At 35.9% G+C, this 72,089-nt stretch overlaps 1 protein-coding gene and 1 long non-coding RNA gene across 2 annotated transcripts; one reads left to right on the top strand and one right to left on the bottom strand.

Annotated features, from left to right (window-relative positions):
- The first annotated feature begins 21,917 nt into the window (after positions 1-21,917).
- Positions 21,918-37,335, top strand: LOC150035470 (uncharacterized). Its single transcript, XM_090314321.1, has 2 exons — positions 21,918-22,204; positions 37,197-37,335. The coding sequence occupies exons 1-2, from the start codon at positions 21,918-21,920 to the stop codon at positions 37,333-37,335; spliced, it is 426 nt and encodes a 141-aa protein (XP_090170447.1).
- A 25,470-nt stretch (positions 37,336-62,805) lies between these two features.
- On the bottom strand, positions 62,806-65,616 carry LOC150035469 (uncharacterized). Its single transcript, XR_016530271.1, has 2 exons — positions 65,230-65,616; positions 62,806-63,674 (listed from the first exon to the last, which is right to left on the bottom strand). It is a non-coding gene; the product is annotated as an uncharacterized LOC150035469 (long non-coding RNA).
- Between the last annotated feature and the right edge of the window lie 6,473 nt (positions 65,617-72,089).

Genomic DNA, 72,089 nt, shown 5'->3' with positions numbered 1-72,089 from the left:
GTTGAAGAGTGCAGTAGAGGCTTGGAAGTTGTTGGTAAGCGGTGAGTATCAATGCAAGGATTTAAGCCGTGAGGGCAGGAGCAAGGGCTAGAGACGCGTTGACTGAGAGAGGGGTCTATGCGTTGCAAACTAGCTTATATGATGGTATTGCAACCTATGTGTTGGTGGGAGATGGAAGAATTTAGCTTAATTATTGATCTTAGGGGGCCAAGTGTCGTGTTTAGATGCCTTAAGTATGTTTAATGGGCCAGTTGTCACCTTATGCAACTAGCTAGACATGCATTCACAAGTATATAAGGAAAGTTAGAAGAGAAGATCGGTTTGGCAATTGCACTTGTGCTAAGGAAGAAAGATTGCTGTTGAATGGAGGTTTGACCGATGCTGAAGATGAATTGGGGCTACCAAGAGGAATTTTCCATGAATTAGAGTTGAAGCTTAAAGAATTTCCCAAGTGTTTCAAGCTTCCGGATGTGCTCAAGTAGGGTAAGAAGATTGGTGAATTTTGAGTTTTATAAGAGGAATATGAGGATCAAACTTTAAGGTAGGGAAGTTAAGATGTTTATGATCAAGTTTGTAGAAGGAAAATTTTCAAAATAATGCCTAGAATTGAAGCTATTTATACTAGAAGTTGAATCTAGCAATTTGGTGGTTGAATAAGCAGGCAGCTACTTCCGAGGAACAAACAAGTAGCTTGCAGTCCAAGCTAGGTGTTGGTGAGTATGCCTGAGTATGCTGAGCACAAGGCACTGACTATGGTGTGTGCATGAAGTGAGCACACAACCGCGAGGGAAGAAGCCATTGACTGAAAATGTTGACGGAAGTGTAGGCGAGCACAAAATGCATTGGCACGATGAACGTGTCCTGGTGCATAAGCAAGCGTTGTGATCGCATTGCCACCCACTAGCTGATCCCAAGGTAATTTTGGCTAATTGTGGGATACGTTAGGCTATATGATGCGATGATGAGAATGGAAGATGTCTCATGTTTGATGTTAAGCATTATTGTTTAAGTTAAGATCAAAAGGGAGCTAGTGACATTAACCAAAAGTATTCCTTAATGTCACAGGGAAAACGCCAATAGGAGAAGCCTATCATCCACGAGGAAGAAGCCCAAGACAGTGAGTGACAAAGTTTATAAATGTTCTCTCTTATGAGTTTCCAACTCATGTTTTACTATTCAACTAGTTTTCCAAGACGTTTTCCTAACAATGTACCACACATGAGCTTTTAGCTTTATGATGGTTTTTCTAAGTAAAAAATGACTTCTTAAAGCACTACCTTGACGCATGCCCTAATATTAGAATGGATGTATGGACGCATAGTCCAATTTTTCCTAACACTGAGTTTATGAAGCATGCATTAACCAGCATTCCTTTACTTATGCCAGTCTTTTATTATGTGTTAAAGATTTGTTTTAGGGGAATGCTTAATGTTTCAAAGTTGAGTTTTATTTTCCAAAGAAAGATTTATAATGACATAATAAGATAACTCGATACTGAAGGACTAGAGAAGGTATCTAGGCCCCCTGGTACCTAAGGTATGATGGTGTTCAGGGCATTACCACGTGCACATAGGTATCATACTATCAATGTTGATTGTATCGAAGTTTCTCTATATCAACTAAGGATTGACGTTGGGAGTTCGAACAAAAGGGCTCTCTCTCAACTAAGATTGAATAATAATGATTTCCAAGGAAAATATTGATGTTTGAGTTTTCAGGGTTACATGTTCCATGTTTTAATAAATTATAAACCATGAACCTTTCAAAGAAGTTGATGTTTATTTGATGCTCAATAAATATATTTTTAGATAGTCACTCACTGGGCTAGTAGCTTACTCTTTTTAATGTTTTCCTTTTTCCCAGGTAGCGGTCAACTCCCCAGAGGATAGCTATTCTGCTAGTCTACCACTTGAGGTGCAAGTTTTGAAGTTAAAGGAAGAAGGAAGAGAAACTTAGGTGGTTAACTAGTCTTGTCTTTATTTTGGTCATCATGTACATACTAGGGACTAAAGAGAGTATTATCGGGACCTACTGTTCTGTGTATATGTAGATAAATTGCTATAAATGTATAAACCTATGTACCTGTTTAAATTTCTGTAGTTGTGTGATGTCTGTGGAAAAGAATATATGTTATTTTTATCAGGTGTTTAAGACAATTCAAATAAGTGATGGAAATGAAGATAGGAAGTGGTTGCCATGAGAGGGTTTGTAACTACTGTCTTCATATCTCTCCCTAGGATTGAAAGGGTTTTAGGAGGAGGTGTGACAAGTTGGTATTAGAACATAAGATTTTTGGAGTAAATTCATGCATTAAAATAGAATATGCCAGTGATATACTATCCCTAATAATTGTTTTTTTTATCTTAGAGAGGATGTCGGGAAGAAGTGGCGACTGAGTAAGCAGACAGTGGATGGGGATCGTGATCCTACCAGAGATCCCAAAGTTTGAGGGGATCTAGAACCTGCGAGGAAACCTGAGAAGGGTAGAGATCGTAATACTAATAGAGATCCAGTTGTACAAGAGACTACGTTTGAGGGTGAGTTCAGTACCCCTCAAGACATGACAGATCCTCATATGGAAGAAAAAGTATTTGATAGGATTTCTCAGAGGCTAACGATGAGTGTGAGGTTCGTACAGACGAATCCAAAGAAGAAATATGGCATCAAAAGGTTAATGACCTTATGTGCTACGATGTATGAGGGTGCGACAGAACCAGCAGATGTTGAGATTTGACTTGGTCTGATAGAGAAATTTCTTAATGTTATAAGATGTCCTGATGATCGAAAGGTCGGTTTTGCTGTGTTATGCTTCAAAAAGGAGCTAAAAATGGTGGAAAGTGTTAGATTCCAGACAAAGTAGATCTGAAGATATGACCTAGGAAGAGTTTAGAAAAGAATTTGAGGAAAAGTACTACTTTAGCTCATTCATAAAGGCAAAGAGAGATGAATTTCTGAAGCTGGTTTAAGGATCAATGATGATTGTTGAATACGAGCAGAAGTTTACTGAGTTATTCCAGTATGCTCTTCCAATCATTGTAGAAGAAAAATACAGGAGCATAAGTTTTGAGAATGTTTGAGGAAAGAGATTCACACGCTAGGGACTTCTATTGCTAACTAGACGAATTTCTCCTAGTTAGTTGAGATAGCTATATGAGTTGAGAGGAGTTTAGCTACTGAGGAGCAGCTACAGAAAGGGAAAGAGGAATAGCGAAGATTTACTCTCGAAGAGTTTAGAAGTAAGAGTCTCAAGCTCCACTTTTCTGGACAGTCAACTATGAGAGATTAGGGAGCTGCGAGTCAGTAGAGGTTGATCAGGAAGAGATCAAAACAACCAGTTGTTTTAGTTGAAGGATCCAGGACTAGATGGGCTGGCGAGTCTGTTACTAGTATGGTCAGGAAACCCCATTTGCGAGTTGTGGTAAGCATAATTAGGGATATGTTATAGTGGAAGAAATGTTTGCTATGAGTGTGGTGAGATAGGTCATTTCAAGAGGTAATGCCCTCAATTAGTACGAGATACCCAAGTTGAGCAAAAGATGACCTCTCAGACAGTAGATTAGCTGAGAGCAGCCGGGGCCAGAGGTGAAGGTTCTAGTGGAGCTAAGCAGAAGGGGATTGCTGAACGACCTCAACAGCAAGGTAGAGTGTATGTTGTGACCCATCAGGAAGTTTAAGTGTCACCAGATGTTATGACTGGTAGGGTAACTCTCTATAGTCAATCTTCTTATGTATTGTTAGATCCTAGTGCTACTCACTAATTTTTTTTTTAGCATGTTTGCATTACATATTTATAGGCTGTCAGAGAGCATGCTTGATGAGTTATTTTATTTCTCATCTTGTTGGGGAAGTACTCGTAGTAAAGGAATTTTATAGAGGATGGCCTTTAGAACGCTCGAGAAGAAGAAGGCTAAAGCCCAACGTGCTCTTTCTTTCCTTTTATCTTGTGAAGTGATAATTGAGAAACAAAGCATGTGGGTTGATCTAATTTCTCTAGAATTATTTGAATTTGCTGCTATCCTAGGCATGGATTTTCTGAGTAAATATTATGCCTCTGTTGATTGTTATAAGCAAAAGGTAGTGTTTAGAAGACTTGGAAAAATGGAAAAGTATTTATTGGGAACAGAAGAGTTCTTCCTAATAGCCTAATCTTAGCAGCCAAAGCTAGGAAACTATTGAGTAAGGGATGTATAGCCTATTTGGCCCATATAACTGTTTCGCAGGATAAGAAGCTAAAGCATGAAGATGTTTCAGTGGTTCGAGAATTTATTGATGTATTCCCTGAAGAGCTGTCAGGGTTGCCACCTGACAGAGAGGTTGAGTTTATGATTGATCTGATTCCAGGTACAACCCTTATTTCCCAAGCACTTTATAGGATGACGCCAGCTGAGTTGAAGGAATTGAAAATTCATAGGAGTTAGTGGACATGGCTATATTAGGCCTAGTGTGTCACTGTGGGGAGTGCCAGTTCTGTTTGTGAAGAAAAAGGATGGCACTCTCAAGTTGTGCATGTTGGGTTGTATGTTCTAAAACTCACAATTTGTAAAGTTAAATATTTTCTATTATGAATAAAGATGTTATTCAACATTTCTTCAATATAGTTGTTATTGAATCTTTAAATTGCATTCATAAAGTCTAAATCCAATAAACTAAAATCCATGGCTATTACATGAATACTTAAACTTTATGTAGAGACATAAAGATGGATCAAGTTCGAGTAAATAGTTAAAATCGTCTATAGTATACGAATAAGGTTGGGTGCCTTATTCTTGTAACACTATTGGATTCAACCTACTCTGTAGCGGTTACATGTTGTTATAAAAGTGCTACAAATGAAGTGATCCTAATTCATTCATGTATTGACATGAGGAATGAGGGCGTCCTATGCAATGAGTTTGCATAAGATCAGAGCAAGAAATAAGTCACTCTTACTTTATAACGTTGTTTATTGTTTAAGACTGACTATTTCGCTTAGATGACCTAGGTAACTCAATCTTAATCCTGAGCTAACTATGGACTCCTGTTTATTCATGAGTATCCTTAGATTTGCATGGGTGAAGGTTGGCTCAACAGCACCGACTCAATAAGCCTCCTATTTCAGGGGTAAGACCGGATAGATAGTAAACCAATTGTTCATTAGAGGATCAGTAGGAACTTAAGGAACAAGATGTAATATCGAGGGCAAAACAACATATTGACCCAGTCGTTATTACGAACAACTTGTGAAGGGTCGACTTACTAGTTATGGTTAAATCATGTGGACACAAATATATCTACAGTGAGGAGAGTGCAACTATCGAGCTATAGTCGTGTGACTTGTAGTTAACAAATACTGATTAATTTAGTCTAAAGAATGTTAGCCAATTAATCTTAAATCATTGGAACTCATGATCTGTAGGTCTATAAGGTCCCTCTATTAGCTCGTAAAACATGAACATCTTGAATTATTAATTGAGTGAATTTGGAATAATATCAATTTGAATTGTTCAAATTGAATTTCAATTAAACAGAATTTCAATTTGAAAATGTTCAAATTGAATTATGGTTTGTATAATTATATTCGATATGATAAATGTTTAATTTGTTGAAATTAAACGTAATTAGAGTGTTAATTATATTTAAATATTAATTACATGAATATGATTCATGTTTAAAATTAGGTATGTGATTAATTTAATATTTGATATTAAATTAGATTAATTAATTAAATATGTTTAATTAATTAAAAATCAATTAATTTTCAATTTTAATCCAATTTAAGAAATTGGATTTTGTTTCTTTAAATTTAATTAATTAAATCAGATTTTAGTTAATTAAAGAATTAATTGAAATTTGAATTTAAAATTTGAAAATTGGAATATTAAAGCCTAAGTGTATTTTTCCCACAAAACACTCAAGCATGAGGTGTTTTTCATGCAATCACACACAATTCCACTTCCATCTTCAAGCAGCTGCTGGCGATGTTGTTGCTCGTGAGTGCCTGCATGATGAAGAGTGATAAAACACACAGAATTGAAGAAGAAGGAGGAGAATTTGAAGTTAGAAAATTTTTTTCTGCATTATCTTCTTCTCCCTCTCAAACCCAGAAAAATAACCTCACAAATTCACTCAAATTCGAGTTCCACCACTTAAATTCAAGGCTGAGAATAGTAAAGAAGATCTCTTGGTGGTTCACTGTCGATTTGGCACTGAATTCGAGTGAACTTGAGATGTTCTCTACTATTCTCAGCCTTGAATTTGAGTGGTGGAAAATTCATCAAAGGTATATTTATTTAAAACCCACTAGTGATTTTCTACAAAAGCATGTTTTAGAACTCAAATTAAATGTAATTAGAGTACTTATTGATTCTGTTTGCTTCCGTTGCTTGTTAATATATCCTATCAATTGGTATCAGAGCATGGTTTAAGCACCCAATTAACGTTAATTTGAGTTTTGGTGGGTGAATTTATGAAATTGCATGTTTATGGACTGATATGGATGTTTTTCAGGTTTGGTATTAGATTTCTCTTTGATTTCCATTTTAAATTTGTAATTGGTCCTTGATTGATGAGCTTATATGTATACTCTAGAGTCTATAATTTATTCTGTGTCATTAGAGTCCAAATTAGGTTGTAATTTAGAGATTGAATCAAGCAAGGTCATGGAGCAGCTGCTGGAGGACTGCATTATGCCCAAGCAGCGTTGTAATGCTACGCTTGGGCATTGCAACACTGTTCTTGATGAAGTCCATAGCGTTGGAACATTGGGATGAGAATTGTGACACTGTTCATGCCAGCCAAGCAACGCGCGGTTCGAGCCAGTTCACGCAGGAGAGATCTGGTTCGACCGGTTCAGCCCCAATATTGTTCGATTCAACCCATTTTGATGCCTTGGAGGTCCGGTTCGAGCGGTTCGGGTCAGTTTGAGCAGTTCTACACCAACTTGAAGCTATTTTTGGACCTATTTTGTAATAAACTAGTTATTTCTGCTTGCTTTGGATGCCAAAGTTGATCCATATCAATATTATTTAAATAATCATGCATGTGATGTATGTTGTATTTAAATTTAAACATGTTTGTGCATATAGTATTCCATTTAGATTTAAAATCCCACCATAAGAAGCATGTTACATGTATTATATATATGTTATAAATTGTTATAATGTATAGAAGACATGTTTAGGGTTTCTGTTATTTAATATAACTGTTATATTAAATTTGAATGCCTTTGATGTATGTTGTGGATGTGAATTATATCTAATTTTTATGAGTTGTTATAAATTGAATTAGACATTAAAATGCATAACAAAGATAAGCTGCATGCTTACATAGATTAAACACTTCTTTTAATAGTTAAAATTGGTCACTATCTTATAAATCACGGTTACAAACTCAACCGATATATAATCTTATCTAAGGTTTAGGATTTTTAAGTTGACAATCTACAAAACACCTCCTACTTGGGGATTATCACCGAATAATTGAGCGTTGTTAACCGGTTTTATAAGCGTACGTGAGCGGTGTGAGGTAACAAAATTAGTTTATCACCTAGACATAGTAGGTTAAAATCCATTTATAAGCGTTATACTTGGATAGGCTTAGGGTTGTTTAAATTAGCCAAAATAAACCCAAGTATAAATTTGCCCAATTTAATAGTAGAACACTTCAGTGGGAGTTCAATAACTTATATGATAAAGTTATTAGGACACTTCAGTGGGAGATTAATAATATATTCGATATGTTATTTTTACCTCTCATGTCCCTAAAGTTCACAATCGAGATTTCACGGTACTTCGTGTCACCCTGAGAGTGACCTCCATTCGGAAAGTATTTGCATAAATCAAGATTCTGGTGAATAAGGGAAATTCATTCAAATAAAAATCAAACATATGATATATTGATTTCAACTTTCACGTCCCCACAAAGTTCACACCATGGGATTCATATGACGCTTCGTGTCACCTTGGGAGTGATCTTCATTTGGAAAGTGTTTGTATGAGTCAATAACAAGGTGAATGGGGGAAGTAGTTCATAGTAAGTGGGTGAAGGATATGTGTCAACTATTCTTGCGGTCTCTTCCGTTAGTTTGGACCGTGAGATTCCTATGTTGTGCTTGCTGGTTTTCTTTAGGCGGCCCTTGCTAGTCGTTTAACGACGACTATCCTCTCGGAGGGTTGTAACATAGGATTCAGAACAACTCCAAAAATGTGTAGGATCTCTTAGGTCCATTCTCAACCTTGACTCTCCATTTCGGTAGCATTGTTGGGGCTGACCTCTGAGGTCTAAAAATGGAGGGTTACACTTACAGAATTACTAAAGTGTTAGTAATTTCTGACCAAAAACGATAACTAAACAACTATAGGAACAAAGAGTTATTATGGAGATAGTGTTTGGTTAAAATTGTTTTAACAGCGGATTGTCCTCTATCTCCCATCTCATTCAAAGTTTTGAACGATATAGATTAGAATGTGAAATTTGAACAATAAGATAAATGTGATTTACTTGTTATCGAAACATGTTTAGTGAAAAATGATAAAACCTAGATAATAGATTCAGACGCTGCTAATCATATCTGTACTTTCTCACAAGAAACAAGTTCCTAGAGAAAGTTGATAGAAGGTGAAGTAATCTTTAAGATAGGGACCAGAGAGGTTGTTTTAGCTAAAGCAATGGGAGATATGAAGTTATTTATAGGAGATAAATACATTTATCTTAAAAATGTTTATTACATTTCTTCTATGAAAGGAATCTAATATCTATCTCTTGTTTGCTGGAACAAAATTATTAAGTTTCTTTTGAAAATAATGAAGTATTCATTACTTCAAATAATATTAAAATTTATTTCACAAAATTAGAAAATAACTTGTATTTATTAAAACTAACTAAGGTAAGAGCCGTTTTTAACATAGAGATGTTTAAAACAATCGAAACTCATAAGAAAAGGAAAATTTCTCCAAATGCCTATCTTTGGCACTTGAGACTAGGTCACATAATTCTCAACATAATTGAGACATTGGTTAAGAATGATCATCTAAATCAGTTAGAAGACAGTTCATTACTGCCATGTGAATCCTGTCTTGAGGATAAAATGACTAAAAGATTTTTTTTCTGGAAAAGGTCTTAAAGCCAAAGAACTCTTAGAGCTTGTACATTCAGACCTTTGTGGTCCTATGAATGTTAGAGCTAGAGGAGGGTATGAATATTTCATTAGATTTGTTGATGACTATTCAAGGTATGAGCATATTTTCCTAATTCATCAAAAGTTTGAAACATTTGAAAAGTTCAAAGAATACAAGGCTAAGGTTGAGAACCAATTAGGTAAAAAGCTTAAAACACTTCGATCAGATCGAGATGGTGAGTATATGGACTTGGAATTCCAAAACTATTTGATAGAACATGGAATCCAATCTCAACTCACAGTACTTGGCACACCTTAGCAAAACGGTGTGGCAGAAAGGAGAAACAGAACCTTATTAGACATGGTTCGTTCCATGATGAGTTATGCTCAGCTATCAAATTCTTTTTGGGGACACGTAGTTGAAACTGCAGTGTATATCTTAAAGATGGTTCCCTGGAAAGTGTTTCTGAAATACCTTACGAGCTCTAGAGAGGATGTAAATGAAGTTTACATCACTTCAAAATTTGGAGTTGCCCAACACATGTGTTGGAACGCCGTTCAAAATTATGCCTATTTGTAGGATACCCAAAAGAAACAAATTGAGGTTTTTTACTTTCCTCAGGAAGATAAGGTATTTGTATCAAAAAATGAAACATTCTTAGTGGAGGACCACATGAAGAATCATCAACTTCGCTGTAAGCTAGTAATAGAAGACATGTCCAAAAAATGACAAATGCATCAACAAGAGTTGTTGACAGTGAAGGTCCATCAATAAGAGTAGTTAATGAAACTAGTACTTCACATCCTTCTCAAGAGTTAAGAATGCCTCGTCGTAGTGGGAGGGTTATGCAACAGCCTGACAAGTACATGGGTTTAACAGAAACTCAAGTCATCATACCAGATGATGGTTTAGAGGATCCATTGACTTTCAAACAAGCAATGAATGATGTGGTCCAAGACTAATGGATTAAAGCCATGGACCTTGAAATGGAATCTATGTATTTCAATTCTGTCTAGAATCTTGTAGATCAACCTAAAGGAGTAAAACCCATCGGTTGCAAGTGGATCTACAAGCGAAAGCGAGACCAAGCTGGTAAGGGAGAGACCTACAAAGCTAAACTTGTGGCAAAAGGGGGTAGACTATGAAGAAACCTTTTCCTTGATTGGCATGATAAAGTCAATCAAAATACTCTTGTCCATAGCTGCATTTTATGATTATAAAATATGGAAAATGGATGTTAAGTCAACCTTTCGAAATGACTATCTTGAAGAAAGTACCTATATGTCTCAACCAGAACGGTTTATTGAACAGGGTCAAGAGCAAAAAGTTTGGAAGCTTAATCGATCCATTTATGGGTTGAAACAAGCATCTATGATATTTGACACTGCGATCAAATCTTATGGCTTTGAACAAACTGTTGATGAACCTTGTGTTTACAAAAAAATTGTTAACAAAACTATCGCTTTTATGGTGTTGTATGTTGATGATATTCTACTAATTGGAAATGAAGTAGAATTTCTAGTTGACGTTAAGAGATGGCTGGCCACAGAATTCTAAATGAAAGATTTGGGAGAAGCATGGTATGTTCTTAGGATCCAAATAGTTCGGAATCACAAGAACAGAACTTTAGCACTATCTCAAGCATCTTATATAGACAAAATGTTGTCCATATATAAAATGCAAAAATCCAAGATAGGAACATTGCCTTTCAGACATGGAATTCATGTGAACAAAGTCCTAAGACACCTCAAGAGGTTGAGGATATGAAACGAATTCCATATGCAATAGCAATAGGGAGTTTAATGTATGCCATGTTGTATACTCGTCCCGATATATGCTATGCAGTTGGAATAATCAATAGATTTCAGTCCAATCCTGGATATGATCATTGGACTACCGTTAAAAACATCCTCAAGTATCTTCGGAGAACGAGGAATTACATGCTCGTGTATGGTACTAAAGATTTGATCCTTACTGGTTACACTGATTCTGACTTCTAGATCGATATAGATTCAAGAAAATCAACTTCGGGGTCAATATTCACTCTGAATGGAGGAGTTGTAATGTGGAGAAGTATCTACTGACTCCATAATGAAAGCCGAGTATGTAGCTGTAAGTGAAGCGGCAAAAGAACCAGTATGGCTTAGGAAGTTTCTTTCTGATCTAGAAGTGGTTCCGAATATGCACCTGCTAGTCACCCTATATTTTGATAACAGTGGAGTAGTTACAAATTCAAAGGAACCTGGAAGCCATAAATGAGGACAGCACATCCAGCGGAAGTACCATCTCATCAGGGAGATTGTACACAGAGGAGATGCATGTGAAACCTGAATTTTGATTTCCCTACTTAAGAGAATTTAACTAAGTATGAAATCCTATGTCGAGAAAGGAAGAAATTCTAAGTGTTTGAATAAGTTCCCTTATAAAGTTTGGATTTAAGCCTTAATTAGTGAAAAATTTGGCTAAGTGTTAAGCCAAATGGAACCATGTGTTGGGTGTTAGGGAAGATTAATGCATAAGATGAGGCTGAAGAGAAAGGCAACCATGCATTTGTAAGGTTGGACGCATGATTGGTCGAGGCATTGGCAAGAGACATTGGCCAAGTTGATCATGCGTTGAGTTCATATGAGCAAGAATGGAGAGAGCGAGAGAAGCTTGAGCGCAAGGCACTAGGAAGATAATCGTATAGTGTTGGGACGGCGCTGCGGGATGCGCTAGGCGATCGTGTAACTATGTACGACGTTAAACGATGAGAAGAGATGCACTACACGATCGAGCTATACGATAGGCGTTAAGCACTACATGATCAGTGTGGGCGCTAGACGATAAGCATAAAAGCTAAATGATAGCACTATGCGATAGCACTATACGATAGCGTTAAGTGTTGAGTGTAGACGCTAGACGATGCGCGAGCGCTAGGCAATAGACTACACGATGGCACTACACGATGAGTGTAAGCATTACACGATAGGCCAAGCGCTAAACAATGGGCGTGCGTGATAGACATAAACGTTGGGTGATGGCATTGCATGATAAGCAGATGCGTTAGATGATAGGCAGATGCATTAGACGATAAGGCATTGACACTACATGATGGAGCTAAACGATAGGTGCGATAGTTAATTGATAGACTATGCAAGAGATTGTTGAGAGCGAGATCGTTGAGAGTGAGAGGTTACTAAACGATTGAGCTATATGATGGAGCATAAAGCTACATGATGGTCGGGCATGAAACGATATACTACACGACAAGGATCTAAGAGCAGTGGCATGGAAAAAGTTAACCGGACATATGGTGTTCAAAGGAAATGCTTAACGACCATGTAGATTGAGCTGGGCGAAGGAGATAGCATACAAATCGACTAAGTTAAGCTCGAAAAAGATGAGGAAGACACTTCAAATAGGAGGTGGCGAGGTCGGGCATTGGCAGATTGGGAGAAGAATGCCTGGACATACTCAAAGGAGGAGGTGTCGAGTGGAGGTGAATGGTGAGACGCCTATAAATAGGGCATAATGCTTCACTTCAACTCACAAAACATTTCAATTCGTAAAGATCACTTAGAAAAGGAGTAAGTGAGAGAAATATGTGCATTGAACGGAGGAGAAGCAACGCTGATCGGACGGAGGTCAAAACAGAGGCATTGGAAGGAGTAGAATGTACGGACAGATGCCTGGGCTAAGTTTAAACGAGGAGTTATTCCAAACTACTTGTGTAAATTGGGTGATTTTTGAACCAAAAGCTTTTAAATTGAATGTAGTTTTGGTATGAGGGCTGTTTTGAAGAAACTCTAACTCTAAGGCTGTTAAATCCAAGGAAAACCGAGAGGTGTTCACATGTGGGGAAACAGTCGAGCCAGGTAGAGTGAACTTGAGACTCTGAAATTTCGAAAGGGAATCTCAAAGCGAAACTCTACGGTAAGCTAGTTAAGACATTTTCACACATTTTTGTAGACAAAAATGTCTTGAGATAAGGTTCGGAAGAGTGAGTAATCTATTGAATATGAAATAGGGTCCAACAGGAGATTAAGGGAAACCAGGTGAACTGGGAAGGAAAAGCAATCCCAGCGGATCACTGTGAGATGTTTCTTCTTTTAGTCTTTTAAGCATATTCTGAGTTAATATGTTATGGTTTATGAATGAATGCTTATACTATGAGGTGAGCATGAGGTTGGGATAGTCAGGGTGTCTATGAACCTAGTACCTGAGCCCAAGATGAAATCTCACAGGATGGTCAGGGAACCAAGAAGTCTAGTTCTTGAGCTTGTTGGAGGGTAAACCTTTAGTGGGATGGTCAGATGGTCGATGAGCCTAGCTTCTGAGCCCATGGAAGGGAAAACTATGTGCACATAGGTTAATGAATGATTATAGATGTGAAATATTAACTATCTACCGTGTGTGTACGTAGGTTTATGAAAAGCTTCATTCAAATATGGAGGTTTGCATGGTAACCTCATGATATAATGTTTATAAGTTGAAAGAGACTTATAATTATGATTCCATTCACTGGGCTTCAAAAGTTCATGTTTTATTTTCCATGTTTTCCTCGCAGGTAGCAGAAGAGTCCAGGTTACAGAGACTGGTCTAGGTCTACCACAAGTTAGAAGTAGTATTAAAAGAGTTTTTGTAGTCGGGATGGGGCTACATTTGTAAATATAATTTAGAAATTTGTAAACTGGTTTCCTAAACAAAGTATATGATTTCATTTGTTCCATTAAGTTTTCCGTTGCAATATTAAATATTGTTAAAAGGAAACTAGTAAAGAGTGGTCAATGGTTTTCATGAAAGAGTGACATCTATTAACATCACGCCTCCTCTTAAATAAAAGTCGAAGTCTGGGAGGGGGTGTGACAGTTGGTATCAGAGCATAAGATTTTGGGAAAGGGTAAAATAGGTTGAATATGTCTAATGTGTGATATATTATAAGAATCATGCCTCGTGGAAGACCGCGCAAGCAACCAGTTGGGACTCAAGATGCTACCTCAAAAGCAACAGAGGAAGACCAAGATGGGTCAAGTCATTTGTAAGCAGAAGCGAGAGGTGACGAGCGAATGATGGGGAAATTTGCTCGATATTTGGCTGAGAGTCTAGGAGGGATGTCAGTAGACCCCAAGAAATGATTCGGCCTTGAACGGTTGAAGGCATTGGGAGCCCTAACCTTTGAAGGAATAACAAACCCAACAGATGTAGAAGCATGGTTCGTGACAGTAGAAAATTTTTTTAGGGTAATGCAATGCCCTGAAGATAGAAAAGTAGCACTAGCCACTTTTCTATTTCAGAAAAGAGCTGAGGACTAGTGGTGGGTATTTGAGAATAGAAAAAGGGGAAAAGAGGAAGTTACTTGGGAGGAATTTGGTAAAGCCTTCCATGAACAGTTCTATCCCCAAACATTTCACGATGCAAAGCGAAATGAATTTCTAAAACTTGTACAAGGCTCATTGTCAGTAGTCGAGTATGAGCAAAACTATACCGAGCTTAGGAAATATGCCGCCAGCATAATACTGGACAAAGACAAAAGATGTAGAAGATTTAAAGAGGGGATGCGAGCCGAGATAGGAACACACGTAACCGCTAGTATTGATAGACGAGAATTTCCAAAGTTAGTGGAAACATCGTTACGAGTAGAGGCTAGCCTAGAAGAGCCAACGGAAATAGAATCCGAGGAATGGAGAGAGAAGAGTCGGAAATTCTCTTTAAGGGTTGTGAATAAGAAAATAAGAAAGACCAATTATGGGAAGCAGAAGACAAAGATGGAACTTATCTCGGAAGAATGCACATTTCCAAGGAATCTATAGCAAGTACCCAAAGGCTTTAGTGTTCAGATTGTAGAAGGTATCACTTTGGGCGCTGCTATGGAGGAACAAATGTGTTCTATAACTGTAGAGAAATTGGTCAGTACAAATGGAACTGCCCTCAGACGGGAAAGGAGGATAAAGGTAAAGGGAATGCCCCGAAAGCATAGGTAGATGCACACCATTTTCTGTTTATAGATGTTTATTTAAAATTACTCTCATGTAATTATTTGTTGTTTACATCATGATAAATAAAGTATATTCTGACAATCTATGTTTGTTTGTTGAAATAATTGCCACCTAGATGGGATCAAGCCAAGAAAGGAACCCTCTATGCAAGAGATGTGGGAAGTACCATCCCGGGGAATGTCTAAAGGTAACAAATAGATGTTATATTTGTAGACGAGTGGGGTATAAAGGGAAGCAGTGCTCAGAGTTTTTACGTTTCCTTAGCCACCGGGAACCAACATTCGACCCTAGTAAGGATTATCCCTGCCATAGGTGTCATAGAAGCCATCTAAATGATCAAGAGGGAAGGGAGGGTTTGTGCCTCAAGTGTGAACAACCCGAGCACCACTGCAAAGATTGTCCAACCAATTGTTCAGCCAGTGGTTCGGGAGGGAATCAAGCATGGAAGGATTATTGGTATTAGAATAGAGAGAGAGAGTGCCAGTAAATAGACTTTACTTGAATAAATAAATCTTGTAAGCATGTTGACATAAATAATAAAGTAATGTTTACGGTAATGATCAAAATTTGAGGACAAAATTTTCTTAATGGGGAGGTAATGTGAAACCTGAATTTTGATTTCCCTACTTAAGCTAATAATTAAGATAATTTAACTAAGTATGAAATCCTATGCCGAGAAAGGAAGAAATTTTAAGTGTTTGAATAAGTTCCCTTAAAAAGTTTGGAGTTAAGCCTTAACTAGTGAAAAATTTGGCTAAGTGTGAAGCCAAATGGAACCATGTGATGGGTCTTAGGAAACATTAACGCATAATATGTGGCTGAAGAGAAAGGAAACCATGCGTTTGTAAAGTTGGACACATGATTGGCCGAGGCATTGGCAAGAGATATTGGCCAAGTTGATCATGCGTTGAGTTCATATGAGCAAGAGTGGAGAGAGCGAGAGAAGCTTGAGCGCAAGGTGCTAGGAAGACGATCGTATAGTGTTGGGATGGCGTTGTGGGATGTGCTAGGCGATCGTGTAACTACGCACGATGTTAAACAATGAGAAGAGATGTGCTACACGATCAAGCTATACGATAGGCGTTAAGCACTACACGATCAGTGCGGGCGCTAGATGATTAGCATAAAAGCTAAACGATAGCGCTATGCGATAGCACTATACGATAGCATTAAGCGTTGAGCGTAGACGTTAGACGATGCGCGAGCGCTGGGCAATAGATTACACGATGGTGCTACATGATGGGAGTAAGTGCTACACGATAGGCCAAGCGCTAGACGATGGGCGTGCGCGATAGACGCAGACGCTGGGTGATGGCATTGCACGATAAGCATATGCGTTAGACAATAGGCAGATGCGTTAGACGATAAGGCATTGACTCTATTACATGAATATTTGAACTTTATGTAGAGACATAAAGATAGATCAAGTTCGAGTAAATTGCCAAAATGGACTATAGCATACGAATAATGTTGGGTGCCTTATTCTGGTAACACTATTGGATACGACCTACTCTATAGCGGTTACAAGTTGTTGTAAATGTGCTACAAACAAAGTGATCCTGATTCATTCATGTATTGACATGAGGTGTGGGGGTGTCCTATGTAATGAGTTTGTATAAGATCAAACCAAGAAATAAGTCATTCTTACTTTATAACGTTGTTTACTGTTTAAGATTGACTATTTCGCTTAGATGACCTAGGTAATTCGATCTTAATCCTGAGCTAACTATGAACTTTTGTTTATTTGTAATTATCTTTAGATTTTCATGGGTGAGGGTTGGCTCAATAGCGTCGACTCAATAAGCCTCCAATTTTAGGGGTAAGATCGGGTAAATAGCAGGGGAGATAGAGTGTAAGATCGAATTCACGCTTACCCAATTTAGCCATTTGAGAAAGGTTGTTCCCTTAAGTACTGAATCCAGGTCTTGAACAAGGGGCCCCACCCTCTCACTAGCCCAAGAGGGATCCGGTTTAGTGAGTGGATCTTAAACCAATTGTTCATTAGAGGATCAGTAGGAACGTAAGGAACAAGATGTAATATCGAGGGTAAAACAGCATATTGGCCCAATCGTTATTACGAAAAAATTATGAATGGTCGACTTACTCGTTATGGTTAAATCATGTGGACACAAATATATCTACAGTGAGAAGAGTGCATCTATTGAGCTATAGTGGTGTGACTTGATAGTTAACGAATACTGATTAATTTAGTCTAAAGAGTGTTAGCTAATTAATTTTAAATAATTGGAACTCATGATTTGTAGGTCCATAAGGTCCCTCTACTAGCTCGTAAAGCATGAACATCTTGAATTATTAATTGAGTGAATTTGGAATATTATCAATTTGAATTGTTCAAATTGAATTTCAATTTGAAAATGTTCAAATTGAAATTGGGGTTTGTATAATTATATTCGATATGATAAACGTTTAATTTGTTGAAATTAAACGTAGTTGGAGTGTTAATTATATTTAAATATTGATTTAAATATTAATTACATGAATAGGATTCATGTTTAAATTAGGTGTGTGATTAATTTATATTTGATATGACATTAGATTAATAATTAAATACGTATAATTAATTAAAAATCAAATTAATTTCCAATTATAATCCAATTTAGGAAATTGATTCTATTTTTTTTAATTCGATTAATTATTAATTAATCAAATCAAATTTTTGTTAATTAAAGAATTAATTTAAATTTGAATTTAAAATTTGAAAAATGGAATATTAAAGCCTAAGTGGGGTTTTCCCACAAAACACCCAAGCATGAGGTGTTCTTCATGCAATCACACATAATTCCACTTCCATCTTCAAGCAGGTGTTGGCAATGTTGTTGCTGGTGAGTGCCTTCATGATGAAGAGTGATAAAACACACAGAATTAAAGAAGAAGGAGGAGAATTTGAAGCTGAAAAACTTTTTTCTGCATCATCTTGTTCTCCATCTCAAACCCAAAAAAATAACCTCACAAATGTTGGGAATGTCCTAAAACTCGTTGTTTGTAAATTTCGTGTTAAACATTCTATTTATCGATAAAATATTATTGAGTATTTTATTCAATAAAGTTGATGATATTGCATTCTATTATGAAAATCCAATAAACAATTCCATGGCTATAGTATGAATACTTTAATTTAGTGACATAAACAGGATCAAGTTATAGTATATAGTCTAAATGGTCTATAAAGTATATGGATGATGTTGGGTATCTCATCCTGGTAACATTATTGGATGCAGCCCATTTTGTATACTTATATAAATGATGTGATCCACAAATTATTCATGTGAGTGGGGCATCCTATGCAATGAGTTTGCATAAGACTGGACCTCGAAATAGTCACTTTTCTTTATAACAACCGTTTACTGTTAAAACTGACTATTTAAAACTAAAATGACCTAGGGTGACTCGATCTTAATCTTGAGCTAACTATGAACTCCCGTTTATTTTGGCATTACCATTTGATCTGCATAGGTGAGAGTAGTCCAATAACGTTGCTCAATAAGCCACCCATTTTGGGGATAAGACCGGATAATAGCTAGGGACATAGCTATGCAAAATGGAATTCACTCCTACCTGTCTTAAGGTTAGCAGATAGGTTGTTCTCTTAAGTGCTGATGCCTGGTCTTGAACAAAGGGGCCCTGCCCTCTCTTGATAGAGGGGGACATGATTTATAAGTGGTATTATAAATAAGTTGTTCAATAGAGGGCCAGTGGGAGCTTAAGGAGCAAGATGTATTCACAAGGGTAAAACGATAATTTTGACCCAACTGTAAATACGAACGACCTGTGAAGGATCGACTTATCGATTTTGGTTAAAATGGACAGAAATATATCTACAATGAGAAGAGTGCAACTATCGAGCTATAGTGGTATGTCTTAATAGTTAACGAATAGTAATCAATTCGGTTTAAAGAGTTTAACCAATTAATTACAAATCGTTGGAGCTTATGATCTGTATGTCTATTAGGTCCCTCTACTAGCTCATAAATTGGATTAATAAATTGAGTATTATTGGATGAAATTTGAAATTAGGGCTATGAATTTGGAACGTTCAAATTCAATTTAGGGTTTCAATTAATTATATACGATACAATTGAAACATTTAATTTAATCGAAATTATGATTTAAATATTAATTGTATGAAATTGAATCACATTAATGGAATTGGTGTTTTATTAATTTAATATTAGGATATTAAATTATTAATTTAATTAAAATGTTTAATTAAAATTAAAATTAGTTTTATTTAAATTAATTAATTTGAATTAATTTTATAAAACTAAATATTTAAATGAAATAGTTTATTTAAATAGAAAATCATTTTCTTAACATTTTGATTAAAAAATGATTAAATAAGTTTTAGTGTACTTTTCCCAATTTTTGGAAAAATCCGCTATCTCATTTAAGTGGTTAATCACCAAAATCCATTTTCAATTCATTAAATTGGTGAAGCAACAACTGGCCTCCATGCAAACACCATATCCATGCATATTTGGGCTTATATATTGAAGCTAAATGTTGAGAATTAGGCAGCCATGCTATGATTTTAAACCTGAATTACTACTGCTATGAAAACCTATAACCCTCACCCAAGTTCATCCAAATTGAACTCAATTTGAGTGTTTCCACCACACGATCCTCAGTTTAGTAGAGAAGATCCTCGTGGTGGTCTACTTAAAGATTCAAGCTCAAATTTCTGGATTACTTGTTGAATTCGTGGAGTTTTTCTTCAAAGGTAAAGTATAGCTCAAACCCTCTTGTGAACTTCCATTGTGTAGCATGTTTCAAACTCAAATTAAATGTAGTTAGAGTGCTATTGATTATGAATTCTTCCATTGTATTTCATATAACTCCTTCAATTGGTATCAGAGGATGATTTAAGTACTCAATTATCGTTAATTTGAGTTTGGTGGGTGAATTTTTAAGCATGCTTAAGTTTGGGACTGATATGGTATAAATTCAACTTCGGCATTAGATTTCTCATTGATTCCTTTGTTAAATTTGTAATTGGCTCTTATTTGATGAGCTTATATGCGTGCTTTAGAGTCTATAATTTATTTGGAGTCATTAGAGTTGAAATTATATTGTAATTTGGAGATTGAAGCAAGCAAGGTCGAGCAGCAAAACAGAGTTGAGGTTTTTGTCTAGGCAGCGTAGCGACGCTGTTCATCGAGCATTGCAACACCACGGGATCGCTGATGAATAACATTGCAACACTAGGGTGCAGCGTCACAACGCTATTCATCCTAGATCAGAATTGTTCGCGCGCTGCTAGTTCGGTTAGCGGGTTGAAGGGATCCGGTTCGACCAGTTCTTCCTCAAATCGGTCTGATTCAACCCCTTAAGGAGCCTTGGTGGTCCGAATCAGGTGGTTCGGGCCTGTTCGGGTTGGTTCGAGCGGTTTTTCCCCAAATTGAAGCTTGTTTTTTTATTCAATTTTGTAATAATTTACTTATTTTGCTTGCTGAAAATGCCAAAGTTGAACCATATTAGTATTATTTAATTATTTTATGCATGTGATGAGTATTATTTTTGAATTAAACATGTTTGTTGATATAGTATGCCATTTTAGATTTAAAATCCCACCATAGGTAAACACGTTACATGCATTATTGTATGTTATAATTAGTTATAATATATAATATGCATGTTTTAGGGTTTGTTAAAATTGATGTAGGTGTTATATTAATATTGAATGCTTTTGAAGAATGTTACGGGATCGCTTTTGTTTGCTTGTTATAAAATGAAATTAGACTTTAAAATCTATAAAGATGAAGAACATGCTCACTTAGGTTAACAACTTCTTTTAACGGTTAAAATAGATTGTTAACTTATAAAATTTGGTTACAAACTCAAATCGGTACATAAACTTGTCTAAGGCTGGGGGTACTTAAGTTGGCGGTTTACGTAACACCTCCTACCTGGGGATTATGACCGAAGTGTTGAGCATTGTTAACTGATTTTATGAGCTTGCGTGAGCGGTGTGAGGTTTAAAACTTGTTTAAACGCTTAGACATTGTAGGTTAATATCCAAGTATAAACATTGTACTTGAATAAAAATCACAGACTTAGGTTGTTTAAAATTAGCCGTTTTAAACCTAAGTAAATGAATACCCAAACATTTAAAACACTCCAGTAGAAGATTAAAAATATATTCGATATATAGTTATTAGCTCTCACGTCCCCAAGAGTTCACATCGTGAGATCCATGCTCGGCTTTATGTCGCTTTTACTGCGACTACACCATTCAGAAAGTGTTTGCATGGGTCAATAACAAGGTGAATGAGGGAAATAGTTCATAGTATGTGGGTGAAGGAAATGTGTCAACATTTTCCTACGGTCTCCTCCATTAGTTTGAACCATGAGATTCCTTTGTTGTGTCTGCTGTCGTTTTTAGGCAGCACTAGCTAGTCGTTAACCATGGTGATCCCTACGGAAGGTTGTAACATAAGATTCGAAACAACCCAAGCTTCATAAATGAATAGGGTCTTATAGTCCGTCTTGGATATCGTCTTCCAACTCGGGGGAATGTTTATACCGTTCTATAAGATTTGAAAATGGCAGGTCACACTTATAAGAATTACTAATTGTTAGTAAAGATCTTGACCGAAAATGGTAACCAAATGAACTATAGGAATAAGAGTTATTTTGGATATAATATTTGGTCAAGATTGTCTTGATTCAGTGAAGGAATTTTTTGACTGCCCCTCGATAGCAACTATTCTAAATCACTAAAGTATCGTTGCAAATAAATAAAGAAAAATGGGTACTTTATTATTTCTTTGCTAAAATTGGATTTAGATGCATAAAGTTTAATAGTATTTGTTTAATTTTTCCAGCAATGTCGAATTCAATCATGCAACTGGTCACTTCTGATAAGTTTAATGGAGAAAAGCATTCCAACTGGAAATCAAACATAAATACAATATTAGTTGTGGATGATCTAAGGTTTGTGGTAATGGAGGAATGTCCCCCGATTCTCAGTTCAACAGTAAACCGAAATGTTTGGGACACAGCGAACGAAAAAGCTAGTACCCGTGAGATTATGGCATTGCTTCAGGAAATGTTCGGGAAACCGTCGTCTTCTGTTCTTCATGAAGCCATTCAATATGTTTATAATACACTCATGTAAGATGGTACCAATGTAAGAGAACATGTTCTCGACATGATGGTCCATTTCAATATTGCTGAAGCTCACGGGGTGACCATAAATGAAAATAGTCAAGTTAGTATGATATTAAAATCTCTTTCGAAGAGTTGTCTAACTTTTCGTACTAATACTGTGATGAATAAGATTAGTTACAATTTAACAACACTGTTGAACGAACTACAGACTTACCAGTCTATGATGAAACTTAAAGAAAGTGAAGTAAATGTTATTTCACGACAAAAAAGTTTCTCAATGGTTCTTCATCGGGAACGAAACTCGCTAACAAAAATAAGTCTGTTTCGTCATCTTCAAAAGACAAAAGTGTGCAAATGAAGAAGAAGGGAAAAGGGAATAAAAAACCCATTGCAAAGAAAAATAAAGCTCCCAAAGGAAAATGTTACTATTGCAAAGAGGATGGGCACTAGAAACATAATTGTCCAAAGTATTTAGCTGAAAAGAAAACAGAAAAGACAAACCAAGGTAGATCAGATTTACTAGTAGTTGAAACATGTCTAGTGGAGAATTCTCACTTAACCTGGATATTAGATTCGGGCACTGCTAATCACGTTTGCACTTTTCTACAGGAAACTAGTTCTTGGAAACAACTTTCTGAATAAGAAATGACTTTCAAGGTGGGATCAGGAGAAGTCATTTTGGCTAAAGCAGTGGGAGATGTCAAGCTACTTTTTTGGAGAATCTTTCATCTTACTAAAGAATGTATATTATGTACCTAAAATGAAAAGAAACTTAATCTCCATTTCCTGTCTGCTAGAAAATATGTACAAAGTATCTTTTGAATTTAATGAAATGTTTGTTTTTTCAAAAGGTTTTCATATTTGTTCTGCAAGACTTGAAAATAACATGTACATATTAAAACCAACTGAAGCAAAAGCCATTCTAAATATGGAGATGTTTAAAACGACTGAGACTAAAAATAAAAGACGAAAAATTTCTCCTAACGCCTATCTTTGGCACCTTAGGCTTGGTCACATTAATCTCAACATGATTGAGAGATTGGTTAAAAACGGTCATCTAAGTTAGAAGATAGTTCTTTACCTCCATATGAATCATGTCTCGAGGGAAAAATGACTAAAAGATATTTTTTCTGAAAAAGGTCTTCGTGCGAAAGAACCTCTCGAACTTATATATTCAAACCTCTGTGGTCCGATAAATGTAAAAGCACGAGGTGGATATCAGTATTTTGTCAATTTCATTGATTATTACTCTAGATATGGCTATATTTACTAAATAAGTCACAAGTTTGAAACTCTTGTAAAGTTCAAAGAATTTAAGACCGAAATAAAAAACTTGTTAGGTAAAAGAATTAAAACACTTCGATCTGATCGAGGTGGTGAGTATATAGACTTATAATTCTGGAACTATTTAGTAGATCATGGAATTCAATCCCAACTCATAGCACCTGAATACTACAACAAAACGATGTTGTAGAAAGGAGAAATCAAACCTTGTTGGACATGGTCTGATCAATGATGAGTTACGCTCAGTTACCTATCCTTTTGGGGGTATGCAGTACAAAATGCGGTATATATTCTGAATGTCGTTCCCTCAAAAAGTGTTTTAGAAACACCGCATGAGTTATGGAAAGGGCGCAAAAGTAGTTTACGTCATTTCTGGATCTGGGGATGTCCAGCACACGTGTTGGTACAAAATCCTAAGAAACTGGAAACACGTTCAAAATTATGCCTCTTTGTAGGATACCCAAAAGAAACAAAAGGAGGATTGTTTTATCATCTTCAAGAAGATAAAGTGTTTGTATCAACAAACGCTACATTCTTGGAAGAAGATCATATTAAAAATCATCAACCTTGCAGTAAACTAATATTACAAGAAATGACCAAAGATACTACAGAAAAATCAACAAGAGTTGTTGATTAAGCTCGTCCATCAACAACTGTTGTTGCCCCCATCACGTCCTTCTCAAGAGTTGAGTATGACTCGATGTAGTGGGAGGGTTGTTCATCAACCTGAACGCTATATGGGTTTAACAGAAACTCTAGACATCATACATGATGATGGATTAGAGGATCCATTAACCTTTAAATAGGGAAGAAAGATGTTGATAGGGAACAGTGGATAAAAGCCATGGACGTAGAAATAGAGTAAACGTACTTCAATTATGTCTGGGAACTTGTAGATCAATCCCATGGGGTTAAACCCATAGATTGTAAATGGATCTACAAGAGAAAACGAGACCAAACTGGCAAGGTGCAAACCTGTTGGGTTTTATGTCCTAAAACTCGCAGTTTGTAAAATGATAAACATTTTCTATAATCAATAAACTTATTATTGATTTTATAAATTGTATGAAAGTCTAAATCCAATAAACTAAGACCCATGACTATTACATGAGTACTTGAACTTTATGTGGAGACATAAGAGTGGATCAGGTTCGAGTAAATATTCAAAATGATCTATAATACATGAATAAGGTTGGGTACCTTATTCTGGTAACACTATTGGATGCGGCCTACTCTGTAGTTGTTACAAAGAGTTGTAAAGTGCTGCATACGCTGTGATCCTAATTCATATATGTTATGACATGAGGAGTGGGGGAGTCATGTGAAGTGAGTTTGCATAAGATTGTACCATGAAATAAGTCACTCTTACTTTATAACGCTTTTTACTGTATAAGATTGACTATTTCATCTAGATGACCTAGGTAACTCGATCTTAATCATGAGCTAACTATGAACTTCTATTTATTCGGGATTATCCTTTGATTTACATAGATGAGGGTTTGCTCAACAGCACCGTCTCAATAAGCCTCCCATTTTAGGGGTAAGACCTAATAGATAGCTGGGGACATAGGGTGCAAGACGGAGTTCACGCCTACCCAATTTAGGGATAGGAGAAAGGTTGTTCTATCAAGTACTGAATCTAAGTCTTGAACAAGGGGTCCCACCCTCTCACTGGGCTGAGAAAGTTTGGTTTAGTGATTGGATCACAAACGAGTTGTTCATTAGAGGATCAGTAGGAATTTGAAGAATAGGACGTAATCTTTGGGTAAAATAGATATTTGACCCAGCCATTATTACGAACAACCTGTGAAGGGTCGATTTGCTAATTATGCTTAAATCATGTGGACATAATATATCTAGAGTGAGGGGAGTGCAACTATGGCCTTTAGTGGAGTGACCTATTAGTTAACGAATGGAGGTTAATTTGGTCTATTGAGTTTAGCAAGTTAATCTCGAATCATTGGAGCCCATGATTTGTAGGTCCGTGAGGTCCCCCTAATAGCTCATAATTGGACTAGCTCTAGATTAACATGATAAGTTAATTTGAAACGTTCAAATTAGAACTATGGGAATTAGTAATTATATGAGATATAATTACATGTTTAATTTGAGAATTAAACGGAATAGGAGAATTTATATTTAAATATGATTTAAATATATAAAGATGGATGTGTGTAAAAATTAATTTAATATTTGATATTAAATTAATTAATTTTATTTGAAAATTAATTTATGAAATTAATAAAATTTTTAGTTTTAAAATCAAAATTGATTTTGAAATTGATTTTGATGGAAATTGAAAAGTTGGTATCATACACAAATGGAAAAACAAGTTTTTCCATTATCCATCTTGTACTTGCTCACACAAAATCCATCACCATTGCCTTGTGTTACTCCAAGCATGAGCTGCAACTCATGCAACTCTCTTCCTTGCATGATAGTCTGAATATATTGAAGAGTTTGGAGTGAATTTCGGGTATGCAAACAAGAGAGAATTTTAGAGATAATTCCTGCTGAAGAAAGTGTTCTTCAACATGATTGTTGCTGTGAGATTGGAGTGAAGAAAGTGTTCTTCAACATGATTGTTGCTGTGAGATTGGAGTGAAGAAAGTGTTCTCCATAATCCCTTGATTCAAGCTTGTTTTGAGTCCCACAACTCAATCTAGAACACCAAGATAATAGTGGGGAAGATCTTGAGGTGGTTTGCAATAAGATTCAAAGAAGATTGCAGCTGGAGATCGTGCTTTGAAGAGGTTCTACAAAGGTATGTCATGAAACTCACTTGTTTTCTGCAAGAGCATGCTTTATATTTTGCCAAAATTAATGAATTAGAGTGCTTAAATGATCCTTGTTACTTCCGCTCTTGCTGATACAATCCTACAATTGGTATCAGAGAATCATATAAGCTTCAATTCGATTTAATTTTGTTTTGGTGGCTGTTTTATATAAGAAATATGAAACTTATGCACTGATATGGTTTTATGAGTTTTGACATTTTAATTCTCTTTAATTTCTCATTTGTAATTGGCTCTTATTTGATGAGCTTTTATGTGTTAGCAAGAGTCTTTAATTTATTTGGAGTCATTAGAGTTGAAATTAAGATGTAATTGAAGAAACAAGTGAAGGAGGCCGAGATGTTGTTCCAGTTTTTCAGCTTCTGTTCAAAATCATTGTTAAGGTCCAGTTATTAAGCAATCGTCTTGTTCCAAGTGTTACATAATGTGAAGAAAGGCCAGACGATCATATAGCAATAGGCATTGGTCGTTGTGATGTTGGACGCTAAACGATCGTGTACCTGCGGGAGCTAAACGATGCGTTCAAATGCTATACAATAGCACTATGTGATCATTTAGCTTTTGCGTGGGAACTAAACGATAGGTTGGATTTTCTATACGATGGCACTACATGATCATGTAGCTGCGACGTGCGCTAAGTGATGCGATGAAGTGCTATGCAATAGCGCTAAGCAATCGTCTAGATACGACGCTGAGCGATCATGTAGATGCGGTGCTAAGCAATACGCTGAAGTTTCTATGCGATGGAACTAAACGGTCGTATATCTACGGCATTGAACGATGCGTTGATGTTATATACGATAGGGCTAAACGATCGTTTAGCTGCGGTGGACACTAAACGATGACATGAAGCGCTAGGCGATGGTGCAAACCGATCGTCTAATTCTACTAGAGAGCTAAACAATTGCTCTATGCGATAGACAGATGACACTAAGCGATCGTGTACCTCTTCTCAACACAAGGCGATGGTGTTAGACAATTGCCTTTAGTACTACACGATCGGCTTTAGCAAGACTTTGAGGTTAGACCGAGAGCAACCGGCTCGACCGGTTTTCTCGAGGAAAAATCCGGTTCAGCCTCAAAGTGCTTTTGGCTGGTCTAGTTCAAAATTTGTTGGTCCGGTTCAGACTTATCCAGTCCGGTTCAAGTTGGTGTTCGAGCGGTTCAAAGACTGTTTTCTAGCTGTTTGTACTAGTTAGGCTTTTGTTTGCTTGTTTATGAAAAACTAAAATCATATCAGTCCGTGTTTAATTATTTATGCATTTGATGTATGTTATAATTAATTAAATCTTGTATGTGCATACAGTATGCTATTTAGATTTAAATATCCCACCATAGGAAGTATGTTACATGCATTGAAAGTATGTTATAATTTGTTATAATATATAGTATACATGTTAGGGTTTCCTGTATTTAATATAAGTGTTATATTAAATATTGAATGCCTTTATGTATGTTATGGATGTTTAGCATGTCTAAAGGTTTATAAGTTGTTATAAAATCGGGTTAGACATTTAAAATCCATAAACAACAGTTGCATGCTCACGTAGGTTGACCACTTGTTTTAATAGTTAAAACATATAAAACTTAGTTTACAAAGTCAAGTGGTTTATAATCTTCTCTAAGGTTAGGGGTATTTAAGTTGATGGTTTATGGAACACCTCCTACCTGGGCATTATGGCCGAATTATTGAGCTTTGGTAACCGGTTTTATGAGCATATGTGAGCGATGTGAGGTAATAAAAGGGTTTATCACTTAGACATTGTAGGTTAAAATCCAATTATAAGAGTTATACTTGTATAAACCACACAGAATTAGGGTTGTTTTATTAGCCGAAAAGAACATAAGTATAAATCTACCCAATAGAACACTTCAGTGGCAGTTTAATAACTTCTATATGATAGAGTTATCAGAAAACTTCAGTGGGAGATTAATAACATATACGATATGTTTTTCTTAGTTCTCGCGTCCCTAAGAGTTCACAGTTTGGATATAAGCAGTACTTCGTGTCACCCTGGAAGTAACTTCCATTCGAAAAATATTTTTTAGCTTAAATCTAGATTGCAGTGAATAAGGGGAAGTTGTTCAAACATAAATCAATTATTCAATTTATAGATTTCAACTGTCACGACTCCACATAGTTTACACCGTGAGATTCATATGACGCTTCGTGTCACCCTGGGAGTGACCTTCATATGGAAAATGTTTTGTATGAGTCAATAACAAGGTAAACAGAGGAAGTAGTTCATAGTAAGTGGGTGAAGGATATGTGTCAATATATCTTGTGGTCTCCTCCATTAGTTTGAACTATGAGATTCCTATGTTGCGCCTGCTGGTTTGCTTTAGGTGGCCCTTGCTAGTCGTTTAATGATGGCTATCCCCTCAGAGGGTTGTAATATAGGATTCGGAACAACCCAAGCTTCAGTAAAATGAATAGGGTTTTATAGTTCCGACTTGGATATTGTTTTCTATTTCGGAGGCATATTCATACGTCCTATAAGATCCGAAATTGAGGGTCACACTTACAAGAATTACTAAATTGTTAGTAAAGATCTTGACCGAAAACGATAACTAAACGACTATAGGAATAAGAGTTATTTCGGAGACAATCGGAATAAAAGTTATTCAAGAGATAGTGTTTTGGTCAAAATTGTTTGGTTTAGTGAAGGAGTATCTGACTGCCTGATAACGGGCAGAAATGCACGTTATCATAGTGCTAAGTTCTTAAACAATGTTGGATTGCATTGATGAAATATGTTAATTTGCGTCTATTAAGCATCGATTTCATAAAATTACAGTCGCATGCGTTCAACACATTAGAACAGTTGATTTTTATATTTTTGTGCAGAATATGCGTTAATACAATGCAAGAATTGCGATCATAGGAAATCACTGGTCGAGCACAATTTCACTACAAGGCTTTACAATGATTGTGTTGCAAACATTCATCCGAGAAGGATCACCGCAACTTGGTCAGCGCAACATGGCGGGCGCATCTGTGTGAAAGGCTAATTAACCGCGATGGGATAGAAAGATGATGACAGTCGAATCCGAATTAAGTTGACAGTCGATAACGGTCACAATGTACATTCATCTTTTCGGTGACAATTATTTGGCGCATCAGTTAGGAATTAAAGTCGTCTCATCTGTACAATCATGAGAGAGAAGTCGGCTTTCACCATGGATACTCTATAAACACCAAGGGTATTCTTCAGAGAAGGAGTTCAGCAGTTAGAGATTTCATACTTCAGTTCGCACGCCTTTTGTTCATAGTTCTCTTTCATTTTAAGGTGGACGCGAGGGAGGAAGTTGTGCTGGCAGATCATTTCGATAAGCTTAGGAGAGCACCAAAAGCTTCAAGGATAGAGAGAGGACCGACGCCTGCGGAAGCGGGAACATCTTTAGAACATAATAGAGATTTCAATGTAAAAGCCTCGGTTAGCAAGGAATTGCTACCAGGCTTTCTACCTTTACTTCCATTGTTATTTTGTACTCAAACTCATTTATAAAAATGGAATTTCCTTCTCTATATCTGTTCTCTCTCAGTTATTCACGTATGAGTAGCTAAATCAGTTGAATGGGTTGAGAAGCATTTAGCTAGCACATCCAGGGAATCTTCATTCCTTGCGATTATCTTGTATTATATATGCTTCATTTGTCCATTAAACATACTCGGGAGGGTAGTCTAAGGACAGGATCTAGACTGGGGAAGGTCAGGTTAGAATCTAGGCTTGGTAGAGCTAGATTAGAATGCATAATACAAGAGATAGGAGCTTAGGAATGAGCACTATTTGTTATTAGCGCATCGCATGCATCCTAGAGATAGGATATGATTGTATGCGGTCACCTTGCCTTCGTGCAATTTGCATCATCGTATAGGACAAGAGTAGAGACCTAGGAATAAGCTATATGGACGTTTTTGCATTCAACACATGCGTCCTAGACTTAGGAGCATCACATTTGCATTGGAAAATGACTTATTGTGTATGGTTGTAACATGATCGCATAGTCTGATGCATTCCCAAGTAATGCTAGCTAAAGATCTTCTCAACCCGTTCATCGCATACTCATTGTATCTATCACACAGCTGCCTTTTCTCAAATCTGCCACATTTGTTTATTTTCTCATTAACTCAATCAACAAAAAACCAACAATTTATTTACTCGGTTATTGCAAGGTTTTCATAAAAATTACCAATGCAATCTATTTTCACAAGTCCCTGTGTTCAACTTTGGACTTACCAGGAAACTAAGAGGAATTTACACTTGGATTCCGCTGGGGAAACGTTAGTGCACAACGCAATTTTATCAACGCATATCATCCATATTTCTACTTCATAAAATCAAGCACAAAGTTTTTGGTGCCGTTGCTGAGGACTTCGGTAAAATAGAGTGGTAACGGTAATTTTTTTGATTTCTTTGCAGACTCTCAATCTCTGGTGAATTACGACCCGGAGATTGAGAGGAAATTCGGAAGAAGATTAAGAGACCGCCAACAACAAAGAGAAAGAATACCAAGAATGGCGGAGCAACCGGACGCAAGGACCGCTAACGCGAATAATATAATGGCCAACCCCATCCTTCTAGCGAATGACCGCAATAGACCCATCCGGGACTATGCGTCACCTAACCTCTATGATTTCTCTCCAGGAATCATGAGGCCAGCATTAGATGGATCGAGGTTTGAAATGAAGCTGGTAATGTTGTAGATGATCCAGGCTACTGCGCAGTTTGAAGGAAGGCGTGGTGAAGACCTGCACGCCCACCTTCAGAGCTTCAAAGAAATCTGCAACACTTTTTTGTTCCCGAATATCTCAACCGAGGAAGTTTGACTAACTCTGTTCCCATTTTCTTTGTGTGATCAGGCGAGGAAATGGGCATATTCTCTCGAACTAGGAGAGATAACTTCGTGGGAACAGATGGTGGAAAAATTTATGGAGAAATATTTCCCACCAACTGAGAATGCGAGGAGAAGGAAATTAATACAAAAATTTAAACAAGAAGATGAAGAATTGCTCAGCAATGCCTGGGTGAGGTTCAAGCGGTTGGTAAGAGACTGTCCACATAATGGCTTACCAGACTTCCTACAAATGGAGATTTTCTACTAAGGATTGAATCCCTCTTCGCAGACCGCTGTCAATGCGGCAGCCGCTGGTAGTCTGCTCGACAAAACATATGAGGAGGCTAAGAGTATACTTGATCGCATTTCCAAAAATCACTAGAATTTGAGGGAAAGCGATTAGAGATTAAGAATTAAAGATAATGACGCAAACAATGGGGCCATGGCATCCCTACAAAATCAAATGATTGCGATGATGAGTCTGATACAAGGCATCACAATTAATAATACGGGAGAAAAGAAAGGCATCCCTACAAAATCAGTTGTGTCTTTTGCGGAGATGCTCACCCGATGGAGGAATGCCCAACAAACCTGTAGTCGGTATGCTTCATGAGAGATAACGCCTATTCCAATACATATAACCCAGGGTGGCAAAACCACCCAAATTTTGCGTGGAAAAATTAACAACAAAGCTTTCAACCTATGGCACAAAAAGGAAGGCCACCCGGATTTTTTCCGCAAAACAACGGTCCAGCGCAAAGCCAAGCTAGCAGCTCACAAGCATCGCAATCTTCGTCCTTAGAGAGCTTACTGAAGCAATACATTGAGAAAAACGAATCAGTGCTTTAGAATCAAGCTACATCCATTAGAAATCCAAAAATATTATTGAGTATTTTATTCAATAAAGTTGTTGATATTGCATTCTATTATGAAAATCCAATAAACAAATCAATGGCTATAGTATGAATATTTTAATTTTATGTGGTGACATAACCAGGGTCAAGTTATAGTATATAGCCTAAATAGTCTATAAAGTATATAGATGAAGTTGGGTATCTCATCCTGGTAACACCATTGGATGCGACCCATTTTGTATACTGATACAAATGATGTGATCCACAAATTATTCATGTAGATATGAGTGGGAGCATCCTATGCAATGAGTTTACATAAGACTGGACCTCGAAATAGTCACTTTTCTTTATAACGACTATTTATTGTTACAACTGACTATTTCAAAGTAAAATGACCTAGAGTAACTCGATCTTAATTGTGATCTAACTATGAACTCTTGTTTATTTCGACATTATCCTTTGATCTGCATAGGTGAGAGTAGTCTAACAACACTCTCAATAAGCCTCCCATTTTGGGGATAAGACCGGATAGATATCTGGGAACATAGCTATTCAAGATGGAATTCACTCCTACCCGTCTTAGGGTTAGCAGATAGGTTGTTCTCTTAAGTGCTGATGCTTGGTCTTGAACAAAGGGGCCCTGCCCTCTCTTGATAGAAAGGAACATGATTTATAAGTGGTATTATAAATCAGTTGTTCAATAAAGGGTCAGTAGGAGCTTAATGAGCAAGATGTATTCACAGGGGTAAAACGGTAATTTTGACCTAGCTGTAAATACGAACGACCTATGAAGCATCGACTTACCGATTAGGGTTAAAATGGATAGAAATACATCTACAGTGAGGAGAGTCAACTATCGAGCTATAGTGGTATGTCTTAATAGTTAACGAATAGTAATAAATTCGATTTAAAGAGATTAACCAATTAATTACAAATCATTGGAGCTCATGATCTGTAGGTCCATTAGGTCCCTCTACTAGCTCATAAATTGGGTTAATAAATTGAGTATTATTGGATGAAATTTGAAATTAGGTTTATGAATTTGAAACGTTCAAATTCAGTTTAGGGTTTCAATTAATTGTATACAATATCATTGAAACATATAATTTAATCGAAATTAAACGAAATTGGAGATTCTATTAATATTTAAGTCAATTTAAATTATGATTTAAATATTAATTGTAGAAATTGAATCACATTACTGGAATTCGTGTCTTATTAATTAATATTAGGATATTACATTTATAATTTAATTAAAAGGTTTAATTAAAATTAAAATTAGTTTATTTAAATTAATTAATTAGAATTAATTTTATAAAACTAAATATTTAAATAAAATAGTTTATTTAAATCGAAAATCATTTTTTTAACGTTTTGATTAAAAAAAAATTTAAATGAGTCATAGTGGACTTTTCCAAATTTTGGGAAAAATTCACTATCTCATTTATGTGGTTAATCACCAAAATCCATTTTTAATTCATTAAATTGGTGAAGCAGGAGCTGGCCTCTGCGAAAAAACTATATCCATGCATATTTGGGCTTATATATTGAAGCTAAATGTTGAGAATTAGGCAGCCATGCTATGATTTTAAACCTGAATTACTGCTGCTGTGAAAACCTATAGCCTTCACCTAAGTTCATCCAAATTCAGTTCAATTTGAGTGTTTCCACCACACAATCCTCCTTGAGTTTAGTGGAGAAGATCTTGGTGGTGGTCTACTTGAAGATTCGAGCTAAAATTTCTAGATTACTTGTTGAATTCATGGGTTTTTCTTCAAAGGTAAAGTGTAGCTCAAACCCTCTTGTGAACTTCCATTGAGTAGCATGTTTCAAACTCAAATTAAGTGTAGTTAGAGTTCTTATTGATTCTGAATTCTTCTGTTGCATGTTATATAACTCCTTCAACAAATTCACTTAAATTCGAGTTACACCACTCAAATTCAAGGCTGAGAATAGTAGAGAAGATCTCTTGGTGGTTCACTATCGAATTGGAGCTGAATTCGAGTGACGAGCAGCTTGGATTTAGACAAATTCATTAAATGTATGTTTATTTGAAACCCACTTGTTATTTTCTGCAAAATAATGCTTTAGAACTCAAATTAAATGTAATTAGAGTGCTTATTGATTCTGTTTGCTTCCGTTGCATGCTAGTATATCCTATCAGTGCATTGACTATAGGCAGTTGAATAAGGTAACGATAGGAACAAGTACGTGTTACCCCATATTGATGACCTTTTTGATCAATTGAAGGGAGCAACAATCTCCAAGATAGAATTGAGATCAGGTTATCACCAATTAAAGGTTAAAGAAGTAAATGTTCCTAAGACTACTTTGAGGACCAAATATGGACATTATAAGTTTCTAGTCATGCTGTTTGGTTTGACGAATGCCCCTGCAGTGTTTATGGATCTTATGAATAGAATATTTCATCCTTACCTAGATCAGTTTGTGATTGTTTTACTGATGATATTCTAGTATATTTTGTTGACAGGGAAAAACATATGGAACACTTGAGAGTTGTGCTGCAAACATTGTGAGAAAAGAAGTTATATGCTAAGTTCAACAAATGTGAATTCTGGCTGGAACAGATTATGTTTTTAGGACACGTAGTGTCGTCTGTAGGAGTAAGTGTAGATCTTCAAAAAAATAGAAGCAATAGTAAGATGGGAGCGACCTGCCATGTTGTTAGAGGTACACAGTTTTCATGGTTTGGTAGGTTATTACAGGAGATTCGTGGAAGGCTTTTCAAAGATAGCTCTTCCATTGACCAATCTAATGAAGAAGGATGTAAAGTTTGAGTGGTAAAATGAATGTGAATAGAGCTTCCTAGAGTTGAAGCGAAGACTGGTGTCCACACATATTTTAACTCTTCCTACACTAATGAAAGAGTTTGAGAATTACCGTGGTGCATCCAGACAGGGTTTAGGATGTGTACTGATGCAAGAAGGAAGTTGGGATTTATGCCCTAAAACTCGTAGATAGTGAATGTAATTAAATGATCGTCATTAATAAATAGTTATTAATGTTTTTATTAATAAGTGTTACTGATGTTTTATTTAATTTTGTCTTATTAACCCTAAAATCCAATAAACTAACATCCTAGGCTATTTATGAGTTTGAACTGTATGTAGAGATATCTAAGGACCAATGTTCAAGATACAGCTGAAAGGGTATATGTATAGGGATAAAGTTGGGTACCTTATCATGGTAACACTATGAATATGACCCACTTTATATTTGACAAACGTAGTTATCCAATGCATTCGTATAAGAGACATGCCAGTTCGGGTATTTTGTGTAATGAGTTTGCACACGACCAGACCCCGAAATAATAACCACTAGATGTAACTTCGTTGACTAGTTAGGTTTGTATTTCAATAGGATGACCTAGGAAACTAAGTCTTACTCTTGAGTATATTATGAACTCCTGTTCATGAAGGATTGTCCTTTGATTTGTATGGGTGAGAGTGGCCAGTTCGCCGACTTAATATGCCAACTATTTTGGGGATAAGTCCAAGTGGGTATCTAGGAACATAATCATATAAGATGGATTTCATTCTTCCCAACTTCAGGGTAAGTAGATGAGTGTTCCTATAAGTGGTGTCTCCAGAACTTGAACAAAGGGCTCTACCCTCTCACTGGCCCATGATTGGACCATAAACAGGTTGTTCATTAGAGAAACACTGGTACTTAAGGATGTAAAGGTAACCTAGGGGTAAAACGATAATTTGACCAAACTGGTATTACAAACACTCGTGAAGGACTAACTTGTTATTATTGGTCTATATCCGTGGACACAGAAACATATATATAGTGAGAAGAGTGCAGTTGTGGGTCTTTAGTGGAGTGTATCCACAATTAACGAATATTTATTAATTTGGTTAATGAGTTTAACTAATTAATCTCACATGTTGGAGCTTCTGATCTGTAGGTCCATTAGGTCCCATTCCTAGTTTGTAAAGGGCATTGAGTTAATTTGTCATTAAATTGAATTTGAAATGTTTAAATTCAGAATTGAATTTTTTTTAATGTATGTTGATACATTTGAATATAAAGTTTAATTTTAGACTTTATTATTAATGTTGGATATGATTAAATATTAATCAATGCGAGAACGAAATATTTGAAAGGTGTTCAAATATTAATTTAATTTGAATAAGATTCATAATGAAAATTATGGGTTAAAAAAAATGTGCATTGGATGTGCATTAAAACTATAGGTTCAATGAGAGAAATGTTTTTTTTAATACGATTCAAATGGAAAATTAAATTAAATATTTGATGTTTAATTGGATGATTAATTACTTGAAAAATTAATTAATTATTTAATTTAATTTAATTTTGAATTTAATTAAATTGATTAAATAAAAACGTTAGGTTAAAATTAATGTACATTAGATGCACATTACAACTATAGGTTATGTAAGAGGTAATCATTTAAATATGGTTTAAATGATCATTTAATCAAATATGATTTAATAAATAAATTTAATTCGAGAAAACGTGGGATCAATCCCACATTTTTCTCTCACTCTCTTATCATCCCTTTCTTTATAACAAAAGGGTTATGTTTTTGCGGAGGTAGGGAAAGGCTCTCAAGCTCTTTTTGTGTTTTCTTCTTCCTGATAAAAGAAAGAAAAGTCGTCATCTGATATTCTCAAATCCCAAAAGAGATAATCCCACAATTCTCCATAGCCTCAATTCCCTGCAATAATAAGGAAGTTTCCAGGTGGTGATGCCCAATCCCAATTCAATTGAGAAATTCTATAGAATTGTCAAAAGATTTGCAAGGTAGGATTTCTTCGCCTGTATAATTAGTCTTTTTAGGAATTTTATCCTTAATCAATATTCCCTTTTATTCCAATGCAGATTTTAAATGCCAATTAAAAAAAATAAATCGAAATCATTTTGTGTTTTAGCTTCCACTATGCGTTAGGGTTTTCATCCCTTCAATTGGTATCAGAGCCAAATCGTAATATCCGGATTTACTGCACTATGAATGTTGTGGTTTGCAAGTGAATGTTTTCTACAATATTTGGCCTCAGATTTACAATTTTGATATGATAAATGTAAAGGCCCTAGTGTTTTTTGGGTGTTATTGTTGTAAATAGTTCCTCTATAAGTTTGGGTCTAGAATTAGGGTTCGTGCCGATGAAGATCGAGATTAATTTTGCCAAAAATCGCAATTCTTTCGACATTTTGCATCCTTGCATAATTCTGTAGAGAATTAGGGTTAACAAAGCAGTTCCGATTAGACTGTGGTTCAGTTGGTGGTCCGGTTCTGTGGGATTGGCTTGGTTTTCAGGTTGGTGATCCGATTCAGGCCGGTTCAGGTTGGTTTGGTCCGGTTCTAGAGTGGTAGAAGAAATTTTAGGATAGATTAGCTAAAGTAGTGTAATTTACTACTTTATTTTATCCAAGGGGCCAAAATTGTAGGTTCATTTTCTATTTAAATGCTTTGTGGATGTCATTTAAATAAATCCCACCTTAGGTTAAGCATTTTCATACATTTTTTGTATATTATGAAATGCATGATTTATAATTTCAAGATTTGTTTAATGTATGTGATATGTTAAATTTATGAAATTGGAGAAGCATGTTGCATGATATTAATTAGAAAATATAATTAGTTATATTTATTAATGTATATGAATATGCTTGGTTGATTTTCATAATATTATATAAGTATTATATTTAATTGAAAATCAACATGCATTGAACATGATATATCTATAACTTAATATAATAGTTATATTAAAATCATGAAATGCATGTAATATGGTTTATTGTAATTAGAATATGATTGTTAATTAATTAAAATCATAATGAGCATGTTATAAAACTAATCTTAAAATTTGTAATAGTTATAAAAATTAATGATTAGCAACTATTAACCTATAACAAAGAGTTGCATGCAAACATAGAATCTTAGAAAAAATATATTAATTTTAAATTGTTTAAAATTAATTAATCCTAAGATCACATTTCTTATTAGATTAGAATAATTACTTAGTTTCTTGTAAAATAGTTTTAAAATTTCTAAGTAGGACAAATAGGATTAAGGTTATAAGGGAACTCAACTGATACAGTTCTGTCTAGACTGGAGGTATTTATGTTGACGGTTTACATAACAACTCCTAACTGGGTAGTGGATCGGAACCTGAGTTGAATTAACCGAGGTCCTATTAGCATGCAATGTCACTAGGTAAACTAAATGGTTTAATATACCTAGAACTTTAGTATAAAGATCTTATTATAAGAGTTATAATAGGCATAGACTTATATAGATTCATTAGCCAGAATTTAGTTAAGTATAACAAAATCCTAAATTAATTAAAACATTTTAGTGGGAGAAAAATGGTATATGAGATATATATTTTTTATATTCTCACATCCTTAAGAGTTCACATCGTGAGATTCATGCTCGGCTTCGTGTCACCCTGGGCGCGGCCTCCCTTCAAAAAGTGTTTGCATGGGTTAATATCAAGGTGAATAGGGGAAATGTTCAAAGTAAGTTGGAGAAGGTCACGTGTCAACGTATCCTATGGCCTCCTTCATTAGGTTGCATTGTGAGATTCTTATAATTCTTTTGTGTGTCGTCCTAGAGCGACCATCCCTTCGGAGGGCCTGATCATAGGTTTTGGAACAACATAAACTCCAACAATGGATAGTGTTTCTTAGGTTAATTTTCAATAGTTGTCTTTTCTAACGGTAGCCTATTGAAGCGTACCTCTGAAATTTGAAAATGAAAGGGTCACACTTATAGAATGAATTAAACGAGTTAATGAATCCTTGACCAAATTAATGATAGTTAAGAGCTATAGGAATAAGAGTTACAATGGAATTAATAATTAGCTGAGATAGTCTTAATTCAGGGGAGGGATAGTTGATCACTCTTCGGTGGCTGTTGTCGTAAACATCTGAAGTATCGTTGCAAAATCAAATCAATAGTTTATTTAAGGTTCTACGATTGCTTGGTTTTGCTAAACTGATTGGATGTTTTGAATTCTTCGGCGATCTGTCGCATTTGAAGTTCAAGATTCTGAATGGATGATGCTTGGCTCTGTAAAACCGCATCGTTTTTTTTAAAGTATTTTTTCAAATTATTTTCCAAGGGTGAGGAAGTTGTTGATTATTAGGATGAGCTTAGCATTTTTTAATGTCTGTTCTATCCTTGATGGAACCCAAGTGGTTCATCTCTAGTTATATTTAGAAGCCATGATGGTTGGTGTGTATTTTTTGATTTCCACCTCAAGGGAAATTTAGGTGGTTTCTCCAATTAGGATTGTAAGTATTTGAAAACGAGATGTTCTTGATAAAGAAAATAGATTACAGATTATGTGGGCACACCTTAAATGAGTGTGCTTCTTCGTATATAATTCAACTCTCATTAGCCACCTGAGTCACCACATTCACTTGTCCGTTTCTAACGCCAGTTTTTGTCATCGACATTGCTTGTAACACATTTGTCATCACATTCACTTGTAGCTGTAATGATGGGATGGATCATTACCATGTGAACTTTCATTTATTCCTCCTTCACTTGATCTTGATCTGTATTCATTCTCCTTCTAGTCTTCATGGTTCCTTGAAATGCGATCAAGGATATTTTTTGCTTCAGTATAAGTTTTGTCCAATAATCCTCCTGTTGCGGTAGCATTTGCTATAGTTTGAGGTACTTCATTCAAGCCATCATAGAAGATCTCCATTTGTAAATAGTCGGGTAGTCCATTATGTGGACAATTTCTCACCATTCTTCTGAACCTTGCCCATGCATCGCTGATAACGGATAGAAATGCACGTTATCATAGTATTAAGTTCTTAAACAATGTTGGATTGCATTGATGAAATATGTTAATTTGCATCCATTAAGCATCAATTTCATAATATTGCGGTCGAATGCGTTCAACGCATTAGAACAATTGATTTTCTTTTTTTTTTTTGTGTAGAATATGCATTGACGCAATGCAAGAATTGCGATCATAGGAAATCATTGGTCAAGCGCAACTTCACCATAAGGCTTTGTGATGATCATGCTCGCAAACATTCACCCGAGAAGAATCGTCACAACTTGGTCAGCACAACATAGTGGGCGCATCTGGGTGAAAGGCCAATTAAGCGCAATGGGACAAAAAGTTGATGATAGTCGAATCCAAATTAAGTTGACAGCCGATAACGGTCACAAAGGACATTAAGCTTTTTGGTGACAATTATTAGGCGCATTAGTTAGGAATTAAAGCTGTCCCATCTGTACAACCATGAAAGAGAATCCGCCTTTCACCGTGGATACTCTATAAATACCAAGGGCATAGGGGTTCACTGTTTTTAAATTCTTTTGTTCCACAAGTTCACGCCGCTGTCCATAGGTTTCCTTTTCATTTTAAGGCAGAGCAAGAGAAGAGTGGCGGCACCGGAGATCGCTCAGGGAAACTCGAGAGAGAAACTTGAGGCGTAGGAGCAAAGAGCGGGCCGACTCTCGCAAGAGCGAGATATCATTTTGAGCATAAGTAGAAAAACAGTGTAAACGCTTGGTAGCAAGAAATTGCTACCAGGCTCTTTATTCTATACTTGCATTGTTATTTTGTACTTCATCTTCATATTTATATAGTGGAAGTTCTCTTTCTACATCTGTTCACTCTCTTAATATGCATGAGTAGCTAAACTAGTCGAATGGGTTGAGAAGAACTAAGCTAACATGACCTAGGAAGTTCATTGCTTGCAATTGTCTTGTTTTATGCTGTGCAAAATACCCTTTAGAGTTACTCGAGAGAGAGTCTAAAGAAAGAACCTAATGACTCGAGAGAGCTAGGTTAGAATCTAGACTCGAAAGAGCAAGATTAGACTTGCATAAACAAGAGATAGGGACTTAGAGATAAGCTCTGTTTGTCAACTTGCATCGCATGCATCCTAGAAATAGGAATGATATTATGTGGTCGTCTTATTTGTGTTGTGTTATCCTGTCATCACATAAATAAGAATAGAGGCTTATGTGTAGGTCTTATAGACTTATCGCATATATCGCATGCATTCTAATATTAGAAGCTGTAGCATTCACATTGAGAGATGGTTTACTATTGTATGCATGTTGCATGATCGCAAAGTATGAACGCATTCTAGGAAGTGTTAGCCGAAACCCTTCTCAACCCGTTCACCACATATTCATCGCATCTCCCGTTTATCAACTCTTTTCAAACTCCGCTGCATTTATTTATTTTTTTTCATCAACGCAAACAACAAACCCAACGATTTATTTATTTAACTGGTTACCGCAAAGTTCTTCATAAAAATTACCAACGAAATCTGTTTTCACAAGTCCCTGTGTTCGACCCTGGACTTACCAGGAAACTCAGAGGAATTTACACTTGGATTCCGCTGGGGAAACTTGAGTGCATAATGCAATTTCATCATCGCATAGCATCCACATTTCCACTTCATAAAACCAAGAATCAAGTTTTTAGCGCCGTTGCCGATGACTTGGCAGCTAAATGTTTGTTATGTTTTTTGTCTCTACGAGCAAACTTTTTATCTTGGTAGCATTGTAGCTTGTGCGACTAGGTTGCAAACAATATTGATGTGTAGGCGATGCGCTGAAAGCCAATGTTGACCCAAGGTAAAAGGGCAATCAGTCGCAAAAGAACGGAAGACAGTTCTAAGCTCATGTTGGCCAACATGTGCCCAACAATTGCCGGAAGTTCTAATGGTCAGGGCAACTTGACCCAAGCAGTTGAGAACCATCTCTTGTATGGAAGACTCCTTGCGGTAACAACACTCTTATTTTTCCAGGGACGTCTTCCACTCTATCTTTACTTTGTTTTCTTAGTATAGGTTATTTATTTTATTTTCATTGTTATTTTGGATATATTGTTGCTTCCTTAGTTGTGGTATGTTTGCTTTTGTAGGTGCAATAATAAGCCTCCTCGATTCATAGTTCAACGGAAGAATTCCTTTCACCCTTCAATGCATGGCTTCAATCGCGTGGATTCCAACGCATGAGCGCTTGCGTTGTTTCGCCTAAGGTCTTTTCTTGTTATCTTGTATGCCTTATCCTTTTGAAATTCTCTTTTTCTTGATTTTGTTGTTTTGCGATGTTTCTATGATGGTACGTATAGTTCACCGCATTTTCTAACTAATCAACGCAAGGCATTCTTTACTTTTATTAGCTTCTTCAAATTTTAAAAGTCTTAAGTTTTATTTTGCGCAAACTTGTGTTCAAACATTTATTATCGAATTCTTGTAATTTTGTTTTTAGCTTTGCGGTGAGAATGCTGCCAACCTCTAAGTTTAGAGGTGGCAGTAGTCTCGGAGAATTACGTTCATTATATTGCGATCATTTGAAAAAAAAAAAAATTGAAGTGAGATTTTGAGAATAATAACTCCACTGTCAACGCAATGAGGAAACCCATATTGATAAGAGTTAAGCTGTGAAAGGCACTTGGTCGAAGTTGGATGTCCGCATGACACCCGTAGGGGCAAGACAAAACGAAGGAAAGTCGTCGAAATCAGCGCATAAGCGCAACTCCTCTGTCCGGTGCAAGCCAAAACATATGAGACAAGAGTTGAGTTTAATATGGAACGCAATCGAAGTTGGATGCCCGCATCACACGTGGGGGTAAGCCAAAACAAAGGGCGTAACCAGGTTTAATGCCACATTTGAATAAGTCATCGCAAAGTTTTGAAGTATTTTTGAATGAACGCATTCTCAAAAGCTAAACACAAAATTGTGGTGAATGAATAAAAGTTTTTGAGAAAAGGCTTGCTGGATCTAAACTTAGACAAGATCTTTTTGAAGAAGCAGCCAAAGTGGAGGAGAGCATTGCGGTGGTGGTCAAAGGTGTGTGTAAATTATATTCTGAGAAGCTGGTCATTGCAAAGGAAAGCATGAAGGTGAGTTAGAATTTCTTGAGTATAACGCATGCTTGAGGACAAGCATGATTTTAAGTTTGGGGTGTGATGACATGCAGAAATGCATGTCATCCTAGGCCTTTTACTTAGAATTATGAAGGTTGTTAGGCACAATATGCAATAATCATGATAAAAGTTCACGAGAAAGTGAGCTTGCGTCGATTAGCATGTTGAATCTCAGCTAACCCGTTATTTTTCATTATTATGTGTTCAATGTTCTATTTTTGTAGCTAACGTAGGAAATGAACGCAAACGCGAAAACCGAACCACCGCATAGACGACCGCATACGAAGAAACACTCCATTGCAAAAGTAAACGCATCAATCAACGCATGGATGTTGCGGTAATCTGCCGTATGTGTCCATCGCATGGGAGTTACACTCGTCAAGCAATTGCAGTCATCATGTAGAGTTGCGGTATTAAGCGAATGCGATCATTGAATGATTGCGGCTACGCAACAATGCATTCTAATGGGATCAACGCAAGGTTGGTGGAATGAACGCATCAACGCATCTAACTCGAGAAAAACCAAAAGATGATGTTGACATTTCACCTACCACGTCACTAGTGGCAGAGGTTCAAAAAGGACTAACGCGCCGAACGTCAAACTTAGAGCAATCCAATTAATGTTGTCGATGCCTAAGCTCTATAAATAGAAGCCAATGAGCTGAAATTCAAGTAATCCGAGGAAGATCCTTGTGATCCGGGGATTTTTCCCGCGATCCAGATAAATGCGTGAGAAGATGGTTGAGAGTTCTTCACCTCCTTCATCCATTCCGAGTGACGACTAGAGCCTTCGATCGGAGCTAGATCTCGAGAGAGTCAGCTCCTCCGCCCATCCATGGCACCATCGGAAGCCTTGATGCACATCCACTGGAACAAATCTTTGCTTCCAGTTGGTCATTTCCTTTCGTTTCTTTTCTCATATTGTATTGTATGACATCTTGGAATTAAGAAATTAATACAATTTTTTTTCAATGCATTTCTCTGTTCCTTCGACTCCATCTCCATCTTCTTTACTTAGCATCTTTACTTCAATTGCAACACTTAGTGGGACTGCTTGGGTATTGCTTACTTAGTCATGTGGATTAGGGATATGAAACATGTAGCAACCCACCAAGAGGTGTGCGTTGCGCGAGTTTGTGAGTAATCTTATTTTCTTAGTGTGAAGCTGCTGCAACGCGTGTCTATAGGCTAACGCATTGCTTGTCTATGAGTAAAGTCAACAACAATCAACTGCCCGGGAGGGTAAGTGGTTGGACGCATTAAGCAAGGCATGCATTGTTCACTAGAGATAAGAGTAATCTTGCGTCAACCAAGTTCATGCGTTTGCCTTGTTTTATATTGTGCCCAACACCCCTTTAGAGCTACTCGAGAGAGAGTCTAAAGAAAGAACCTAATGACTCGAGAGAGCTAGGTTAGAATCTAGACTCGAGAGAGCAAGATTAGATCAGCATAAGTAAGAGATAGGGACTTAGAGATAAGCTCTATTTGTCAACACTACGTCACATGCACCCTAGAAATAGGTATGATATTATGTGGTTGCCTTATTTATGTGTATGTCACTCTGTCATCGCATAAATGAGAATAGAGGCTTATGTGTAGGTCCTATAGACTTATCGCATATATCGCATGCGTTCTAGTATTAGAAGCCGTAGCATCGCACCGAGAGGTGGTTTACTATTGTATGTGTGTTGCATGATTGCATGGCTTGCGTTGACTAAGGTTGTCCTTGCGGTCACTCTTAAAGGTTGCAATGAAATCATCTCCGCATTTTAGCTATTTTCCCATTCATTTATTTCATGTCAAAGTTTGTCGCATCTCTACCTTTCATGCATATTCTCACTGCGTTGTCTGTTAGATAGGAGTAGGAGTAGGAGTAGGATTAACTTAGCAACATCCCTTCCAGTCTTTTATTTAAACCGCCGCATGCACATCACCGCATGCATATAGCTATAAGTCCCTGTGTTCGCCCTCGGATTACCCGAGAAACTTGCGTTCGCATTATACTTGGCGTGAGCGCAATAAAACTTGTGGCAGGACGCATGGTCATCGCATACATTCGTTAACGCATTATCAGTCCAATGCATGACCATCGACACATGACTATCAATGCATATCTTAGGAACATGCATCGCGTAACCTTTTGGCACCGTTGCCGAGGAATTCGACAAGATAGAGTGCTAACGGTTATTTTTCTGATTTCTTTGCAGACTCTCATTCTCTGGCGAATTACGACCCGGAGATTGAGAGAACATTTCAAAGGAGATTGAGAGACTGCCAACAACAACCACAATCCGATAAAGAAGAGATGGCGGAGCAGCCTGGAAATGGAGCACCAAATGATAATAATGTCATGGAGAATCCAATTCTGCTGGCAAACGATCGCAATAGACCCATTAAGGACTATGCTTCGCCAAACCTCTATGATTTCCCTCCGGGAATCATGAGGCCTGCACTCGACAGAAGCAGATTCGAAATGAAACTGGTGATGCTGCAGATGATCCAGACTGTAGGTCAATTCGAAGGAAGGCGTGGCGAGGACACGCACGCCCACCTCCGAAGTTTTATTGAAATCTGCAATACTTTTATGTTCCCGAACATCTCTGCTGAAGAAGTTTGACTAACGTTGTTCCCATTTTCTCTCTGTGATCAGACTAGGAAATGGGCGTATTCTCTCGAGCTGGGAGAGATCACTTCTTGGGAATAGGCAGTGGAGAAATTTATGAAGAAGTATTTTCCACCTACCGAGAACGCCAGACGAAGGAAACTGATTACAAATTTTGAACAAGACTTGGACAAATCGCTCAGTGATGCTTGGGCGAGGTTTAAAAGGTTGGTATGGAACTATCCACATAATGGATTACCAGACTGCCTTCAAATGGAGATTTTCTATCATGGTTTGAATCCCGCTACGCAGACCGTTGCCAATGCGACAACCACTGGTGGTCTGCTTGATAAAACATATGATAAGGCGAAGAATATCTTAGATTGCATCTCTAAGAACCATGAAGATTGGAGAGAGAGCGACCAGAGACTGAGACCCAAAGACACTGATGAAAACAACGGTGCTATTGCTTCTTTACAAAACCAGATGACCGCAATGATGAATTTAATCCAAGGAATTATGATCAGCAACCCAACATTGGAAAGTGGGCAAATCAACGCAATCAGTCAAAACACTACAAGGTGTGCAACTTGCGGCAATGGACATGCGATGGAAGATTGCCCACAAAATCCACAATCTGTATACTTTGTGAAAAACAACCCCTTTTTAAACACCTGCAACCCTGGGTGGAGGAACCACCCTAATTTTTCTTGGAAGAATCAACAACAAAATTTTCAACCTGTGGCGCAGAAAGAAGAGCCACTAGGATTCTTTCCACGCAACAACGATCAAACGAGCAATCAAGCAAGTAGCTTACAACAACTACCACAATCCTCTTCTTTGGAGAGCCTATTGAAGCAATACATAGAGAAAAATGAGACTGTGCATCAAAGTTAGGCCATGTCCATCCACAATCTTGAATTACAGATGGGCCAGATTGCGAGTAAGGTGAAGAGTAGACAGTAAGGGGCTCTGCCAAGTTCAACTGAACTTCCATGCAACCCGAAGGGATCAGGTAAAGAGCAATGTCAGGTTGTGACATTGCGCAGTGGGAAGACTGTGGAAGGAGAAAAGAAGGAGCATAATATAACATCTTCCATTGCGGCTGAACCTGAGATTGCGGTGACGCAAGAAGAGGAAAGAGAAAAAGAAGTTGTAGAATCGGAGGTTGCGTCGACCTCAAAGCCAACTAAAATGGGAACCGTGAAAGTTCAGTTACCCCCTTTCCCGCAGAGACTAAGGAAGAAAAAGAATGAAGAGGTACAATACCAATGCTTCTTATCTATGTTAAAGCAATTACATGTTAATATTCCTTTCAGTGAAGCGATTGAGAAAATGCCTACATACGCCAAGTTTCTGATGGATATGGGTACTAAGAAGAGGGGAGCTGGAAAATTTGCCACAGTGGCATTAACGCAAAGTTCCAAATCCATAATTCCACCGAAGATGAGCGATCCTGGGAGCTTTACCATGCCTTGCTCCATAGGAGGGCTCTACATCGGGCAAGCCCTATGTGACTTGGAAGCTAGTATAAATTTGATGCCTCTGTCAATCTTTAGACAATTAAATGTGGGGCAACTTATGCCCACATCAGTGACTCTCCAGTTGGCCGACAGATCTCTGGTTCATCCAGAAGAAAAGGTGAAGGATGTGCTGATAACAATTGACAAATTTATCCTGCCAGTTGACTTCATCATTTTAGACTATGAGGCCGACAAAGATCTGCCCATCATTCTGGGGTGACCTTTTCTATCCATGGGTCATGCCCAAATTGATGTGCATAAAGGGAAAATCACTTTAAGTATCAACGGACAGAAGCTCAAGTTTAATATAATTCGTGCCATAAAGTTTCCGGATGAAGAAGACCTGCAAGATTCTGATGATGACCTGAGTTTGATTGAAGAAGAAAAGATTGATGAAGAGTATGAAGAAGAGGATGTCAGCGCATCCGTTGCTGCCTGCAATGCGATCATAACAAAAATAAACAAGGAAAAAGAAATGATCGCAAAGCAAGAAGTAAAACCAACTGAAGAAAAAAAACAATGCAACCTTCCTTAGTGGAGCCACCAACACTTGAATTGAAAACCCTACCAACCCATTTGAAGTGGGGCAGAATGAGAAGCTACCAATTATAATTACCTCTGCGTTCAATGAAGATCAGGAGAATGCGTTGCTGTGCATTCTCAAGAAGCATGTGCGAGCAATTGGCTGGACGCTCGCTGACATTAGAGGAATTAGCCCTACATACTGCATGCATCGCATTCGTCTTAAAGATGACCACAAAGCAATAATTGAACATCAACGCAGACTTAACCCTACAATGAAGGAGGTCGTCAAGAAGGAGATTATCAAATAGCTAGATGCGGACATTATCTATCCTATAACAGATAGCACATGGGTTAGTCCCGTGCAATGTATGCCGAAGAAGGGCAAAATGACTGTAGTCCTGAATGAGAACAACTAATTAATACCGCAAAGGACCATCACTGGATGGCGCATATGCATGGACTACCGCAAACTGAATGCGGCCATAAAGAAAGATCATTTTCCTCTGCCATTCATCGATCAAATGCTAGACTGACTAGTAGAGAATGATTTTTACTGCTTCTTGGGTTATGCCAGATACAATCAAATCATTATAGCTCCTGAGGATCAAGATAAGACCACATTCACCTGCCCATATGGGACATTTGCTTTTCACCGCATGTCGTTTGGCCTCTGCAATGTGCCAAGCACGTTCCAAAGGTGCATGATGGCGATCTTTTCAGATTATCTCGAGGACTCTGTGGAAATATTTATGGATGACTTCTCCGTTTATAGGAACACTTATGAAGTCTGCCTAGCCAACTTAGAGAAGATTCTGAAGAGATGTGAAGAGACGAATCTGGTGCTCAATTAGGAAAAATGTCATTTCATGGTAAAGGAGGGTATAGTGTTGGGACATAAGGTCTCCCAGGATGGGTTGGAGGTGAAAAAAGCAAAGATTGAAGCAATTGAAAAACTTCCACCTCCAACCAGTATGAAGGCTGTGTGAAGCTTCTTAGGGCTTGCTGGATTTTACAGACGATTCGTCAAGGACTTTTCTAAGATAGCACGACCATTAAGTGCATTGTTAGAGGCTGACAAAAAATTTGAGTTTGACAACAATTGCCTCAACACATTTCGAGTTTTGAAAGATGCGTTGATTACCGCACCCGTGTTGATTGCGCCGGATTGGACACTGCAGTTTGAAATCATAAACGACGCAAGCGGGTATGCGATGGGAGCAGCTTTAGCGCAAAAGAGAAAAACAATTTTGCATCCCATCGCATATGCGAGTAAAACATTAAACCCTGCTCAAACAAATTATACCACCACAGAGAAATAACTCCTGACAGTGATTTTAGCGTTGGAAAAATTTCGGGCATATCTGTTGGGAACAAAGGTACTATCCACACGGATCACTCGGCGATCAAATACTTAATGACAAAGAAGGACACAAAGCTGAGGTTGATCAGATGGGTTCTCCTCCTTCAGGAATTTGATATCGAAATAATTGACTAAAAGGGGACAGAGAATCAAGTTGCAGATCACTTATCTAGACTGAAAAATCCTGAGATTGACTGTAATGAGTCTGAGGTGAGTGTCGTATTCCCGGATGAGCAGTTGTTTCATATAGAAGAATTGCCCTGGTCTGCGGACATAGTCAATTATATGGTTTATGAGAAATTTCCTAAAGATTACACCTACCATCAACAGAAGAAGTTCAAGAATGAATGCAGACACTATTATTGGGATGATCCAAATCTCTATAAAAGAGGTGCAGACCAAATTATTCAATTATGCGTACCAAATGCTGCTCAACAACGCATATTGTCACAATGCCACGACTCACCATATGGTGGGCACTTTGGAGGGCAACGTATTGGAGCCAAAGTTTTGCAAAGTGGATTCTTTTGGCCTACATTATTCAAGGATACAGCTGACTACACAATGAAATGTTATCGGTGCCAACGCATAAAAAATATTTCATGGACAAACGCAATGCCAATGAACACTATCTTGGAGCTTGAGTTATTCGACCTATGGGGGATTGATTTCATGGGGCCATTCCCTCCCTCAAATCGTAAACACTATATTTTATGGGCCGTCGATTATGTCTCCAAGTGGGTAGAGGCAATAGCATGCTTCGCAAGTGATGCGGTGGTAGTCTCCTAGTTCCTGAAGAAAAATATTTTCGCTCGTTTTGGCACTCCTCGTGCCATCATAAGTGATGAAGGATCCCACTTTATCAATCACAATATCAATGAGCTGTTGCGCAAATACAATATCCTCCACAAAGTGGCCACCACATACCATCCACAAACGAATGGTCAGGCTGAAGTGTCCAATCAAGAAATTAAGCCGATACTTGAGAAGGTAGTAAGTCCTTCACGAAAGGATTGGGCAACAAAGTTTGACGATGTGTTGTGGGCATATCAGAATGCATTTAAAACACCAATAGGTATGTCCCCGTATGCGTTGGTATTTGGCAAGGCGTGTCATTTTCCTTTGGAGCTGGACTGTGGGTAGTAAAGAAGCTGAATTTTGATTTAAAGAAGGCAGGCGAGGCATGAAATACGAAATTGGTCGAGCTAGAAGAATGGAGGAACAACGTATATGAAAATGCAAAGATTTATAAAGAGTGCACCAAACGCTGGCATGACCAACGCATATGCCGTAAGGACCTCCAAGTCGAGCAAAAGGTCTTACTCTTCAACTCACATCTGCGGCTCTTCCCGGGAAAACTAAAGTTGTGTTGGTCTGGACCGTTCATAATTAAACAAGTATTTCCGCATGGTGCGGTTGAATTATCAAATGATGACGGAACCAACATATTCAAAGTCAATGGCCAACGAGTAAGGCATGTCATGGAGAAGGCTGGAATCGCCAAGTCGGCTCCGTGGAACTAAAGAACTTTGAATAAAGAAGGAAGTGGGTTGTCCCTACGTTATCAAATGATCGAACCTCATCAGGGACGCAAGTTTTGGGAAACATCGATTCTTCAACTCTTCTCCACTATTCGGAATTTTCACTATATCCTTTCAATCTTTATCTACCCTTATTTTACTACTTCTATTTCTACAAAAAAAAAAAAAAAAGAGATTGCGATGACGAGTTTTGTTTTGTTTAAAATAATTTGGCCCTCTCTCTGTTTGTTTCTTGCAATGATCGAGGCGCTGGATTGCGGAGATGATACGTGAAGAAGCCTCTTATCTGACTCCATCACCGCAATCTAAAGAAGAGAGATCGCCGCAAAGATGGATGTGACAATACACAATGCGGATGTCAGAGAAAAATTTGGGGGTGTATTCTTCCTTATCTTTATTTCAAATTTTGCGTAATCACATTGCATTTTAGCTTTCACAGTTTTATCACCGTTTCCTCTTTGATTACCGTAATCATTTGACGTAGATGAATTTAGTACTTACCGCATTTTGTTTCTTTGCCAAGTATGATTTCAATGATGAAAAATATGCTTCTATTTCTTTTGTATATACTAAAGTCAACTTAACTTAAGATAGTCACCTCATAAAATATTTCTAGAAGTTAGGGGTTTGCTAGCTTTCTTTCAAACTCTCTTTACAACGCATTCTAAGAACATCACATGACTTATTTTAATCTTTTGGCAATGAGGAGATTGCCACATTTTAAATTTGGGGGTGAGGTATTTATTTTCAACCTTGCTATTTCCAATATATATGTATATATATTACGAATAACAACTCCACTGTCAACGCATTGGGAAACCTATGTTGATAAGAGTTAAGTTGTGAAATGCACTTACCCGTAGTTAGATGTCCACATGACACACGTGGGGGCAAGCCAAAACAAAAGTAATTCACGAGGATCAACGCATAAATAAATGACCACAGACTCCATTGGCAAATAGGTATGAGTTTAGTCTGAGGAAGAGTGCATTGCTCGTAGTTGGATGTCAGCATGACAACCGTGGGGGCAAGCCAAAACGAAGGCAAGGTACTTGGATCAGCGCAAGGTCAGAAAAAATATCAACTGAGAAAATTTTTTGTGTAAGGATAAAATCATTTGACACCCCGGTAGAAAATTTTCTTTTTGAAATAAATCATGCGATGCTCCGGAATTTAGTAAAGTCCTTTTGAAAGGTAAGCTTGCAATCTCTAGGTCTTCGAAATATTTTAAGAAGAGACTTGAATAAGACTTAAGAAAATTCTGGTATATAGGATTTGAACGGAGTATACTTGAGAAATCTAGGAAAAGAACATTGCGGCTGACTTGTTAAAGGAATCTTTAGCTTATGCTTGAAGACAAGCATTGTTTAAATTTGGGGCTGTGATAACGGGCAGAAATGCATGTTATCATAGTACTAAGTTCTTAAATAATGTTGTATTACATTGATGAAATATATTAATTTGCGTCCATTAAGCATCAATTTCATAATATTGTGGTCGCATGCATTCAACGCATTAGAATAGTTGATTTTTGTATTTTTGTGCAGAATATGCGTTGACGCAATGCAAGAATTGCGATCATAGGAAATCATTGGTCGAGTGCAACTTCATTGCAAGGCTTTGCGATGGTCGTGCTCACAAACATTCGCTCGAGAAAGATCACCGCAACTTGGTCAGCGCAACATGGTGGGCACATTTGGGTGAAAGGCCAATTAAGCGCGATGGGACAAAAAACCGATGACAGTCGAATCCAAATTAAGTTGACAGTCGATAACGGTCACAAAGTACATTCAGCTTTTCGGTGACAATTATTCGGCGCATCAGTTAGGAATTAAAGCTGTCCCATCTGTACAACCATGAAAGAGAAGCCGCCTTTCACAGTGGATACTCTATACATACCAAGGGCATTCTTTAGAGAAGGGGTTCACCGTTTTTAAATTCTTTTGTTCCACAAGTTCATGTCGCTGTCCATAGGTTTCCTTTTCATTTTAAGGCAAAGTAAGAGAAGAGTGGTGGCGCCGGAGATCATTCAGGAAACTCGAGAGAGAATCTTGAGGCGTAGGAGTAGAAAGCGAGTCGACTCTCGCGAGAGCGAGATTATCATTTTGAGCACGAGTAGAAAAATAGTGTAAACGTCTGGCAGTAAGAGATTGCTACCAGGCTCTTTATTCTATACTTGCATTGTTATTTTGTACTCCATCTTCATATTTATACAATGGAAGTTCTCTTTCTACATCTGTTCACTCTCTTAATATGCATGAGTAGCTAAACTAGTCGAATGGGTTGAGAAGAACTAAGTTAACATGACCTAGAAAGTTCATTGCGTGCGATTGTCTTGTTTTATGTTGTGCAAAATACCCTTTAGAGTTACTCAAGAGAGAGTCTAAAGAAAGAACCTAATGACTCGAGAGAGCTAGATTAGAATCTAGACTTGATATTATGTGGTCGTCTTATTTGTGTTGTGTTATCCTATCATCACATAAATAAGAATAGAGGCTTATGTGTAGGTCTTATAGACTTATCGCACATAGCGCATGCATTCTAACATTAGAAGATATAGCATTCACATCGAGAGATGGTTTACTATTGTATGCATGTTGCATGATCGCAAAGCATGAACGCATTCTAGGAAGTGTTAGCCGAAACCCTTCTCAACCCGTTCACCGCATATTCATCGCATCTCCTGTTTATCAACTCTTTTCAAACTCCGTCGTATTTATTTATTTTTTTTATCAATGCAAACAACAAACCCAACGATTTATTTATTTACCGATTACCACAAAGTTCTTCATAAAAATTACCAACGCAATCTGTTTTCACAAGTCCCTGTGTTCGACCCTGGACTTACAAGGAAACTCAGAGGAATTTACACTTGGATTCCGCTGGGAGAACTTGAGTGCACAATGCATTGGCGGGAGCAACCACATTGTCATCTTTATTGTTTCGACGTTGATTACTGCATTTGACACTCCCAAATAATTCTGTTGATTTGCCATCTTCCGAGCATTGTTCCTTTGTCTTCTTTTCTTGTTCGCTCCTTTTCTTCTGTGAAAAGTTCTCTCGACCTCTGGGTCAAATAATAGCTCAGGCATTTAACCTTCGCTCATAAAACGTTTGCACCTCTTTCACATATAGGGATACAATACACCAAAGTGTTTATTTTGCAGTTGACCACAAGATTTGTCGCATGCATTAATCCTCCATCTAATGAGCAAGTAGTTGATCGCATGCGTCAGGATCTATGAGCCTGCACTAGCAGATCCTTTGTCAAACATTCAAAATGTTGACCATGATAGCAGTGCTGACATCTTCCCCTACTACGTCAGAGATGACGATTTATCAAAGTGGGAATCCTAACAAGTGTTAGCGCACAACTCTATAAATAGTGCCTTGTCGCCCATGGGGAGAATCATTCAGAGACTTTGATATTTTTACCTGAGAACTTCTGTCTTCAACCTTCATCCTAATTCATTATCAGAGCTTCACCTAAGTAAGAGTCTGAGAGGGCATTCTCCATTCACATGACTATCTTGTCACCAACAGTGTTGACATTCATTTGTTGGAAGCAAGAAATTGCTGACAATCACCCTTCCCCTTATTTCTTTACTGCTATTTGTTATTGTATTGCATACTAAGAGATTATTCATTTTGTAGACAATGATTCTTTTTCTATCTTTATATCATCATGACTATTTTCATCATCTTCTCGATCTTTGCCTTCACTCTTTCTTTTATCATGAGTAACTAATCTTCATGGGATAAGGGGGAAGGTCAATGCTTTGAACTAAGTTGAACCTTTAGAGGTCAATCATGTTTGCTTAGTGTATAACTATTTGAATGCTTACCTTTGATCGCTTATTGAGCTAAGCATCTATGACCACCTGCTCGAGATGGTAAGTCGTTGTGGATCTCACTAAGCAAAGTAAAAAGTATTTATAGAGATAGAAATAACATTATGCTCAAAGCAAACATCAATCATGTGTCATAGAAATATGACAAGTTTGGCTAGCCATCGAGAGTTGTGCGATGAATAGGTGTTGCGAGCTGGGGTTGTCTTTTGAGTTGAGCTTAAGGATGCGGCATTGATCTCCCCCAAACTCTGCCTTCTTCGTACATTTCTTACACGTTAAAGTTGTCGTCTATCTTAAGTTTTCTCATAACCAATCTCAAAGTAGTCTTTGTTTGATTTGATCTTTCATCGCATTACTTAGTTTATCGCATTCTTTTTTAACTCCACTCTGATAATATTAGTTTACACCGCATTCACACACTAACCTAACATTCATTGTACGAATCCCTATGTTCAACCTCGGCTTACACGGAGAAACTTATAGTTTGTTTATACTTGGCGGACTATAAGAAAACTTATGACAAGTGCATGATTAACTACAATTCGACGCATAAAACGAATATCGCATGGACACTCTAGTGTAGTTCACGATTGAGAATTTGCATATAGAATTATCGCAAACATGTTGTATAATAGCTCAGGCATTGAACCTTCTCTCATAAAACATTTGCACCTTTTTCACAAATAGGGATATAATACACAAAAAATCGAGACCTGCAAAAATTAGAAACAATCATTTTAGTGCAACATAGATACTGCAACTCGGCAACGACCCCAAAAACTTGACGTGTTTCTTTTGATGCATTGAAAATAATCCTGTGCTATGCCTTCTTAAACTTATTAACGCATTGTTTAAACCCAACAATAGAGTCCTGGTGAGTCTAGGGTCAAACTTAAGGATTGCTTTCTAATGAGGCGTGAAATTTTTGTTTCGATCTTAATGCGATTTGTTGCCAAATATGTGGTGGATTGGTTTATCCACTCTATCATTAATACTAAAATAAGTGAATAAGGATGCGGTGATTATCACAACTTAGAGTGAAGTAGCTTGCAGAGAGAAATGTAAGATTCCAATGAATGAAATAGGGTTGAGAAAAGTTTCTAGAATGAAATAGGGTTGAGAAAAGTTTCTACTAGCACTTCCTAATTATTGCATAAGCCATGCGTTCAAGCAATGTACTCATAGTCATAAACTACACTTCTCAATGTGTTTAGCCACAATATCCTATTTTTAGGATGCATGCAATGAGTGTTTCATGCAAAAGACATATCTTTATTTCTAAAGGTATTTCGTTTCTTATTTAATGAGATTTAAAATCCCTTGCTTTTACAAACAATGATTAGTTCTATTTAAAGCAATCTCTCGATTTATTAAAATAGTTTATGAAGAACACATTAAACAAGTTAAACACAAATTTATGTTTACTTAGTACATGTTAGTTTCATTTTCCTCAACCCATTATGAAATTAGTTTCTCATGTTTGGTGGTAAGAAGATAGATAGATAGATAAGAAAAATATGATGGCATTCATATTGATAATGGAAGTTTTTCAACTTTATACAACAATGCAAATATTAATGAAAGTATAAAACAAAGAGATAAAGATAAAAAGTCAAGCTGTAGATTGCAATCTCTTGCACTTCTTCTAGCTCCTTGGATGACTGCTTCATGGTGATTGTAAGGGTGGTGATGTGTTCCTTCCTCTTTTACAGATAGAAATCTTGTGCTTTCACTCAAGATTTCTTAAGTGAAAGCTTGGAAGAAAGTGTTTATGGACGAGGAATGGAGATTTTTGCAGAGCTTGGCCAATTTCTTGGTTAAGTCTCTCCTTTTTTTTTTCAATTTCAATCATGTGGGCTATTTATAGGCGTCAATAAGAAGTTTTTTCATCTCTTACTAATGATTAGGGACACCATGCATTAAATTCCATGCCTTGTCGCACTGTCTACGTCGCCTTCCTCACATCAGAAGTTCACTAGCTCTGTCGCGAACCTTACACTTCAGCTACCAACTTGATTTTTTTTATTTGACCTCCACCGCCCATGCGTCTATTGTATTTAATATCATCTCTTCTTATTATGTAGAACTATGCAATTTCCAGTTGGATGTCAGGATTTTTCTATGCGTTCATGCGGCTACAACTTGCTTTGTCACTTTGTTTTAAGTAGATTTCTACATCAAAATGCACAATTTTTATAACTTTCAAGGATTATGAATTTTGCATTCTTCTGATCACATAATGTGATTAATTGCATGATTTTCTTGTCAGGCTAACATATTTTCTATGATTTTTTGTAACTGTTTTAGATAAAAGAGGTAAAATAACTTGTATTTCTACAGATGATTAGTCATACCATTGACTAAGAAATTGTATATTTAAATGTTAAGTAAATCTCATTTGCATATTAATTGTCTTCCACTAATAGAAGATAATTAATCACTTGTCCTCAACACTTGAAGTGTCTTAGGATACTCTTCCTTAGACTTTATGAGTTTTATTTTACAATGATACACTATCATTCTATTTGAAGTCATGTATCAAATATTTGACAACAATTTTATAAATGTAAGATGCTTGAGACAACCTTAACATTATGTCCTTAAAATCTTTATTTGGACATATACTTAGTCATTTTAAATCATCCATTTGAAATTGGTTTGGTAGTTGAACTTAAATTTTTATGTTACATTGAAGTTTTACATGATTCATAATGAGTAATAAGAGATCAATATAAAATATGAGAAATACCCACTTAGCATTTTATAACTTTCTTCTCTGTACAAGACAACTATTATTTATTCAAAATCATGGGTTATGATACTTTTATCAAATCCTATATTCAGAGATTCTAATTGTGTAATTCATTTCACAAATGAACATATACAATTATGCAATTCTTTCAAAATCTTTGAAAAACCTCTAGATATGTATAGATGCAATAAGTTTCTTTTCACAAAAGAATTTTATTTATTAATTTTACATAACTTATATGTAAAAATGAATCAAATAATGATTAAAAACTCTATTATGGAAAAAGGTGAAAAAAATGACCCACAGTCTAATTACCTTATGTTCCACCTATTACCATGAGTCTTAATTTGAAGATTTATACTTTCTTATCTACACTTTCATGTCTGTTTTGTAGATACGTTCGTATCATATGGATTTTACCCTATTAAGAAATTTTACAAATTCAGACTGAGTTGGAGTACATAGATTTTGTCCGTTTTTGTAGATACATTCATCGATTTTACCCCATCAAGAAAATATACAAATTCAGAAAACCTATCTCAAAATCTATGATTTTGATATATTAATTCTTGTCAACATTCGTCTACTTTGTCATGTTGTATGACAAATTTGACTTATTGTAAGTCATTGTAAAGGTTAAGTGATATAACTCTTCCAGAACTTTTGAGGTCAATAAGACTTAACTTTTACTTGTCATCTAATATGACAACTTTGACTTCAATTAAGTCATTGTAAAAGTTGAGTCATCTCATAACTCTCCCACTACGAATAAAACATATCTAGTTGACAATTAATATTCATTTGACTTTCAAATGTAATTAAATAGTAGACAATACTTATTAACTATTAAGTGGGTTTACTTAGAATTAACTCAACAACACTATCTAATCTTATTATAGATTCATAATCTTTTATTTGAAATTCCTTATAAAAATAGTATTTGTCACACAAATACATTATTTTATTTAAGATTGTATAAAAGACGGTTTTGTTTCTCCTCGAGGACAACCTATATTTAGGCATATCTTTGAACATATATTCCTTTTTAGTTTGTTTCAACATGTGTGTCTTAACATACCCAAATCTTGAAAAGTAGTAAACCAGTTTTACATCACTTCCACAATCCAAAATTGTTTCCCAAACAGTTTTCAAGGGAATAATGTTCATAATACAATTTCTATTGCATGTCCTGACCAGGGGTCCGACAATGATGTTTAATTTATTAATGATGTAATCATGTCTAAAAAAATACTCATCATTAATATGACCAAGTTAAATAAGGTCATCTTTCTCCTTTTGAAGCACAATTTCATCCAAATTGCTTCAAGTTGGGATGTAATCCCATATTCTATCAATTAGGTTTCGTATGCAAAGAATTTGTACTTTCGATTATGATCATAATGTATTGATAGAATCGCCTAATTGATTTTCAACTTTAGTCTTATTTTTATGGAACTTTTCAAAATAAGACATAAGTTGCATTTGATAAAGATACTTATACTCTAAATATTCGTCAATCCCATTGATGATATATTTACAATGTTATTTGGTTCTTACCTTCACCAAACCTTTTTGGATCATAATGTGTAAGTCTAAAATATTCTTTGGTCTTGTAGCCTTATCCAATAAGGTTCGATGACTATCTTGCATAAGAGGCAATTTCAAACAGGTAAAATAGTTTATTCTAACCTTTAGAAAATTACCTGTATTAGTCATTTTATTCCTATTAAAATTGATGATAATCAACTTTAATTGCCAAAGCCAAGTATCTTTTTAGGAGAATGTAATCTGTCTTTAAGTTCTGAATTCATTAATCATGAATTTCTCATTGTAGCATTTATATTTGTATATGTTATCATTGTAACACATACAAATCGTGCTTATCTTAGACTGAACATATTTTCAAACAAATATTCAAAAATATGCTTGATTACTTCGACCATTCATGCACTATAAATCGTCCAGTAATAAAGTTTTGAGAAATTGAATTTCTCTTATGGTGATAAAGCACCATTTTTAGAATAAGTAAAGATTATGACATCCTAATGTCTGTCACTACACTAACTGAGATGTACTTCCCGATGCCAACATGTAGAAACTATTTACATCATTAAGTATTTTCCAAGAATTACAATTTAATTGTAATGAAGAAAAATTTTGATAATGAATCATTATTTAATTATCTAGGTCAAATCTTTATTCTTCACCAAGAATCTAGTAAATCAAATTTACCTTTTTTTTCTTTATTTTTCTTCCTATTAAGGTATTTAAAAAATTCCTCATAGTGTGACTTCCTAAACAAATTTGAAAATAATTTTCTCATACAACTCTAATCATATGGCTTATATCTCTATAATTATTATAATAGTTTTGGGACCATTTCGATAATTATCTCAATTAAACTTATATTGACTTTGAAATCTCATATGTTATTGTCTTTATCATTTATCTTCTAAGTTTGACATATAATATGTCGATTAGAAGATAAACATAAGTTCTCTCTAATTTTGATTCATCAATCAGATAAATCATGAACAATTCGTTAATTAACAATCGGACTTCGAGAACATTTCTCGATTAAAGACAAAAATCAAACACTGCCATTAATATGGTGTCAAGGTACTTTTCCAAATAATATTTTTTTTTTCTCAATTTTGACTTATATCGGTATTTCAAAATAAAATATTAGAGAAATTGGCAAATCATTTAAATATAGTATTTAATCAAATACAATCAATTATCCATTCAAGTTTAGCATATAAATAAAGAAGAAACCCTATACATTTAATATGAATCTTATTCATAATAATCATTTCTATTGCTAGGATACTCTAGTGATTTAGAACAAGAGCCACCGAAAGGTAGTTAGTTATTCCTTCACTAGATTGAGACGTTCTCATCCAAGAAAACATTAACTTACTTAATGGTTTCTTGTAAGTATAATCTTTCATTTTAGATCCTATAATGCCATCCCAACAAGCCTGCCGAAGGGAAGGATAATATTGGTGCAACACCATTTTTGGAGTTCACCCTGATATTGATCCCATGCAAATACCTTCGGAAGGGAGGACACTTCTAGGGTACCACAAGACCGAGCATAAAATCTCATGTTGCAAACTAATGAAGGAGACTGTAGGATATGTTTGATCTCACTTACTATAAATACTGTTTCTATTCACCTTGATATTCATCTATGCAAATACCTTCTGAAGGCATGATATTTTCGGGGTGCCATGAGGCCGAATATAAATCTCACGATGTGAAGTTTTACGGAGAGCGTAAAAGAAATGACATTTCATATATATCTTTATGACATATCATATATATATTTTCTCCCACTAAGTATTTTAAAAATAGGATTAATTATTTAGGTAAATTTAGGATAAGTCATTTATCTATGTGAATATCATTTTCCTAATATAACACTCATATTGGACAGTTTATTATGTTTTAATTTATTAAACACTTTAATAAACTAATACAATGTTCAATACTTAATAAAATATTGTTTAATTAAACTCCTAGGTTTGGTTCCGATGTAGGGATATTCCCTTACGGTTAGCTTAAACACCCCAATCCTAAATAGAACCTTCCTAGATAAAGTTTCCTTATAGACAATACTTTATTATTAATATTTTATTTTCTTATTATAATCATAATTAAAATAAAATAAAATATTTATTTTAATCTAATGTCATTAGAAATAAAATTTAAACATTGACTAATTGCAAAATATTAAAGATCTAAATAAATTAATTAATCTTATCCTCTCATTAGGCTAGCATGCAATTTTAACCTAAGTTTTACATTGATTAAACATACAATATAACATTTATATCTATATTAATGAATTAAAACTTATTATATGCATTTCATCATATTATTATTAACTAAATAAAACTATTATATATTAATTAATAACTATCATATTCTATGGATATTAATTTCATTAACATTCATAATATAACCCTTAGATTAATATTAATGAAAACTATATGGTAAACATGCTTTTAATCCTATCTTAAAACTTATAATATCTCTTATATTATAAACATATAAACTATATAGATAATATCACACATGTACATATTTTAGAAATTAACCTAAATTTTGAATATAATAATTATATTTAGATATGATATATGACATACTTAATCTACACAACAAAAAAAGAAAAAAAAAGAAAAAAAAAGAAAAAAAGAAAAAAAAAAAAGAGTCTCTTTTTGTTTTTGTAATGTCAAGTGTTACTGTTCTTGATGTTTTTAGAATGTCAAGACATCCATTGTCAAGAATGCAAGCGATCTCGACAAGAGAAAATGTCAAGATATATTGTACTTGACATGTTAGAACTGTCAAGAATATATGCGTTCTTGACAAGGAAAAATGTCAAGATATATGTTACTTGATATGTTAAAAATGTCAAGAATATAGATGTTCTTGACATGTATAAAATGTCATAAATATGGGTGTTCTTGATGAGAATAAAATGTTAAGTGTAGATGTTCTTGACATTTTCTACTTGTCCAATATATCTATATCTTGGCACATTTAGCTTGTTAAGTTTGTTTGTGATTTTTTTTTTTTTTTTAAATTGAAATATAGATGTTTACTTATAAATTGCTCATGTATTCTAATCAACAATCACTTTTGATATATATAAGACAAACATTCATCATTCAAATAAACAACACACATTTTCAATCTTATCAACCAAATTCCCATGAATATCTTTAACAAAAGTTCACTTCAACATTATCAATGTATTCCTTACAACCTCATGAAGGATTTCTAAGTTAGAAGAATATGGACAATTCTGAATAAGAATATAAAGAACAATTTCATCATTGTCAACTCCATATGAATAATTTTGAAAGGATAACTAACTATCAACCCCATATGAACACATTCTGAAAACAAAAATCAATCCACCCTCCCTCCATATGAACAATTCCAAAAAATTACACTTATCAATCCAATATGAAGTAATCCTAGCCAAATCTCGCCCCTCCATAATAATAATGTAGCCCATCTTGAATCCATCTCTTTTAGCACCTACATCGATTAAAATAACATATCAAAACCACACCATATAGGTTGAAATAACATGGAGGAATAACATTTGTTATTTGATTGAAAAATCTCGTATACATAAACTCCAAATTTTCTAATACTAATTTACCCACCTAAATGCCATCCACATTGTTTAAAGAAATAGAGAACATCCTTATTTAGTATGCACTATTAAAAAGTTGCTCCTATGATTGACATGACCAATAATTAAGATAAAGTCAACTATGATCGACATGAGTAATAGCAATAACACATTCCAACAATAAAAGAAAAGTCGGAGAAGATTGTTAATTAGAGGACTTTTGAGAAATACCTTAAACCAATTGATGACATTGGTAAAGCATAAAATTCCACAAGTTACAATTGGAAGATAAAACAGAAACTAGCACCAACAAGTAATATTCGAATTGAGTTAGCAAAATCAATCAAGTAGCCAAAACCATTACTTTGAATTTTTTACATACCATAAAGTTGCAAACTATGACAACAAAAAACTTGAGTATTTCTTAACTGATTGTTCATTGCAAATTGAAAACAAAAGAAAAGTCAGAGAAGTATACAGTATCTTGAGACCTTATCCGCTTGGCCTTTGTTTCTATTAGGATCGAGACTAGGTGTAATTGTTAAAGATGCCAACACAGCCAGCCACGTCACCAAAGGAAAATTCACTCAGCAGCTCCATCAGCAGTGCAAGACTTCATAAATTACAGTCTTACCTCTTTACCAAAAGAATAGGATGGATACAACAAGTGTCTAACCTTTTTTGTTGAGTTATTTTTGCATTCCCAAATTAGGAATTCCATATTGTATAAATACAAACACCTATGTACATTTCAAATACAAGAAATCATAAAGGAAAAGTTGGCTTGCCACTGTCTTGTATTGTTTGCCTGATTGAAATTATCGTTTATCTTTTCTGATACTATCGTCTACCTCTTGATGCCATCGTCTACACGATATCATCTATCATCTACCTCCTGACGTTATCGTCTATCTCTTGACGCAATCTTCTACCTCCTTCAGACGTCATCGTCTACCTCTTCTAAACGCTATAGTATATCTCTTGACACTATCGTTTACCTTGTCTAAGTGCTATCATCCGCCTCTTGACACTATCGTCTACCTGTTGATGTTATCGTTTACCTCTCTAGCACTATCGTTTACTGTCCCGTTGTATACCTCTTCAAATGACAACGAGCACTTCGACTTCCCGCATGAGTCTGCCGTCTCGTTCAACCTCACACTTTAACTGTAATTGCTCTTACAGTGTTCTCAGCATCGACCTCAATGGAAGTCCCACTCATGGCTTTGATTTGATTTGTTGTCGTCTATTTTGGACATGATGAAATCTTAAATAGTATCTTCATCTTGTGGAAAAATCAGTACCTTCTACCATTGCGAAGAAATGAGATTTAAATAATCCGATTCATTCAAACTTGTAGTTATTTCAATCACGATCCATTTGAAATAACACAGACAAAAATTTCCTTCTATAAAACATTATAACACAAAAACTTCCTACCATCTTTTAAGGCGCCACCTTGCATTTACTGCCCTTCGTGATGAATCCTGCAGATATACGAAGAAGAAAAATAGTGAAGATAAAAAAAAAGGTTGAGAGAGGAAGAGCGAGCAACGAAGAGATTGGGAGTATACCTGTGGAGAGCAACAACATAACTTAAAGAATAAAAAACAATAAAACATTGTTTCCTCTTTCTAGAACAAATAGGAAAAAACCTCAAGATTAAAACAGATCAAAATAGAGAAAGGGCTCGAACTAATAGAACTTTCAAAAATTTTTACGAGATCAAAATTAGTGGACGCTTTGCACAATTTTGTCAGTAGTGAATTCAGTGCCCTTAGCCTTGTCTGTAGAAGCACGACCCTTAGCCTTATGATCAAGTAAGTCCTCACTTCATCACGGCTACGTGCATCGTCACAAACCTTGACGGGTCAATTGCTTGTTTATCCTTCGGATGCAACTGCCTGCTTATTCATCCATAATATTATTTCATATTTTAATCTTCAAAATTCTATTCTAATTCAAGCCATTATCTAACTAGATTTCCTTCTATGAATTTGCTCATAAACATCTTTACTCTCTTACCTTAGAACTTAAGCATCAAATTCTTCTAGATTGATTGGAAATCTTCAAATATCTCAAGCTAGCCTGAGGGTTCTTCAACTCCTTCTGAGCTTTAGATGGTAGTACTCTCTGAATTTGGCCGAATAGATTTCTTCTTTGTAAGGCCTATTTATATTTGGGCTTGCATGAACATCTAGCTTAATTAAATGCCACCTGACATGATAATCCTCAGTTAACATTTCTAAGACTACCACTTAGTCCATTTAGTCCACTAAGTTGAGTGCTTAACTTAACTTCATCACATAAGGCTTACGATCACCTAAGCCTTTTCCTGATCATCGCTCACCAGCCATGAGCGCATCGCCTTGCATTAGGCATTCCTTGCAAGCCTTGCCCAATTAATCTTTCCTTCATCCACTTCCATAACCTACTTTATCGCATCATTTGAGCGCCACAATCATCGCATCAGTCTGTGGCAGCCTTACATGCGAACCTTTAAGCCTCTCGGCCGATACTTATCTCACGACCCCTCTAGCACTCTGCTTTAAGATCCCCTTAGAGTGCTCGCCTAGGCAACTTGACTGCTCGCATGCTGCCTATACATGGCCTTTACTAACAACGTAACTCATGGCTCTAGTCGCATACACCTTTCCTTGACCTCAGCCAGCTTTTTACTTGGCCGATAGCCAACTTAGCCTCCGACCTTTTGCATGCTTCATGGGCCATGTTTAGTCATAATTTCCCTTCCTTACATACTTAACCACATAGCATTGTAAGAACTAGCTGCATAACTTAACATCATATATACATACTTACAAGGACTTAAACACATAATTAGGAAGACTTAAGCATAATTAATTAGTAAAACAAGTTTAGGGATTTATAGTTGGCGTCCTTAACATCCTTTATTTTTGCCCATAAAGTTTGATGTCTCAATCTCAACTGCTATGGATGGTTGATTCATTTGGGTTTATCCCCTCTAACCAATTTATTTAAAGCATTATTAAGAGATGATAATTGGGCTTTTAGAGAACTTACATCATTGATTTCATATATCCCTACTGCATTGGTGCTGGATCCCTTATTGGGCCAATTATAGCTTATAGCTTCCAGTTCTAGTAGAAGGGCATATGCTGCAGAAGTTGCTTTTCCAAAAATTGATCCCCCAATAATAGCATCAAAGATGAATTTCGTAGAGTTGGCCAATTCATTGTAAAATAGCTGGATCTGCAACCACTCTGAATATCCATGCGTGGGGCACCTCCTAAGGAGATTCTTCTACCTCTTTCAAGCCTCAAACATCTTTTCATCAGGTAACTGATGGAATGTTACAATCTTTGATCTCAATCTCTATGACTTGGTGGGAAATATTTGTTCAAGAAAATTTGTGCCAACTCCTCCCAAATAATGATGCTGTCAGATGGGATGGTCTCTAACCAATCATTGGCTTGATCCTGCAAAGAAAAAAGAATAATTGATTGATGTCAAAAAGTGCATATTTTTACTATATACTTTGCTACTTTTCTTTATAAATGTAGAACTTTAGCTGGACCTCTAGATTCCCTATTTAGATAAAATGAACAAACACATGCCTTGAATTATCTAAAGTTGATTTAGAGTGATTTGGACTGATTTTATAAGCTTTTACTAAGATTCTTGACTGTTTTTGTAAAAATCTCTCTTGACACGTCAGACGATGTGCCCGACGATCCAATCGCATCAAGGAGCCCTAATTTTCTATATTCATGCCTAGTTATTCTTGTTTCTATTTTCTCGGTCAAAGTTGTTATTCAACGCCTAAAATGATGGGAAAATGTCCAGAGTATGATTTTAGATCATTCCTTAACCACCTTGTCCTATATAAAGGAGAAGAAGCCTCTCATTTCAAGCATCAACTTTCCATCGAACTCCATCCATCTTCCATCCAAGAAATTCATCCCACCTTGGTTGAAATCTCATCCTTCCAATGAGCAAGCTTCAAGAATGAAAGTCCCTCCAAGGATTGAGCACTCTAGGTTACTTTTACCTCATGAAAACATGTGACGTAAGATTTTTCTTTGAAAGAGGAGAATCACCCTAGGGAAAGATTGAGCGAGCGAGAGATTGTCACTGGACCGTTTTTATTATATTTCCAACATTTATTCTAATTTCTTTTTTCATTTCTCCATCTTTATTTCTTTCATTTGTTGAAAATTTATTTTGTAATCATTATTTCTGAACTAATGAAATCTATTAACTGGTTCTTAATCATGAGCTAAATTTTCTAAAGGATTCAATTATGTTAATACCCTAGGGTTTTATGGCTTGAGCAATGCTTTGTTTCATACCTGTTTGACTTTTCCTTTGTAGATTTTTTGGATAAATATTGATAAGTTAAGTTGATCACTTAATTTAGCAACCTAGTGGAGTCTTAATATTAAAAAGGTTAGATAGATATAAACTTATTTCATAAAGAAATATAGGTCTAAAAGTCTAGAAATAAGACTGTCATGTCACCTTAGAAATAAAGGCATCATAGGGTAAAGGAATTGCATGTAATTAAACTAAGATCCAGCTAACCATATGAAGGAATTCTAAATAGAGATCCTGTAAGCAGCGGAAATGGATCGTTCTAAATTCCATTAAGAATGAACACAACAATCATAGTCTAACCGGAAAAGAATAGATTATGTAAAATTATAAAATTACAGCATGCTTCTTAATAAAGAACAAAAGGATAGAGTATGCATACATTTGAAGAACTTTTCTTTAAATATCCCTCGATCGTTCTCCAATGCGTCCAACGAAGCACTCTAACGCAACAAACAAAACACAATCTCAACGAATGTCTTAATGCACCTCGATTCCAACCGAGTCCAACACGATCCTCAAATGGACAGGAACACCACCACAAGTGATACCTTCGTATTCTTGATGTGAGAATCCAGAAGTTGTGGGCTCTGTATGATCTTGGATTGAGGAAGACAGGAGGTAGATGATCGAGTAAGTGGGAGATGAATACTGTCTATCGTATAGACGATGTACTTGATCATTTAGAAGATGAAGCCTATCATATACGCTTTACTACACGATCGTGTAGCAATGATCAAGCGAGTAACTACCGTATAGTTCACTCATAGCTCGATCGTGTATGCTCGCAATGCTATCGCTTAGTAAAAAAACTTTTTACTTTATAGCCTTTTTTTGTGAGATTTTTCTGAATGAATCATCTTTTTAATTTTGGAAAACAATTTTTCTTTTATCTCACGGTTACCATAAAACTGCCAATAACCTCCCACTCAAATCGATTGGGATTTAATATGAAGTGTTCATATTATAATTATATAATATATTATCATATAATTAATATATTATAAATAAATATAATAACCAACTTATCATATTATATTTATAACTTATAGCTTATAGTTTTAATATTTCATCATATGAAACATATAAACCATAGTTTTTTTTTTCTATTTTATGATATTTAATATAAATCATATTTATATTAATTCCTCAAATTAATGTATGTAATACATCATATCAATTATATCATTTATAATTAAAATTTTTCTTGTTAATTTGAACACTTCAAACTAACCCAAAATCTGATTCTCAACTTGAACCCATTGAGCTACCAAGAGGACATTATGAACCTGTACCTTGAAGCTCCAATGGTACGTGAATAACTGACTAAACTCTTTAATCATAAGATCCACCATCCGTTAACTGTTGATCACTTCACTAAAGATCGACAGCTGAACTCTTTGCACTACAGATATATTTCTGTGTCCAAATGACCAATTAATAGTGCGATGACCCTTCACAAATCGCTCGTAAGTACAACTGGGCCAATTTACTATTTTGCTCCTATAGTTACATCTAACTCCTTAAGTATCACCAATTCCTCTAATGAACAATAAGTCATAGTCCTACTATAACTGAGTTCTCTCTTCCAAAGAGAGGGTGTGGCCACTATGTCCAAGACCCAGAATCAGTCCTTAAGGAAGCAATTTATCTACTTACCCCTGCTTCGGGGAAGGAGTGAATTCCGTCTTGTGTAGCTGAGTTCCCAGCTCCCCAATCAGACGAATCCCTTAAAAGGTAGGTTTGTTGAGTTGGCAATCTGGCCACTCTCACCCATACCACTCTTAGAAAAATTTAATTGAATAAATAGTTTCGTGGGATTCGACTCTTGGAATACTCTAAGATTTATCACATCATCGATAGTGTATGGCTGCACTTAGTAGTGTACGGTTGCAGTTAGTAGTGTATGCTTGCACTAGACCATATTTATTCTCATTTTCATCACTCGTACACATTTAGTCGACCAAGTTTTTGACGCCGTTGTTAGGGACTATTTCAAATTCAATTTTTTATAAATTGCAATAAGATTACAACCACATTATCTCTATCTCATAAACTCTTATCTTTGTTTGCTTTTCCTTTGTAGGTTGAACTTAATGCACAAGCAAAAGAGTTTATCATTTTTGAATTAGATCTATTGTTTGATATGATCCACATAATTCCCTTACACGTCAAGCAACATCATAAAAAAATTTGGTTATCCATACAAAAAAATGAAAGCATTGAGGATTCAAAGGAGAGCGTGGAGATTATAGAAAACTCACCTAAAAAACAAATTAAAAAAAGGAACAAGAAAAGGAAGTTGCAGTGAACCATGCTGCCACAACTTCATAGCAAGCAACATTCATTGCACTTTTGCACCCAAAGGAAAGTAAAGAATATTATACTAGGCTTACAAGAAGCATTAAAAAGACTCAGGGAAAGAGTAGAAGAGACAATAATGGAAGATGAACAAATGCAAAACAACTACAAATTAAGAAGCATGAAAATAAAGATAGTCATGATCAACCTTAATTAACAACCTGGTTAATAAGGTTTAGCTAACGATTCTAATATTACAAATATGGTTAACATGCAATCTTTTCTAATTGATATTCAATCTAACATATATCTATGATGTGATAAAGCACAATAATATTGAAAAATATTCAAGGACAAATATCCATAGAAAATACTATTATATTAACATAAATCCATAATTAAGTTCATCAATACCCTAGAACTAGAACGTTTAGGCATACATCAATGCTACAAATTAATTCTCATACATTGGAATCATCATAAACAATAAAGAAAAATAAAGGAAACAAAGAAAAGCCACTCTTAAAGCCATCTCCGTTGTTGAAGCCCATCAATCTCGCCTCGATTCGCACATTAGGATCTTGAACAACCTCCAATTGACCCTATACTTTTCTTCACCTTCTTTGGACTAAAAAAATCTCTAAGACTCAAAATTTCATGGTGTGGTCAATGATTTCGGTAGCCAAAACCCTAGGGGATTAAAAAGAGAAGATTTTCTTAAAATTCCAATATTGTTCCAAAAGTACCCTAACGTCTGGCACTACATTCGTTTGCCAAAATGTAACGTTGCACTCTGTGGAACATAGTGGCGTTATCTCATTTTCCCCCTATCGGGTTTTTACACTGAGGTTAGCACCGCTGTGCTACCCTATTTTCAACATTTTCATGTTTTCTTCCTCTTTTCTTCCCTTCTTTAAATCTATGGCCCATGTTTGACTTCTTTAGGCATTTTTAGGCTCCTTTTGGTACTGAATCTCCTCATACATAACCCTGAAGTCCACTAACAAACGCATCAAATCTAACAAAATTATATAAAAAACTATCTTAAATCAAATGCTTTAAACACACTATGTACTAAGCCTAAGGCTATAATGCACTCTATGTACTTCAAGTTTTTCTATATTAAGCTCAAATGTGAACTTAATAAAGGTGTCTTTGTGAGAACCAAGGTCGAAGATAAGGACTTTATACTGAAGATAGATGTTGAACTTAAAGATTGAATTGGACGTAGACACAAGTTAGTTAAATGAATGCATTGATAAGTGTTTCTATGGCTAAAATAATAAATTAATTACAAGCTAAGGGGGGAGTGGATGAAATAAACGTAGAGAGCGGTAATGGAAATGTGATGTGTTTAGTGTGTGAATGGTGAAGTGGTGAAAATGTGAGTGGTGAAAGTGATACGTGGAATGAAAGGTATACAATACAAATAAAAGCAACATGCGTTGAAAGGTATAGAATATCAGTTGATAAAGTAGGGTTGAGAAGGTTTGCTAACATTCATCTAAGTAATGCATAAAAATCCATTCATGTCTTTAACTTATAAAATGAACCTCTCGGAGTTTTATGCCACATAACTTCTATCTCTAGGATACATGCTCAAGTTAATTTTGGACAAAAGGTTAACTTTATCTCTAAAGCTACTTCTTCCCTTGTTTAATCAATTCCACAACCACTTATCTCTCGAGCAATTAACATTTCTTCTTAAACTGATTGTTCAAATGGATTTAAGCAATAAATTAAGTATATATCAAACAAGATGAACTTCAACTTATAAAAAACTTATGAGAATGTTAATTCATTCTCCCAACCCATTAGAAATTAGTTGCTCATGATGGAAATAAATGAAATTGTGAATAGATAAGAAATGATGGAAATCATGATTTATATTTTTTTTTTCAAAAATAGAGTTTCTAAATCTCAATATCTAAATATATTCAAAGTAAGAAATGGAATAAAAGTGTAGAGAAAGAAATGTCAAGCCGTCAATCACAATCTCTTGCTCTCTTTGGCTCTAGTGTCAGATTGCTTCACTGTGTTGTTGATGAAGGTGGATGGTGCTCTCTTCCTAATCAGAGAAGAAGGTTAAGCTTTCACTTAAAATTCCTCAAAAAGAAGCTCGAGAGGTTGAAGATGATGGAGGATAGAATTTCGCAGAGTTTCGGTCAATCTCTTGACAAAAAGTCCACACTTTTAACTTGAAAACTTTGGATTATTGATAGGCATCAAGTGGAAGTTTCTTAACTTCTTTCTAATGATTATTTGATACCTTTGCATTTAATTTCATGCTTTGTTGTATCAACTTCATTGGCTCTATCGCGACTATCTCAAATCAGCTACTAACTTGCACTTTGATTAGATGGTCACCATTCATGCGTTTGCCATTTTTCTTTCTTCATGATTCTTTTGATGCATGGTCCTTTTGTGCTTGCAAGTTTAGGTTGATCTAATCTTTTTATGCATTCAACAACTGAAACTTTAGTTTTCTTTGCTAATTTCGGCTTCTTTTCATTAAAATCTTATGTTCAAAGATATTAGATTTATAATTTTTAGGATATTAAGTTTTGTAAATTTTTTAACACAAAGCTTTATGTTTTCACATGATTTTCATCTCAAGTTAATGCACTTTCAATTGAAGTTTCCTAATTATTCTAAATAAAGAGCTACAATAACTTGTATTTCTACAAGTTATCAATTGTCTGTTTAGTGTATCTTTAGTATTAGATCATTACTTAATCTATCATGTGAATAGTTAGGTTGCTAATGAGAGTTGATTATGATTAACCACAATGCCATGTTTATTAATTTGGTTTTAAGAAATTCGAAATCAATTAAGTTTGCAGGAGAAAAGATTATTATTGAAAGACAGTCCAGGTATTAGTTTTTAGACTTAAAAACATTTTTGGCATAATAATCCATAGAAATACTTTGCATAACTTAATGAAATAACTAAGGAACGCCCTTGAACACCTTTGACTCTTGAACTTCATATTTATCCATTCTTCCCTTTCTTTGTTTTAAAAAATAAAATCATCATCAGAAGATCATTCTTTAGATAAAATCAACAAATTTCTAGAATATCAAGCCATAATCCGGGCATTTGATCTCTAGAGGAAGATACTCGATTTCTTGACTGTCTTACTATAACTTGACTTATGCATTTGAAGTAACACTGAGTTTGTTGGCATCAAGTTTTTGGCGTTGTTGTTGGGGATCAGAGTAATAGATTTGCTTAATATTCAAAGAAA

This window comes from Benincasa hispida, chromosome 6, assembly GCF_027475165.1.
Source record: "Benincasa hispida cultivar pf3 chromosome 6, pf3_genome.v1.1, whole genome shotgun sequence".
NCBI lineage: Eukaryota > Viridiplantae > Streptophyta > Magnoliopsida > Cucurbitales > Cucurbitaceae > Benincasa > Benincasa hispida.
The sequence above is the reverse complement of the archived record's forward strand: the minus strand, read 5'-3'. Positions and strand labels throughout refer to the sequence as shown.

Coding starts and splice junctions, on each gene's coding strand:
- LOC150035470 (XM_090314321.1), top strand. CDS start 21,918: ATGTCGAATTCAATCATGCAACTGGTCACTTCTGATAAGTTTAATGGA. Junction 22,205..37,196: donor TATGTTTATAATACACTCAT/GTAAGATGGTAC, acceptor ATAATTCTGTAG/AGAATTAGGGTTAACAAAGC.